Source organism: Convolutriloba macropyga, chromosome 2, assembly GCF_964194025.1.
Source record: "Convolutriloba macropyga chromosome 2, txConMacr16.3, whole genome shotgun sequence".
NCBI classification, from domain to species: domain Eukaryota; kingdom Metazoa; phylum Xenacoelomorpha; order Acoela; family Convolutidae; genus Convolutriloba; species Convolutriloba macropyga.
The window spans coordinates 35,903,036-35,975,124 of NC_134469.1; the positions used below are offsets into that span (position 1 = coordinate 35,903,036).

Here is a 72,089-nt window from a genome sequence, read left to right on the forward strand (position 1 = left end):
AGCTTCTTTTTTCGTAAACTGACTTCAAATATTTTATTTATTCTCATGAGTGGTTTAAGTGAACCAATTCTTTGACGGGCTAGTGTTTTTTTTGGCCGAGTCGGCTCTTCGATTCGTTTGCGGAATTATTCCGGCTTTTAAGATCTGTTCACACATTTTCATGATTTTTGAAGTCAAACTGAAGTTTTGATTTTGGTCACGTCGAAACAAGAGGTGGAGCAACAAAGCGAAGCCATGGTGTGATTCTTAGAGACCTCATCTTCAGAAACAAGCTCTTGGACAAAAATTTGTTTCCTGTGCTTGGGTTGCAGTTATTGTTGACTGTGCTGATGACTTTGCTGATGGAGAGGTTATAGAAAGATGCTCCAGAACCATTCCCTAGAAAAATTGTTGGGAGCAAGAAAACCGCGATGTTTTCCGACATAAGAATTGGCACCTTGTCGTGGCTACGTGAAAGAAAAAGCCAGATGGCCACATTACTAACGCAGAGCATGAGTCGCATAATGGGAAGCGCAAGAAATACAGCTGATGACTGGCAAATAGGAAACTATGGCATTAGTGGCCATTACTGCTTGCATCACGATTATTTCGAGGACGATTTTGTCACAATTCAGTGGTTCTACAAGCAGGGATACGTTAATAGGTGAGATTGTACTTCAGTCCTAGATAAAATTCATAGGAGCTTGACGTCGTCTAAACTACAAGTAGCCGATTCTGAGTGATTCTCCGAGGTTAGCCGTTCATGTTTTAATAGCCGCAAAACGATAGTGAGGCTATTATTGATTGTATCGCGGCTTTTTTTAATAACCGCCCTCATCTTCTCAGCCGCCTATTAGAACGGGCATATTTTTACAATCTATAAGAATTTGAATTTCATGCGGGCGTTCTTTTTTCTATAATTCAAAGAAATTGAATTGTATCGAGTTGCTATTTTTAAGATTTGTTCAGTTTTTAACTGCTCTCAGTTGAAGCTTGTAGCAACTATATTAGTCCTGTGGTTTTTTATGCGATTTTTCGTCTGACCCATTTGACTTTTCGTCCTCAAAAACGGGATAAACAGGTAGCGTTCGGAGAGCATTAAGTTGCCGAGCAGCACTCTAAGAGCCTTTCGCCTTACTAGTCTTTATGTACGCCATTCATCGAAACTGCTTTGACAAGACAGTTTCAAGATGTGAATGGCGGTTCTTAGTCTTAAAAGTTTGACCCCCTCAGGCACCACCAAAGTTGCCCATATTTTCGCGTTTTTGCGCTCTTTTCTTTTTCTGACAATTTTAACGCATTTTTTCACAAGGGTAAAAATTAATGATTTTTAGTTACAGTTTAGTCCTTTGAAACGGCTTTCCGATAATTCTTTTCAGTTCATCAGAGAAAGTACATTTTTGACGTTTGTATTTTCGTATTTTTCTCCCAAATAATCATTTTTTTCAGTTTTTGCATCATGAGAAACCTTATCTATCGTCAAAAATCATAGTACTTGTATGAAGGGTGTTTTGGCGTTAAATGTAACAGAATTTGAAATATTTAGAAAACTTAATTTAAAGAAGTTTTTCCATGTTTTAACAGTTTTTCGAACACTTTTTAAGAAAAAAACTAAAACTGTTGGTATTTTTTTTAAAAAAAGATGATTTTTTTCAAAACTTTTAACCACAAAATCAAAATTTTTAAGTTCAAAAATTGTAAAATTTTTTTCTTGCTCCCATTAACTCTTGCAAAACGTTCACTTGACCAAATTCCGTCATTTTGAGTTTTTTGGGCTTAAAAACAAAATTTTTGAATTCTTATCACTTAGATCATCATTTTTAATGAAAATACACGGGCATGCATGTGGAGCTTGAACCACATCATGCCCTTACCGAAGGTCAAAAACTGATTTCCAGCCTTCATCTGATTTTGCCATTCTTGAGAGATCTCGTGAAATATGAACACGTGGGTGGTTGTCAGGGGCCACTACTAAGACTAGCTTTTTGCCGTCGAGACTTTTGTTGCAACCGTATGACGTCACACTTCAATTCCGCTTTTTTTTCATTCGTTTATGCAATTTCAATCGCGTACTTCCCTATCAAAAATAACTTCCTCACTCTGAAATTGACTTTTTTTTATTAGATAAGTTCAAGTGAGATTGTGTTGCTCTAATTGAAGGTTATTTTAGTGCACCTATTAAAATCAGAAATACGTTAAACTGTTTCCTAATCAAAATCAAATTTTTTTGGTCAGCTTTTTTACTATCTTTTATTGACTGAAGATCTACAAAGCTGTGTTTTGATTTTTTTCATCAGTTTTCCTAAAGGTTTTGCTAAATCCTGATCTTTTATAGGTCTAATTTTTTGGTTAGGTGAATGAAAAGTCTTCGAAATATAGTTCAGGACTTGTCCTGTTTTTTTTTAAAAAAAGCTGTTCATGTTTTTCCTATTTATTGATTTAAGTTGCACTGGAATAGAAAAGAGAGCGAAAAAACTATTCGTTCAGGGTTTGATATTTCTTCAAACATTCAAAACTAGAGTCAAAAACAGTCTTTGAATAATTTTTCGATTTTTTTGAGATCTTTCTTTTCACTTGCGGCAATTTGATCTAGTTTTACTGTTTCTGAACTTGTTTTTCTAACACTTAGGTTTTTAAAACGTGACATATGTGTTCTAATGATGCAGACTTGGTTCATTCATAGTTTTTGCATTATCAAAAAGCAGCTAATGATTTAATTGACTTAAACTTGGTTGTAATTTTTCATAGTTCTTTTTGTTGTGTTGTCTTTTGGTCTCAATGATCCGGCTAGCTCTTTTGAGTCATTATTAATGTTACCTAATGGTTACGTTTCATATGTTACGTTTTTAACAATTTCCGCACTACTTGTTTTCGGAAAATGTCACTAAATTCTCCTGTGATCTTTTTTGCATTTTTTTGCTGGACTGATATTTTGTCTGAATTTTTTGACTTTTCGTTACCAGAAATAAACAGGCTACGCCGGTAGGGCATCAGGTTCTCTTAGAGCTCTAATCCACATTTGTCGCTCAGAATGCAATTTACAATCATGGTGTGAAGGCCAGTTCTTAATATCAAAACTTAGTCACTCGAAATTTATACTAATCGTGTAGTCTTATGCGATTGACTTTTTTCTCCTCAGAGAAACGGATAAACAGGTCAAACCCTGAGCGCAAATAGTTCTCTGAGAGCCTTGCGGCTCACCACTAGTCTCGAAGTTCTTAAGTATGTGATTCACCGAAGCACTTCAAGAGACTTAAAGGACAGTTCTTGACCCTTCCTCATTTAACACGCGAACGAGTTCCTCCCCGCTCCCTCGCCCACTTTTGCAGGCATTTCCCCTTGACCGCTCCAACCACCAAAATCGCCTTCAACCGCGCTCGATAGCCGTTTAAGATTGATTTGCCCGACATTAGTCGGGTATGTTTTTAATTGCTCTGAAACGAAGTTTGTAGCAATTATGCTAGTCCTGTCGGTCTTTTTTATGCAATTTTCCGCTTGACCGATTTTTCGTCTGACCCATTTGACTTTTTGTCCTCAAAAACGGGATAAACAGGTAACGCACAGTAGCCATTCAGTGCTCTTAGAGCCTTTCAGGTTACTAGTCTCTAAATGTGCAATTCACAGAAACTGTTTTGGAGACATTCTTATGGTGTGAAGGGTGGCTCTTCGAAGTTAACCGCCATCTCCCTCTCACGTCACCCCGCCCCCTCCAATCACCACCCATGCACATCGGATAGGCCTTAAGGGCCGCGCGAAGCCAAAAACTGCCCTCCCCCACTGCGATCACCTCACGCCCCCTCCATTAAACTAAAGTTAGCCCCACTAAACTGAGGCTCACTTTGCAATTTCATTGATTTCTATTGCTTTGCATTTGAAATTTGTTCTGCTTTTAGGTCAATTGCGTGACTTACCTCACTAAAAAAATGAACTCGCTTAATGAATTTATAGAGCCCGCTTAGTCATCCCCTAATCAGCCCGCCCCCAGACCAACACCCCCCTTCTATCCTCATCCACATGATAATTCGCGCGGAGTTAATTGGTCATGTTTTTTAGTTTTGCCGGTTTTTAATTATTAGTGTTGTCCTTTCACTTGATGACATTAATGGCAATGTTTGGCTCCCTGATGACGAATATTTGAAGCTATTCATCGGTGGCATTTCATATCTGAGGTTTTAAACAACTTTGGCTCCATTTAAAAATATTGTAACCGATTTTTTGAGTTTTGCCCGTTTCCTTTTAATTTTTGCTGTTATCCTGTCACTTAATGTCATCATTGGCAGGCTTCATTGGCTCTGTAACGATACCTATTTAGAGATACTTAACGGTTTCAATTCATTTTAACGTTGTTAACGACCTCAGCGGTACTTGTTTTCAATAATTATAACTGATTTTTCAGTTGTACCGTTTTTTTTAGTTAGCGTTGTCATATCACTTGATGTCAATAATGGCAGTTCTCTTTGGCTACCTGATGAAGAATGATTGAGGCTACTTAGTGATTTGAAATATATTTTACTGTTCAAAAATTTTAATTTTCGACAGTACTTGTTTTAAAAAATTATCAGTGATTAATCGAGTTTTGTCTGTTTTTTTTTTAGTTCTGATCATTTAGTCTTATTAATTACTCCGTCTTTTTATGTTTAAATGCTCTAACACGAAACTTGTAGGAAACTTATTTAATCACTCGAAACTTATTAATCCTCTAGTCTTATTCAATAGACTTTTTCTCCTTAAAAAACGGATAAAAATAAGTCTCGGATGGCAAAAAGTTCTTGAAGAGCATTGCCGCTCTCTAGTCTCGAAGTTGCTTAGTCTGCGATTCACCGAAGCTGATGTATGATGTAAAAGGTGGGTTTTGAGCCTTCCCCTCTACAACCGAATTCCTCCTCCTCTTCGTCTGCTCCCAGTCACCCCCTGTCTCTACCACCACAATTGTTTCATTCGTAACAGCCAGAATCACCCCCGCCCGCGCTCAACAGATACAACGGCAACATTTATTTAAAAGATGACTTATTTTTTTAGTTTGCACCTGCTTGTTAATTGCTCTCAACTAAAGTTTGTAGCAATTATTTTTGTCCTCTGGTCATGCGAATTTTTGCTTGACTAATTTTTTGTCTGACTCTTTTGATTTTTTGTCCATGGAAACCGGACAACAGGTGGTAAGAACTATTTGGTCTAAATTCGTTAATATCATTTTTGACAGGTCCCATTTGCTTTCTATTGAGACTGAGTAACTTTTATGTAATGTCTGTTTAATATGCTGATATTGATTTCAATGACTTAATGACTTTGATAACTCTTTTACTTTGAAAAATAGAAGTGAGTTTTTACTTTTGTTTTTGTGTTTGTTTTAGTAATGCTCTGTTAACCAAGGAAGACTTGGTTGCTTTTCATTTGGCATACGCTCTTTGGACTCCGTTATGCTGCTCTTGTAATGAGGCTGATAGTCAGGTCTTGATTTTTTAATAATTCTTCGGTTTGTAATTCAGGACTTGTCCTGCTGTTTTTTTTTACTTTGTCATACAAAACTTTGTTGCTCTTCACTTAAGTTCGCAGCTTGGTGCATTTTTCGAGTACAAACTTTTTCAGTTTTCTATGCTAGTTTCATTTTTCTTGCATTCTGCTTGAAATCAGCAGTTGCTATTCTTGCATTCTGCAAATCAAGCTGGAATTTACAGAGTAAGAATCGATACACAAACTCAAAACCAAACAGTTTAAAGACATACAGTTCAATTTAGGCTGCCTGCTACTTGCCCTTTGTTGTTATTAGTCAGATACCATCTTTAATGGTTATTGGTTTTTTATTTAGCGTTGTCCTATCACTTGATTTCATTAATACAAGGTCTCATTGGCTCTCTGATGAATGTTAATTGAGGCTATTTGATGGTCGAGAATATAGCTTACTGTCCTAAAATTTTAATTTTTGAACTGTAGTTGTTTTAAAAAATTATCAGTGATCAATTGAGTTTTGTCTGTTTTTTTTTTAGTTCTGATCACTTAGTTTTATTAATTAATTGGTTTTTTATGTTTAATGAAAGGAAACTTTCATCAAAAAACGGACAAACAGTTAAATCTTGGTGTGAGGAAAGTTCTCTGAAGGCCTTGCGCTGCTCATTAGTCCCGAAGTATCTTAGTATGCGATTCACCGAAGCAGTTCAGGAGACTTAAATTAATGATGTAAAGGGCGGCTTTTGACCCTTCTTCGGTTAAACCTCAACCGAAATCATCCTCCTCCGCCCTCTCCAGCTACCCCCTCTTTACCGCCATAGTTTTATCTCTCGTAACCGCTATAGTCGTCCCACATGCACTCAATAGCCGTTTTAGATTAATTCGCCCGACGTTAGTCGGGTATGTTTTCATTTCCTGTAATTATTTTTACGACGCCAACATTTATTCAAAAAATACCTGATTTTATGGTTTGCAATTGCTTGCTAATTGGTCTCAACTAAATTTGTGGCAATTGTTTTTGTCCTCTGATCTTATGCAACTTTTTGCTTGACCGATTTTTTATCTGACCCTTCTGATTTTTTGTTTTTGGAAACAGGATAACAGGTGAAGCCCAAAGGGCATTAAGTTCTCTTAAAGCCTTTCGGCTAAATAGATGCTGTGTATTGTGGCTTTTTGATGGTCGAAAATGTATTTTACTGTCCTAGCTTTGGACTGTAGTTGTTTTAGAAAATTATCAGTGATCAATTGAAATTTGTCTGTTTTTTAGTTCTGCTCGCTTAGTCTTATTAATTATTCCTTTTTTTATGTTTAAATGCTCTAACAGGAAACTTGTATGAAACTTATATTAATCACTCGAGACTTTTATTGATCTTTTTGTCTTATTGGTTTGCTTTTTTCTCCTCAGAAAACTAACTTATAAACAGCGATATCCCGGAGTGAAAAATTTCTCTGAGAACCTCGCAGCTCACTAGTCTCGAAGTATCTAAGTGTGTGTCTCACCGAAGCAGTTAAACAGACATAAATTAATGATGGAAAGGGCGATTCTTGACCCTTCTTTGCTTAAACACCAACCGAATTCCGCCTCCTCCGCCCTCTCCAGCCAGCCCTCTCTACCGCAACAGATATGTCTCTTGTAACCGCCAGATTGGCCCACCCGAACTCAATAGCCGTTTGAGAGTGATTCGCCCGACGTTAGTCGGGTATATTTTCATTTTCTTTTTTTTTACGACGCCAACATTTATTCAAAAAATACCTGATTTTATGGTTTGCAATTGCTTGCTAATTGGTCTCAACTAATTTGTGGCAATTGTTTTTGTCCTCTGATCTTATGCGACTTTTTGCTTGACCGATTTTTTATCTGACCTTTCTGATTTTTTGTTTTTGGAAACGAGATAAAAGGTGACGCCCAGAGGGCATTAAATTCTCTTAAAGCCTTTCGGCTGAATAGATGATGTGTATTGAGGCTTTTGATGGTCGAAAATGTATTTTACTGTCCTAATTTTTGACTGTAGTTGTTTCAAAAAATTATCAGTGATCAATTCAAAGTGGTCTCTTTTTTAGTTATGATCACTTAGTCTTATTAATTATCACTTTTTTTTGTTTAAATGCTCTAGCAGGAAACTTGTAGGAAACTTATATTAATCACTCGAAACTTTGATTGATCTTATTGTCTTATTGGATTGCATTTTTCTCCTCACAAAACTTACCGATAAACAGCGAAATCCCGGAGTGAAAAATGTTCTCTGAGAACCTCGCAGCTCACTAGTCTCGAAATATCTAAGTATGCGTCTCAACGAAGCATTTAAACAGACTTAAACGAATGATAGAAAATGCAATTCTTGACCATTCTGCGCTTAAACACCAACCGAATTCCAACTCCTCCGCCCTCTACAGCCAGCCCTCTCTTCCGCAACAGTTATGTCTATTGTAACCGCCAGATTCGTCCCACCCGTTCTCAATAGCCGTTTGAGAGTGATTCGCCCGATGTTAGTCGGGTATATTTTCATATACTGTAATTATTTTTACGACGCCAACATTAATTCAAAAAAAACCTCATTTTATGGTTTGCAATTGCTTGCTAATTGGTCTCAACCAAGTTTGTGGCAATTGTTTTTGTCCTCTGATCTTATGCGACTTTTTGCTTGATCGATTTTTTATCTGACCCTTCTGATTTTTTGTTTTTGGAAACAGGATAACAGGTGAAGCCCAAAGGGCATTAAGTTCTCTTAAAGCCTTTCGGCTAAATAGATGCTGTGTACTGAGGATTTTTGATGGTCGGAAATGTATTTTACTCTCCTAATTTTTGAATGTAGTTGTTTTAAAAAATTATCAGTGATCAATTGAGTTTTGTCTGTTTTTTAGTTCTGATCAAGTAGTCTTAATAATTATTCCTTTTTTATGTTTAAATGCTCTAACAGGAAACTTGTAGGAAACTTATATTAATCACTCGAAACTTTTATTGATCTTATTGTCTTATTGGATTGCATTTTTCTCCTCAGAAAACTAACTTATAAACAGCGAAATCCCGGAGTGAAAAAGTTCTCTGAGAACCTCGCAGCTCACTAGTCTCGAAGTATCTAACTATGCGTCTCACCGAAGCAGTTAAACAGACTTAAATTAATGATGGAAAGGGCGATTCTTGACCCTTCTTCGCTTAAACAGCAACCGAATTCCGCCTCCTCCGCCCTCTCCTGCCAGCCCTCTCTACTGCAACAGTTATGTCTCTTGTAACCGCCAGATTGGCCCACCCGCACTCAATAACCGTTTGAGAGTGATTCGCCCGACGTTAGTCGGGTATATTTTCATTTTCTGTAAATATTTGTACGACGCCAACATTTATTCAAAAAATACCTGATTTTATGGTTTGCAATTGCTTGCTAATTGGTCTCAACTAAGTTTGTGGCAATTGTTTTTGTCCTCTGATCTTATGCGACTTTTTGCATGACCGATTTTTTATCTGACCCTTCTCATTTCTTGTTTTTGGAAACGGGATAACAGGTGAAGTCCAAAGGGCAGTAAGTTCTCTTAAAGCCTTTCGGCTGAATAGATGCTGTGTATTGAGGCTTTTTGATGGTCGAAAAGGTATTTTACTGTCCTAGCTTTGGACTGTAGTTGTTTTAAAAAAATTATCTGTTGGCGCCACTAGTGAACAGAAGCATGAGCCATCAGACCAACAGAAATGAAATCAAAACTCAGAAACTTGAAATTTTGCCAAAACTCAAAAAAGGTCAAAACTGAAAATTTTTACAAGTTGGGACCGAAAATTTGTCCACCCCCCCCCCGATTTTGGGAAGGGAAAACCTGAGCAACCCAAGGTTTTAGCACACGGTTAGGGTAACCCCTAAGCTATCCATGGACCCAACGAACATCCTTGCATCATACCTACAAGTGATGCTATTAGCACTTATATGGTGCAAAAAGTGCATTTTTGGATATTTTGTCATTTATTGTTAATTTTGCTAAATTGTTAATTCTATGATCCCTTAAGTGTTTATTAAAGGTCATTTGTCATACATTTGAGGCATTTAGAGTTACGTATGTGCCATCAGTGCTTATGTCAACAAAAGCAAATAGTGCGGTAATTTGACATTTACTATGTAAACATTGACTTAAATCACTTTATTCGATTAACCAATCAGAGATCAGTGACAATGATGTTATAAATGATATTTAGCGGATTATTTAGTTTAACCCAATTGTCTGAATAGTGTAACCATATTGTATTTAGAACCATTAGAAACTGTTACAAAGAGCAGTTGGCTCTCAGACAGACTAAAATTTGATTCTTTAACAACTTTAGTCTTTTTGTTAAGTTTGCCAGATCTTAAGATCTTGCGAGTTATAAGTTAGTTGAGCCTACTTAACGAGAAGTTTGCAACATTACTAGCTACTGGCTGAAGCCTTACAAACTTCAGCACGAGATTGAACATAGACTATCACTAAGGATTTTCTTAACTTCAATCAACAAAAATAAAGTTACAGTCCTTTATTACAACTGAGCGACTAATAGTTACTACGCGAGTGTTAGTCGATAGCAACCGAGTCAAGAACCAGGCCGGCGTAAAACTCGAGAACCAGGCCGCGAAGTTGGGTTCCGCTGAGATTCTTGAGCAGCCGCAACATTTGGTCCGCCGACCCGGACACATCAACAGCAGTGACACGAACAGAAAGGAATCTTCGATTCAACCTGGTGGACCAAAACAAAATCAGCAACGATGGCCAGCAAAAGTCCCAACAGACACTGGAATACAGCTGATTGGAAGGCGAGTGGTCAACTCAAGACGTTAGAGAAAGAGCAAGCTGACCTACTCAAGTCCTTCTCCAGACACCTCAACGAGCTAGAAGGCTACCTAACACAAAACAAAACAATGACAGCCGAAAGTGCTTATCGATGTTTCTTCAGGACGTACGACGACTTGGAAGACAACCGACAACAGCAGAGGTTACTATTAAAACCAAAGTATTTTGAAAACTTTGACAATGACACCAAGCGTATGTTAGAAGAAAAGAAAAAAGTTTTGAGATGGGTAGTTGACAAAATACCAGATCTCCAAGATATTGAAGATTGTCGCGCAGTAGTCGTCGATTTCCGGAAATACACATTGCGATGGTACAAATTATGGAAAGATGCTAATCTAATTGAGCACGAATTGGGAGAACTCGAAAAGAAATTGAAATCAGAAAATTTCAACGACTCCGAAAGACAGATACTGTGTGATCAGATGGAACGATTATTAGAAAAGCTAGATGAAATTTACGCAGAAGCTCTTCGAATATTGAATACAGAAGGTTGTCCCGATGGGTTTGCGAATTTCAGTAAAACGAGAAGTCAATATCAAGACCTGATCAACCAGTACAGGTTCAGCAAGGATTGTGGAAATCAAACATCTTTAGTGTCAACTACATCGGCTGGTGACAAAGACCCAAACGACGAAACTGTAATTGATACAGGTAATGGAGCAATAGAAAATGCTGAGGAGAACGCCGAGGTCTCTTCCAAGCGTTCTGCTACACATGGAAACAGAAAGCAACCCAGTATCGCCAACTCGCGATCATCGAGAAGGCGACAGATTGAAGAAATGGAGCTCGAAAACCTAAGAGCAAAGAAAGAAACAGAGCAACGACTGCGAGAGCGCCAGTTGGAGTTAGAGCAAGAGCGTGAGGAAATAGAACTTCGTCGCCAGCAAGAAGAGTTACGTTTACAACAGCAACAGCAGCAACAAGAGCAAGAGTTACGTCTGAGGATGCAACAGCAAGAACACGAACTGCGTTTTCGACAGCATGAGCGAGCTCTTGAAAACGAAAGAAGGAAAGCAGAGGAAGAAGAAGAACAAAGACGTCTGAAACTTGAGCTGACCAAAGGAAGCTCAAGAGCATCCGGATCAGTGGCAGATGAGATAGAAAGTGTTGGATCAAAACGAAATCAAGAAAGAATAGAGAGGTGGGCAGAAGCAGGGGCTCAACAGTCTGTCCCTCAACGACCACTATCTCCAAATGTTGTTATCGACCCTCCAACGAATGTCACTAAGGACAGAGCTGACAAACGTTTCAGCACCTACCCGAAAACTACCCCACTGTTCCACCCAGGCGAAAGGCTTTTCTCAACCCAACTAACAGAACCGAGCATTCTCAAGAAACCAGAAGTCCGTAAATCAATTAGAGTAACGGACCCACCAGCACCGCCGTTGACAAGGACGACGTTTCAGCAGCAGCGAACGTCAGCAGTTCAATACAGAAACAGGAGTCAGAGTCCCAATAACAACTTTCGGAACAGGTCTGCCGAGAGCAGAAACAGGAGCACAATGAATCACACCACTCCCCAAGTGATCTACCAACCAGTACCAAGCAGTGGTGCCAGCGGCTTGCCAAAACTAAAACTGACTGAGTTTTCAGGAGATCCTCTGGAGTGGCCAGAGTGGTCAGGTCTTTTTGATGTTGTTGTTCATCAAAAGCCAATCAGCGATACAGAAAAGATGCAATACCTCAAGACCAGTCTCACGGGTCAAGCAAAAGCAGCAATATCGGGAATGGGATTCAGCTCGCAATCATACTATCATGCTTGGGATATACTCTGTGAGAAGTATGGAAGATCAGATTTCATCGTCAACGCGCAATTCAAGAAAATACTAACTCATCCTCCAGTTCGACATGACGATTCTACGAGCATTGTCAAATTCGCAAATGTGGTTACAAATGTGGTGAACACCTTGACCCAACTTGGATACACATCAGACCTAGAAGCAGAAGCAGTGCTAAGTTCGACAACCAGAAAACTTTCTCCGCAACTGAGAGAACAGTGGTTGCAGTATATGCAAGATCGTCGACTACTGAGAGGTAACCTGATTATTTTCAAAGAGTGGCTTGCCTCCAAAGCTACAATTCATGAGAATTTGTTAGCACAGACAAACTCGTCGTTTGACAGAAACAAATTTCAAAGCCGTGATAAACCGAAGACGAGTACCTTTGCTTCAAACGCTGAAGAGTCAAGCAAACCCAAGAATTTCGAATGTCCCTTCAAAGACGGGCAACATCCTATTTGGACGTGTGAAAAGTTTAAATCACTGAAAGTAAATGAACGACGAGAGCATGTCCAGAAGTTCCGACTGTGTTTCAATTGCTTGAAACCAGGTCATATGTCGAAGGACTGCAGAAGCAGGACCTGCAGCGTACCCAGCTGTGGAAGGCGGCACAACAGGCTTTTGCACAGCGAACTACCGAAGAAGGAGACTACAAGGAATGTCTCAGATGCTACAACGGCAGTAGCAACTAACATCACCCAAGGAGGACTTCCAGTGGTACGAATCAAGCTGACTAACAGAGACTTAAGCCTAAATGTACTAGCAATGTGTGATTCAGGATCCTCAATCTCGTTTGTGGACAAATCAGTGGTGTCAAAACTCCATCTCCAAGGCAGAAAAGCATCTCTATCAGTAGCAGGGATCCATGGATCACAGGATGTAAAGACTGAAATAGTGCCAATAGCTGTTTCAGCGCATGAGAAGTCTCGACCATTGACAACAGTGCAGTTCTACGTACACGAAAAACTGAAATTGGGTGACCAGATTGTAGAGTTGCAAGAATTGAAAGACCGTTACCCACATCTGAGGAACTTGCCAGATCAAAGCTACAATCTAAATGATGTTCAAGTGATTCTTGGACAAGATTGCTACGACATTCATCACCCTTTTGAATTCAAGAAGTCAGAAGACAAAACTGCACCATGGGCAGTGAAATCAAAGATTGGTTGGGCTTTAAGTGGACCCCTACCAGCGAAGCAAGCAGCAACTCTTGCCACAACAGCAACATCAATTGCAGATGACAAATTAGCAAACCAGTTGAGTAAGTGGTGGAATATCGAGTCCTATGCTTCAAACTGCGATGTCACTGGACATTCGAAAGAAGAACAACGAGCAATCAAGACGTTGGAACAAACAACACGATTCAATGGTGAAAGATACGAAGTTGGACTTCTGTGGCGAGAGGACGAAGTGAAGTTACCAAACAACTTCTACTCTGCGATGGGGCAACTCAAGTCCTTAGAACGACGCCTGCAGAAAGACGAGGCGCTAAAGAAGCGCTACCAAGAAACCATTGACACAGATGTCAACGCTGGATACGTTCGGAAAGTAGATCAAGCTGAACTGAATGAAACCAAAGACAAACTGCAATGGTATTTACCACATCATCCTGTCATAAACCCGCACAAATCCGAAAAAGTCAGAAGAGTGTGCAACGCAGCAGCGAAGTATCAAGGTGTAGCCCTAAACGACAAACTTCTACCTGGGCCAGACCTGCTGCAGAGTTTGATCGGAATCATCTTTCGCTTCCGAGAACACCAAATAGCCTTATCAGCCGACATAGAAGCAATGTTTCTTCAAGTAGCTGTCCCAAAAGATGACAGCCGATGTTTACGATTCCTCTGGAGAGAAGATCCAGAGCGGAGGATAGAAGTCTACGAGTACACACGACACGTTTTTGGGGCGAAAAGCTCGCCGACTTGTGCAAATTACGCCTTGCACCAAGTGGCGAAAGATAATGCAGTCAACGACGAAAATCTTGTCAAAGTGGTTCAGCGAAACTTCTACATGGACGACTTCCTCAAGTCAGTCAGAACACCTCAAGAAGCAATTGAAATTTATCAGAAAGTCAGAGACATCCTCATCAAAGGTGGTTTCAAGTTGACGAAATGGATAGCAAGTGACGAAGAAGTCAAGTCACACATTCCAGAGACAGACAGATCAACGAAAGTTGTGAAAACTTTCGAAGCAGAACCACAATCATCTTCAATCCTAGGACTCAACTGGAATGTGGACACAGACAGTCTCATTGTCTGTCGTGGAACTGAGCAAGAAGTTCCAGCAAAAATAACTCAGAGAATTGTCCTATCCTTTGTCTCAGCAGTGTTCGACCCACTTGGAATATGTTCACCTTTTACCATACGAATGCGATTTCTTCTCAAAAGCATTTGGGCAGAAATGGGACAAGCATGGGACAAAGAGTTGTCAGCAGAACACTCAAAACTGTTCAGTGATTGGTGCTCTGAGTTGAGAGAAATAAGGACGATGTCGATAAATCGACTTTATTTCGAAAATGGATGTTCAAATTTGAGACTTCACATTTTTACAGATGCATCAGAGGAAGCGATGTGCATCGTGGCATATCTGCAAGATGAAGCAACGCTAAAACTGACATATGTAATAGGGAAATGCCGTGTGGCACCCATCAGACATATGACGGTACCGAAATTAGAACTTCAAGCCGCAGTCTACGGAGTTCGTCTCAGAAGGCAGGTACTCAATGAACATGATGTCAAAATCGGCAAAATCTATCATTGGACCGACTCATCAACAGTGCTACAGTGGCTACAGGCAGCGCACAAAAACAACAAGTATTCGTTGCAAACAGAGCAGCTGAAATACTGGAAAACTCATCGATGGATCAATGGAGACACGTCAAAGGTGTTGAAAACCCTGCCGACATCGGAACCCGAGGAATGTCCATCGAAGGCCTCAAGGAGTCCGCATGGCTAAACGGGCCGGCATGGCTTCAGGCAGATGAAGAAAAGTGGCCAAAGCCGTGGTGCCAAGTGAACGAACTCGAACCTGAGCAAGTTACGAGTACTGTAGCAACAGAAACAAAACTAGAGCAACTATTTGACTGGAGACGATACAGTTCCTTCAAACGAATTAGAAACTTTATTGCCTATTGCATGAGGTTCAAGACAAAACAGAAGGGTCCCCTCAAAGCAGACGAGATTCATCAAGCAGAGCAAATACTGTTTCGATTTGTTCAAAACGAAAGCTTCCCGAATGTTTCGAAGTCTATATCAAACAGCAAAGAAATCTCCAAAGTTTTAAACATTGCCAAATTGTCACCCTTCATAGAGGAAGATGGAACAATTAGAGTGAAAGGCCGACTGAAGCATTCAAACCTGGACTACAATGCGAAACACCCAATATTGTTAACCGCGAAACATCCAGTTGTACAGCTTCTGTTGGAGAAAGCACATCGAGACAACCTACATGAGGGCACAGAATATGTGAGGAACATGCTCCAACAAGAATACTGGATCATCGGACTGAGAAATGCATTAAGAAAAATCAAGTCGAGATGTATCAAATGCAGACACAGGAACGCCAACCCCATTCACCCACCGGTGGCGGATCTACCACGAGAACGACTTGATGAACATGTGTTCCCATTCACCCATACCGGAGTTGACTACTTCGGACCCATAGAAGTGAAGTTCCTACGACGTACATTGAAGAGATGGTGCTGCCTCTTCACTTGTCTGACAACCAGAGCAGTACACATCGAAGTTGCACAGTCATTGGACACCGAGTCATGTCTAGCGGCAGTGACAAGATTCATCGCACGACGTGGCTACCCAAGTACCATCATCAGCGACAACGGCACGAACTTCGTTGGAGCAGCCAAGGAACTCAAAGCATTCATGGACGAATGGGACAAAGCTAAGATTGAAAGTGACTTAGCACAGAAAAAGATTGTTTGGAAATTCAACCCTCCCGGAGCTCCTCACTTTGGTGGAATCTGGGAAAGACTGGTTCAAAGTTGCAAGAAGGTCATGATTGCAATCTTGGACAACAGAAGCCTCACTGACGAGGTACTCAGCACAACAATGTGTCTTGTAGAGCAAACTCTCAACGCAAGACCCCTGACAGCAGTAAGTGACGATCCAGAGGATTTGACAGCTCTTACACCCAATCACTTCCTGCTAGGACGACAAAACGCAAGTGCACCATTTATGCCATCCAGTGAACGCTACCATGATCTCAGAAAATCATTCAAAACGGCTCAAGCATATGCGGACATGATCTGGAAGAGATGGACTCGTGAATATCTTCCACAATGGAATCAGAGGTCAAAGTGGTCAAAGGAACATGTGAGAAACCTGAAAGAAGGAGAACTTGTTTGGATGGTAGACGAGTCAGTGAAACGATGTGAGTACAAGATGGGACGAGTCATCCAAGTCTTCAAAGGCAACGATGGCGTCGTACGATCAGCGAGAGTCAAGATGGCACATGGCGAATTCAACAGGCCGGTGGTGAAATTGGCGCCAGTCTTCTACGATGGTGTTTCCGAGATCGAAAACAGGGCCGGCGATGTTGGCGCCACTAGTGAACAGAAGCATGAGCCATCAGACCAACAGAAATGAAATCAAAACTCAGAAACTTGAAATTTTGCCAAAACTCAAAAAAGGTCAAAACTGAAAATTTTTACAAGTTGGGACCGAAAATTTGTCCATCCCCCCGATTTTGGGAAGGGAAAACCTGAGCAACCCAAGGTTTTAGCACACGGTTAGGGTAACCCCTAAGCTATCCATGGACCCAACGAACATCCTTGCATCATACCTATAAGTGATGCTATTAGCACTTATATGGTGCAAAAAGTGCATTTTTGGATATTTTGTCATTTATTGTTAATTTTGCTAAATTGTTAATTCTATGATCCCTTAAGTGTTTATTAAAGGTCATTTGTCATACATTTGAGGCATTTAGAGTTACGTATGTACCATCAGTGCTTATGTCAACAAAAGCAAATAGTGCGGTAATTTGACATTTACTATGTAAACATTGACTTAAATCACTTTATTCGATTAACCAATCAGGGATCAGTGACAATGATGTTATAAATGATATTTAGCGGATTATTTACTTTAACCCAATTGTCTGAATAGTGTAACCATATTGTATTTAGAACCATTAGAAACTGTTACAAAGAGCAGTTGGCTCTCAGACAGACTAAAATTTGATTCTTTAACAACTTTAGTCTTTTTGTTAAGTTTGCTAGATCTTAAGATCTTGCGAGTTATAAGTTAGTTGAGCCTACTTAACGAGAAGTTTGCAACATTACTAGCTACTGGCTGAAGCCTTACAAACTTCAGCACGAGATTGAACATAGACTATCACTAAGGATTTTCTTAACTTCAATCAACAAAAATAAAGTTACAGTCCTTTATTACAACTGAGCGACTAATAGTTACTACGCGAGTGTTAGTCGATAGCAACCGAGTGAAGAACCAGGCCGGCGTAAAACTCGAGAACCAGGCCGCGAAGTTGGGTTCCGCTGAGATTCTTGAGCAGCCGCAACATTATCAGTGATCAATTGAAATTTGTCTGTTTTTTAATTCTGATCACTTAGTCGTATTAATTATTACTTTTTTTGTTTAAATGCTCTAGCAGGAAACTTGTAGGAAACTTATATTAATCACTCGAAACTTTGATTGATGTTATTGTCTTATTGGATTGCTTTTTTTCTCCTCAGAAAACTAACTTATAAACAGCGAAATCCCGGAGTGAAAAAGTTCTCTGAGAACCTCGCAGCTCACTAGTCTCGAAGTATCTAACTATGCGTCTCACCGAAGCAGTTAAACAGACTTAAATTAATGATGGAAAGGGCGATTCTTGACCCTTCTTCGCTTAAACACCAACCGAATTCCGCCTCCTCCGCCCTCTCCAGCCAGCCCTCTCTACCGCAACAGTTATGTCTCTTGTAACCGCCAGATTGGCCCACCCGCACTCAATAGCCGTTTGAGAGTGATTCGCCCGACGTTAGTCGGGTATATTTTCATTTTCCTTTTTTACGACGCCAACATTTATTCAAAAAATACCTGATTTTATGGTTTGCAATTGCTTGCTAATTGGTCTCAACTAATTTGTGGCAATTGTTTTTGTCCTCTGATCTTATGCGACTTTTTGCTTGACCGATTTTTTATCTGACCCTTCTGATTTTTTGTTTTTGGAAACAGGATAACAGGTGAAGCCCAAAGGGCATTAAGTTCTCTTAAAGCCTTTCGGCTAAATAGATGCTGTGTATTGAGGCTTTTTGATGGTCGAAAATGTATTTTACTGTCCTAGCTTTGGACTGTAGTTGTTTTAAAAAATTATCAGTGATCAATTGAAATTTGTCTGTTTTTTAGTTCTGCTCGCTTAGTCTTATTAATTATTCCTTTATTTATGTTTAAATGCTCTAACAGGAAACTTGAATGAAACTTATATTAATCAATCGAGACTTTTATTGATCTTTTTGTCTTATTGGTTTGCTTTTTTCTCCTCAGAAAACTAACTTATAAACAGCGATATCCCGGAGTGAAAAAGTTCTCTGAGAACCTCGCAGCTCACTAGTCTCGAAGTATCTAAGTGTGCGTCTCACCGAAGCAGTTAAACAGACTTAAATTAATGATGGAAAGGGCGATTCTTGACCCTTCTTCGCTTAAACCACAAACGAATTCGGCCTCCTCCGTCCTTTCCAGTCAGCCCTCTCTACTGCAACAGTTATGTCTCTTGTAACCGCCAGATTGGCCCACCCGCACTCAATAACCGTTTGAGAGTGATTCGCCCGACGTTAGTCGGGTATATTTTCATTTTCTGTAAATATTTTTACGACGCCAACATTTATTCAAAAAATACCTGATTTTATGGTTTGCAATTGCTTGCTAATTGGTCTCAACTAAGTTTGTGGCAATTGTTTTTGTCCTCTGATCTTATGCGACTTTTTGCATGACCGATTTTTTATCTGACCCTTCTGATTTTTTGTTTTTGGAAACGGGATAACAGGTGAAGTCCAAAGGGCAGTAAGTTCTCTTAAAGCCTTTCGGCTGAATAGATGCTGTGTATTGAGGCTTTTTGATGGTCGAAAATGTATTTTACTGTCCTAGCTTTGGACTGTAGTTGTTTTAAAAAAATTATCAGTGATCAATTGAAATTTGTCTGTTTTTTAATTCTGATCACTTAGTCGTATTAATTATTACTTTTTTTGTTTAAATGCTCTAGCAGGAAGCTTGTAGGAAACTTATATTAATCACTCGAAACTTTGATTGATGTTATTGTCTTATTGGATTGCTTTTTTTCTCCTCAGAAAACTAACTTATAAACAGCGAAATCCCGGAGTGAAAAAGTTCTCTGAGAACCTCGCAGCTCACTAGTCTCGAAGTATCTAACTATGCGTCTCACCGAAGCAGTTAAACAGACTTAAATTAATGATGGAAAGGGAGATTCTTGACCCTTCTTCGCTTAAACACCAACCGAATTCCGCCTCCTCCGTACTCTCCAGCCAGCCCTCTCTACCGCAACAGTTATGTCTCTTGTAACCGCCAGATTGGCCCACCCGCACTCAATAGCCGTTTGAGAGTGATTCGCCCGACGTTAGTCGGGTATATTTTCATTTTCTTTTTTTTACGACGCCAACATTTATTCAAAAAATACCTGATTTTATGGTTTGCAATTGCTTGCTAATTGGTCTCAACTAATTTGTGGCAATTGTTTTTGTCCTCTGATCTTATGCGACTTTTTGCTTGACCGATTTTTTATCTGACCCTTCTGATTTTTTTGTTTTTGGAAACAGGATAACAGGTGAAGCCCAAAGGGCATTAAGTTCTCTTAAAGCCTTTCGGCTAAATAGATGCTGTGTATTGAGGCTTTTTGATGGTCGAAAATGTATTTTACTGTCCTAGCTTTGGACTGTAGTTGTTTTAAAAAATTATCAGTGATCAACTGAAATTTGTCTGTTTTTTAGTTCTGCTCGCTTAGTCTTATTAATTATTCCTTTTTATATGTTTAAATGCTCTAACAGGAAACTTGAATGAAACTTATATTAATCAATCGAGACTTTTATTGATCTTTTTGTCTTATTGGTTTGCTTTTTTCTCCTCAGAAAACTAACTTATAAACAGCGATATCCCGGAGTGAAAAAGTTCTCTGAGAACCTCGCAGCTCACTAGTCTCGAAGTATCTAAGTGTGCGTCTCACCGAAGCAGTTAAACAGACTTAAATTAATGATGGAAAGGGCGATTCTTGACCCTTCTTCGCTTAAACCACAAACGAATTCGGCCTCCTCCGTCCTTTCCAGTCAGCCCTCTCTACTGCAACAGTTATGTCTCTTGTAACCGCCAGATTTGCCCACCCGCACTCAATAACCGTTTGAGAGTGATTCGCCCGACGTTAGTCGGGTATATTTTCATTTTCTGTAAATATTTTTACGGCGCCAACATTTATTCAAAAAATACCTGATTTTATGGTTTGCACCTGCTTGCTAATTGTTCTCAACTAAGTTTGTGGCAATTGTTTTTGTCCTCTGATTTTATGCGACTTTTTGCTTGACCAATTTTTTATCTGACCCTTCGGATTTTTTGTTTTTCGAAACGGGACAACAGGTGAAGTCCAAAGGGCAGTAAGTTCTCTTAAAGTCTTTCGGCTGAATAGATGCTGTGTATTGAGGCTTTTTGATGGTCGAAAATATATTTTATTGTCCTAATTTTTGACTGTAGTTGTTTTAAAAAATTATCAGTGATCAATTGAAATTTGTCTGTTTTTTTAGTTCTGATCACGTAGTCTTATTAATTATTACTTTTTTATGATTAAATGCTCTAACAGGAAACTTGTAGGAAACTTATATTAATCACTCGAAACTTTGATTGATCTCATTGTCTTATTGGATTGCATTTTTCTCCTCACAAAACTTACTGATAAACAACGAAATCCCAGAGTGAAAAAGGTTCTCTGAGAATCTCGCAGCTCACTAGTCTCGAAATATTTAAGTATGCGTCTCACCGAAGCAGTTAAACAGACTTGAATGAATGATGGAAAATGCGATTCTTGAACCTTCTTCGCTTAAACACCAACCGAATTCCGCCTCGTCCGCCCTCTCCGGCCAGCCCTCTCTACCGCAACAGTTATGTCTCTTGTAACCACCAGATTGGCTCACCCGCACTCAATAGCCGTTTGAGAGTGATTCACCCGAAGTTAGTGGGGTATATTTTCATTTTCTGTAAATATTTTTACGACGCCAACATTTAATTAAAAAAACCTGATTTTATGGTTTGCACCTGCTTGCTAATTGTTCTCAACTAAGTTTGTGGCAATCGTTTTTGTCCTCTGATTTTATGCGACTTTTTGCTTGACCGATTTTTTATCTGACCCTTCGGATTTTTTGTTTTTCGAAACGGGACAACAGGTGAAGTCCAAAGGGCAGTAAGTTCTCTTAAAGTTTTTCGGCTGAATAGATGCTGTGTATTGAGGCTTTTTGATGGTCGAAAATGTATTTTTTTGTCCTAATTTTTGACTGTAGTTGTTTTAAAAAGTTATCAGTGATCAATTGAAATTTTTCTGTTTTTTTAGTTCTGATCACGTAGTCTTATTAATTATTACTTTTTTATGATTAAATGCTCTAACAGGAAACTTGTAGGAAACTTACATTAATCACTCGAAACTATGATTGATCTCATTGTCTTATTGGATTGCATTTTTCTCCTCACAAAACTTACTGATAAACAGCGAAATCCCAGAGTGAAAAAGGTTCTCTGAGAACCTCGCAGCTCACTAGTCTCGAAATATTTAAGTATGCGTCTCACCGAAGCAGTTAAACAGACTTGAATGAATGATGGAAAAGGCGATTCTTGAACCTTCTTCGCTTAAACACCAACCGATTTCCGCCTCCTCCGCCCTCTCCAGCCAGCCCTCTCTACCGCAACAGTTATCTCTCTTGTAACCGCCAGACTGGCCCACCCGCACTCAATAGCCCTTTGAGAGTGATTCGCCCGACGTTAGTTGGGTATATTTTCATTTTCTGTAAATTTTTTACGACGCCAACATTTATTCAAAAAACCTGATTTTATGGTTTGCACCTGCTTGCTTATTGGTCTCAACCAAGTTTGTGGCAATTGTTTTTGTCCTCTGATTTTATGCGACTTTTTGCTTGACCGATTTTTTATCTGATCCTTCGGATTTTTTGTTATTCGAAACGGGACAACAGGTGAAGTCCAAAGGGCAGTAAGTTCTCTTAAAGTCTTTCGGCTGAATAGATGCTGTGTATTGAGGCTTTTTGATGGTCGAAAATGTATTTTATTGTCCTAATTTTTGACTGTAGTTGTTAAAACAAATTATCAGTGATCAATTGAAATTTGTCTGTTTTTTAGTTCTGATCACGTAGTCTTAATAATTATTCCTTTTTTATGTTCAAATGCTCTAACAGGAAACTTGTAGGAAACTTATATTAATCACTCGAAACTCTTATTGATCTTATTGTCTTCTTGGATTGCATTTTTCTCCTCAGAAAACTAACTTATAAACAGCGAAATCCCGGAGTGAAAAAGTTGTCTGAGAACCTTGCAGCTCACTAGTCTCGAAGTATCATAGTATGCGTCTCACCGAAGCAGTTAAACAGACTTAAATTAATGATGGAAAGGGCGATTCTCGACCCTTCTGCGCTTAAACACCAACCGAATTCCACCTCCTCCGCCCTCTCCAGCCAGCCCTCTCTACCGCAACAGTTATGTCTCTTGTAACCGCCAGATTCACCCCACCCTCACTCAATAGCCGTTTGAGAGTGATTCGCCCGACGTTAGTTGGGTATATTTTCATTTACTGTAATTTTTTTTTACGACGCCAACATTTATTCAAAAAATACCTGATTTTATGGTTTGCAATTGCTTGCTAATTGGTCTCAACTAAGTTTGTGGCAATTGTTTTTGTCCTCTGATCTTATGCGACTTTTTGCTTGACCGATTTTTTATCTGACCCTTCTGATTTTTTGTTTTTGGAAACTGGATAACAGGTGAAGCCCAAAGGGCATTAAGTTCTCTTGACGCCTTTCGGCTGAATAGATGCTGTGTATGTGATCACGTAAACTGTTTCCGTTAAAGTTCCTGGTGAAGGGCGGTTCTTTGAGTTCGACTCCCAATCCCCACCACCGTCTACCCTCCTCCACCTGGCAACTTGGATCCCCATCTCGTATACTGCTACCATCCCCTGTTTGATTCCTGCGACAACGCTCTACCTCCCTAATTATAATTTTCCTGAGCCCCGAGTGGCTACCAGCAATGCTAAACTCTCGCCTTTTGTTTGAGCGCAATTCGCCCGACGTTGATCGATTATGTTTACTGATTCTCAGTAATGATAGTTTTCCTATACTTTTTGATTCAGCAAACTTAAAGTTGTTTTATGTTTTCAGTAAGCAGTCAATATTTTTGCTTTTGAGAACATTTATTTTTTGTTTTCATAGAACAGAAATTTTCATTTTAACCGTGTTTATTAAACTATTTGGTCTATAAAATTAATATCAGTTTTAACTGGTCTCATTTGCTTTCTATTGAGGCTAGATTTCTTGCAAAGTTTTCTTTTTAATATGCTGATATTGATTTTAATGACTTTGATGACGCTCGTTTCCTTTGAAAAATGGATTTGATTATTTTTTTGTTTGTTTTAGTAATGCTCTGTTGAATCCTTTTCTCAATTTTTTTTCAGTTTTCTACGCTAGTTTCAGTCTTGTTGCATTCTGCCCGAAAGCTGCAGTTGCTCAGCAAAACAATCTGGAATCTACAGAGTAAGTATCGATAAATCGAAATCAAAATCAAACAATTTAAACACTTACAGCCCAAATTAAGTTGTCCGCTACTTGCCCATCGTTGTTATTAGTCAGTTACCATCTTTAATGCTTATTCAGTTTATCTGTTACAAAATGAAAATAAAGAAGGTCACACTTTTAAAATATTTTTTACAAAAATATATTTTTTGATTTCTTGTTTGATTCAACCCGCATCGGGGCTATGGGAATAAATGCATCTTTCTTTTTGGGAACCTAACCTGCTTGGTATGTTTTTAAAACGAAGGATTTGGTTTGTATTGGTGAGCTGTCTTTTGCAGATCTGTTCACGCATTTTTATTTTGGTCAATCTGAGGTATTAAAGGGAGTGCAGAAGCGTGTAGTTTAAGGGCGTGAAATTGTTTCAAACTGATCTATAAGAGAAGTGAGAAATTGATGTTAGAACAAATTTTTGGTTCTCGAGATTTTAATTGCTCTCAAACGAAGCTGGCAGTTGCATTAGTCCTCTGGTCTTTTGTATGCGATATTTCGCTCGACTGATTTTCTGTCTGAACCAATTGACTTTTTGTCTTCAAAAATGGGATAAGCATGTAGCACCCGGAGGGCAATAAGGGGTCTTGCAATAAGCCTCTCTGCTTACTATACTTTAAGTATGCAATTCAACTAAACTGTTTGAGAGCAATTTGCGCGACCTTAATTGGTTATGTTTTTTTACGTGCAGCAGTTTGACTTATTTGTCCTCGAATGCCACAAATTTTCATAGATATGTTCTAATAGTGTACACTTGCTCTTCTAGGTTAACTTTAATGGGTAGCTAATAGTTTTTATTAATTTAACGCCAGTTGTTCTCCAAATATACCGTTTCTCGTATTTGTTTGTTTTCTTGTCAGTCAGTATCATGATGCCAAATGTTGTCGGCTTTCTTATGAGGTTTAAATGAAAATGGTTATTGGTTTTAGTTCTTAGCTAATTGTTTTTGTGTTTTTATCTTTGACTGTATTTGTTATATTTTTTGGTCTTTTCACTACTACTATGGTTTCTCCAGTGAAACGTATTGATTTGTTTTTAAAACTTAACTCTTTACTTTGCATCTGTAACTTCAACTCATTGCTGTATGTTTTTAAAATTAAACAAACGATTGGCGATAATCTGAGTTTTGTCTTGAGAGACGTCCCTTCGAGTTTTTCCCATCGTTCTTGGACTTGTTAGCTGCTTCTGGGTTGAAGGCAGTGGGGGAGAACCCGCAGTGGTAGTTACTGGCCAGACTAGTTCTGCTGGATAAGAGGTTCTTCATTGTGAGAACTTGGACGTCTTTGTTTGTCAAATTCTTAGACAGGTTGAGTTGATAGACTGCGTCCAGGTGATCCATCTCACACGATTTTTCCTGCTTCACTCGACTGATAGCTTTGTAGTAATAAACATGGAACGCTATCACAGACAAGAAGAGAACTGTGAAACTGATTTGGTCGGCAAGTGCGCAGTAAGGCTGCCAGGTGGAGTCTAACAAGAAAGCGAGGAAGGCGAACACAATGGTTAACAGGCTGAGAAACGAGATGGTCATGAAGCTGTACTTGTCAAGAAAAGTGAGATAGGAGATAGTTGGTAAGTGCCCTGAAATGGTAAGTTTGAAGGTCACAGAGGTAAGTAACAGAGTCAAAGTTGTCCCAATTCTGAAGTTGGGAAGGTCGTTTGGAATTGCGAATCCGCAGAAAGAGAGGAGAGTTATGAAAGTGAGAATGAGGTAGACATTCCAGAAAAAGTAGCCCTGCTTTCGCCCCACGTGCAGCACTGCTTTGATAGTTGGTGTTGGGTAATTCATTGATCTCTCAGAGACAAGCGACGCCTTCTAAAACAAACCACTGTCATTGCTAAAAAAAACTGCATGCTAAAATTTAGGAACCAGGAATTACTACTAGCTTATGGTCACTGCTATTTTTAGTTTCTTACCGCAGTTTCATACATAATTTTTAAGCCCATTACATGGCCAATGGAATTTCGAGTAAATTTATTCAATTTTGTCATTATTTTTCACGAAACGCCTTTTAAGATTAGAGATATAAGCATTCCTCTAAGCTATACTGAGTGTATTCAGAAGTTCAGTAATCAGGTCATAAAGGCTTGCAATTATTGGGGAGAAAAATGTTTTAGGAAGGAGGAGTGTAGAACGCATACTTTCTTGTTATAATTAGCATAAGTGCATCTAGCGAAGTAAATTTAGAGATTTCTTCAATTTAATATAAGTTAGGTATTACAGTTTAATTTTCTGCACTAAAGGCTATTGTTTCAAAAGCGCCGGAGAAGGGAACTGAGTGATGTATATTAAAGAAAGATTTTACTGAAAGAAGCGTATTGAGCTGTTCAAATATTTCGGTTACTTAGCAAAGTTGTATTTATGCATCAGGCCAAAGTTGAAACGAATGGTTTATTTTTAGAAATCCACTGCTTATATTGCACCTAAATTTTGAAATGAACTGGATATTTTGAAGAGAATTTCATTTTGAAGTGAAGAAATTAAGTTTTACCAGAGATAAACTGATCTAGTATTATGAAAATACCACCAAGCCGATCATCCCCGCACCCCCTTCAGGTAGTTATATTGAGCGGACGTTGACCAAATTTTAATGGCTTGTAAAACCAAAAATCCTCCCAAGCTGGCATTGAGTCCCGGCCAATCCGATAATCCACCCCCGACTGATTAACAGTGGAAGTAACGTGATTTGAATGTTTTAAGTTTTGAGATAGAAAATGATCAGCTGAATTAAAAATATGGGCGAAATTAGGCTCAAAACGAATAAGTATGCTGCGTTATTGATTATTGTACCATGACAAAGGGTTAAACTGGTTTTTGGGCTGTTTACTGCAGATAAAATTGGGGTATTTTTCAAATTAGGGTTATTAGCACCTCATATGTAAATAATAGTTTCTCGAAAAGTTGAAGACGGATTGACCTCCAAATTGAGGGATAGACTAATTTGGGTAGAATTCGCGATTTGAAGTCAAATTTAACACCAACCATCCCCCACGGAACTACCGCACGCCCGTTCTGTGGGACGTAAAGTTTGAATTGCTTGTGGAGTATTGGTAATATACTTATGACTTGTGGAGTGTTAGTGTAATTTTCCGAGTGCTTTCTATTGGTGCAATTTTAATATTACGGGTGCGACAGGAAGTAAGTGCTTCGGGATGTCCCGAGTGCTGAAAACCGGAAATTAGGAGTTATTGAGCAGCCGGATGACTTGGAAATGGTAATATTTGATAACCTGAGACAGTTAGTGACAAAAAATACACACCCAGTCAATTTTGAAGAAATCGGATTTTATGACTTCGACACTCACGACTCCTTGAAAATTCCAAAACGCAAACGACTCGCAACGAATAATGCTAGGACCATAATTTTTGGCATGCAACTAGTTGGTATCCCTAGTTATTTCAAAATATTTTTAACCGGAAATGATTTTGACCCCTAGAACACGAAATGTCACCTTTTTCATTTTCATGCCCCATGGAACACTAACGAGACATGTGCGCGTCCACCGCTCGTGTCATAATGGGAAATAGGTTAAGAAAATTTGTGAGTTGGCGCAACAAAAGTGTATAGACTTTCTGTGACAATGGTTATCTTTATCAACTTTACCCCTCATCCAGGATTATTGACCCTTGATTGTCCCCTAGAGGTAAAATTTTAGGATTTTTGGGCATGTATAAGTACAGAGAATTGCATGAAATGGTTTGAAAGTTCAGAATAGCAATTGCTCATAGTTTAGGGTTGAGTTTAGTTTTTGATTCAACACATGGTTTTTGAATGAGATTGATTGTAGCTAGTTAAATTTGAGAGCGGAAATGGACCGATAAGAGCTTTTCAAAGCAACGTTCAAGGTTTACTAAGCACACAGTAACAGAAATAACAGTGCATTGTGCGCAGATAAAGCGGAGTTGGTTTGTTTACATACGAGTCCAAAGGTGGTTTTCTTAAGATAAGACGGAAATTGAACTATTGTTGGCAACAGTTGATTGACAGTGCGTAATTTGATATTGGTTCGTTTGCATAGCAAACAAAGCCCACCTACGGAATGAGACAGATTTCAATTATAAGCTGCAAAGTTTACTTAAGAGATTAATGTTTGTATGCTTACGATAAGAGAGTTTTGGTTGAGTATAAATTGCAGAGACACAAGTAAAGAGACACACATCCAGGAAGAAGTTTTCGAGAGTTTCAAGAGAAAGAGAGAGATTGTGTGGGAAAGAGTTTCTTTGCGAATCATCTTGAGAATTTGAATCTCAGAGAAGCTCGAGAACTTAGTTTAGTGAGATTAAACTTGTAAAATTGCAAGTGCAAAAACAATTGCGATACTTTGAGCATTTCTGTTAGGTTCATTTGGGAAGTGAACCTCCGATAACCTTCCGATGTTATATTGATTAATATTATAAATTGTCTTGAGATTTTTTTTCTATTGAAAAGCAAGTAAATTTCTTACATCTGTTATTTAATTCAGAATAATTGATATTACGAGCCTCATTAAGAGCTAACCATTTTAAGACGATCTAATTTTGAACGGCGTACAAGAGTGGAAGAGGGGAAATAGATGAGTATCAAATTAACGCTTGCTACAGCGATTAAAAATTTTTGGTTTGTTTTACTTGTTCGACTTTCTGGCCGACAAAATCCCCTCACTGTTGAGCCTAGCAGAAATTCATAAGACAACACTGACGCTCCTGGGTTGGCTTCGTTTCTTTGTAACTTTTTTTGAATTAATTTCTGATTCTTTTGAGAGCATGCGATATTTTTCATCGGTTATACTGCAGGGAGTACGCTGAGGTTTGACTTACATTTGCAATTTGAGTTACCAATTTTTTGATTAGGTTTCGTTTTCAATTGGTCAAGCGTTTACCATGATACGAAAATTGGAAGAATTGGCGTGAACATCAGTGTAGCATAAGTTTTAACAGAGATTAGTTTTACCACTGATCTAGTAGTTTTATGAAAATATCATCAAGCCGATCATCCTTGCACCCCCTTAGATAGTTATATTAAGCGGACGATGACCAAATTTTAATGGCTTGTAAAACCAAAAATCCTTCCAAGCTGGCATTGAGTTCCGGCCAATCCGATCATCCACCCCGACTGATTAACAGTGGAAGTAACGTGATTTGTATGATTTAAGTTTTGAGACAGAAAATGATCACCTGAATCACAAATAAGGGCAAAATTAGGCTCAAAACGAATAAGCTGTGTTATTGGTTCTCGTACCAAGAAAAAAAGGTTAAACTGTTTTTTGGGCTGTTTAATGCAGATAAAATTGTTTTTTTTTTTCAAATAAGAGTTATTAGCACCTGATATTTAAAAGATAGTTTCTCGAAAAGTTGAGGTCGGATTGGCCTGAAAATTGGGGATAGACTAATTTGGGTACGAGAAATCCAAATTTGAAGTCAGATTGGTCGCGACCAACCCCCACGAAACTACCGCACGCCGGGTGCAACTGTAATTCGGTGCATCGGAATGGCCGAGTGCCGAAATCTGGAAATTGGCCTTTTTGAGCGGCCGAATGACTTTGAAATGGTAATATGATAATCTGAGACAGTTACTGACAAAAAATACCCACTACGGTCAAATTTGAACAACTCGGGTTTTCCGGGTTTCGGTACCCACATTTCTTTTTAAAAAAATTAAAATGAAAACAACTTGCAACGAATAATGCTATGACAAAAATTTTGGGCATGCAAATAGTTGGCACCCTAAAGTTACGTATGACGTTTTCAAATTTTGATCAACCGCTGAACACACATAGTTTAGAGTTAAATGTAGTTAAAGATTCAACACATGGTTTTTGAATGAGATTGATTGCAGCTATTTAAATTTGAGAGCGGAAATGGACCGGTAAGAGCTTTTTCAAAGCAACGTTTAAGGTTTACTGAGCACACAGTAATAGAAATTACATGTGCAATGTGCGCAGATAAATCGGAGTTGGTTTATCTGCAATGTGCGCAGCTAGTTAAATTTGAGAGCGAAAATCGAGCGATAAGAGCTTTTCAAAGCAATTTTCAATGTTTACTAAGCACACAGTAATGGAAATCACAGGTGTAATAAGAGCAGATGAAACGAGATTAAGGTTTGTTTGCTTAAGATAAGAACTTATTGGTTGAGTATAAATGGAGGCGACACAAGTAAAAAGACAGAAATATAGGAGTTTTTCGGAAGTTTCTTGAGAGAGAGAGATTGGTTGGAAAGAGGTTCCTTGCGAATCAACATGAGAATTTGATTAACGGAGAGGCTGGAGAACTTAGTTTGGTGGGATTAAACTAGGAAAGTTGCAAGTTCAACGACAATAACGATACTGTGAGCATTTGTGTTAAGATCATTTGAGAAATCAACCACGGAAAATTTGCCATTAATAATAGCCGCACAGCGATAGCTGGGGCTATTATTCGACTTCTCTTGGTTTTTTATTTCCTCGTCAAGATTTTTGTTACAACCATATGACGTCACAACCACTTCAAATCTTCTTTTTGTTCATTCGTTCATGCAATTTCAACTGAAGTGAGTGCGTGACGTCGTGTTTCACTCTTAGTGGAGCGAGTCTTTTTGTTCGTTCGCGTGATTAATTTTTTGGTCACGCTTGACTTACCTCACTCTCCAAAATGACTTCCTCACTTTGAAATTGACTTTTGTTTACATTAATTCAAAGAGATAAGGTCAAATGGGTGTGTGCCACTCTAAATGAATGTATTTGAGAGCAGCTAATAGAGGCAGCCAAAAATTGTGCAGATTTTAAACCATATATAACATACCAGTCTTCAATGAAAAGACGAATTTTTTGTTCTTTTTTTAGACTGCAGATCTAGGAAGCTATTGCGGCTATTTTGTGACAATCTGCAAGCTATGTTTATCTTAATTACTAATCTCAATTGTCTCGGGATTTTTTTTCTATTGAAGTGCAAGTAATTTTCTTACTTGTTTTATTTATCTGAGAAAAATTGATAATGCGAGCCTCATTAAGAACTAACTATATTAAGAGAATGTAATTTTGAACAGCGTACAACTGTGGAAGAGGAAAAATAGCTGAGTAATAAAGTTACGCTCGCTTCACGGATTCAAAACCTTTGATTTGTTTTATTTGATCGATCTTCTGGGCGACAAAGTCCCCTCACTGTTGAGCCTCGCAGAACTTCTGAAGACGACACCTCCATAGATATTCTGGTGAATCATATTTCTGATACTTCTCACGGTTTCATATATAAGAAGTGCGTGCGTGCGTGCGTGCGTGTCTGCGTGCGTTTGGGCGGGTGGTGAATTTGTGAGTGGTTGTTGATATGGGTGTGTTGTTTAATTATTTTAGGCTAACCTTGGTTTCACTGAGTGCTCCGATGGCCTCCTGTATCTGTACATGTTCAAACATCTTCCATTCCTGGTCCTTAAGGAAAGCCTCACAGAAAATGATGGAGCAGTTCTAAATACATCACAACTTTTTGGCCAAAATTTTTCCGGATTTTGTAATTATCAACTACTCGTTTGTAACTCAATTTCCTTCAAAAACCTCGAAACAGAATACCAGGTTTTTTTCTGAGAGTATATTATCCTGAAATAGTACACCAAGGCACTGCTAACGGCTTGCGCAGCTTGCTAAAATAATATAAGCCCGAAAAAATTAGAATAAAAATTTGAATGAAAAATCTCGAAAACAAGCATCGATGGAATGTTATCAATTTGACGGTGGCAAATAAATACAATATTAGAAAATGCTGCTAACCTTATATATTTTGCCAGAATTATTCAACCTCTGTCAGCAGCTTTTAAAATAGCTATAACCGCTTTTCAAATACTGATAATAACCGTTCCCAAGGTGAAACAATGCGCATTTGTGGTTTTTGGATTTTCTACAGCAAATTTTCATTTCGGTAGTTTTGAAAACAATTGGTATGCAATTCTTCTACTTTTCTGGACCGGCAGTCATCCGAAATTTTTTGATCATCATTTTTGACAGAGAGCTAATTTTAAAAATATCCATCAGTTTTTTCTGCTGTTTAGTAGAGCATTACCGACATATTTGCAAAAATTTCTGCAAGAAAGTTTTGAATTGAAAACTGGATGGGTCAAAAATTCATTGGCCAGTTTTTACTACTTAGCAAATGCTTGCCCAGGCCTAGGCCTCGACATATGAAAAGACTTAAGCTCGTCTAGTGTGGGGGGGCTATATTGACTATAATTACACGGTCAAACTTCCTAGTTAAAGTCGAGCTAATATCTTTTCATGGGTCGAGCTTAAATCTTTTCATAACCAAGTAAGTCCAGCTAAGGTCTTTTCATGGGTCCAACATTATCCATTTAATAACCAACAAAGTAACAAAGTCGATTAAAAGTCTTTTCATGGGTCCACCATTAGTCTTTTCATAAGTCAATTTATTATTTTCATCTTGTTCTGTACATAAAGAAGCAGAGTCGGAGCAAGACTAAATAGCTTTGCACCAGAGCAGTCCAAATTATGGCAGCTCGAATTATTGCAGCTCGAGTATATTACCACTCTACTTGATTCAATGAAACCTGCTAGCTTAAGTGTATTGGTCCTAGTCCCATTAGACATGTCAAACTTTCCGCGTTTTTAGGTTTGTTTTCCCTTCCAAAAGTTATGAACTATCTTTTTCAAAAAATAGTGCAGGTTTTTGAAGGATTTGTGATTATTCTGAATCGTAAAAATGAAGGAGCATACTTGGTGACTACGTTATATGCAATACAGCACGAAAAATTTGAATGGCAAAAAAGTAGACTTATGAAAATATGCATGATGGACGCACAAAGACTTTAAAACGACTTCACTTGCAAACATGTCGAGCCAGTCCGGCTAAAATCTCTAGTTTAGAGTTAAATGTAGTTAACGATTCAACACATGGTTTTTGAATAAGATTGATTGCAGCTATTTAAATTTGAGAGAGGAAATGGACCGATAAGAGCTTTTTCAAAGCAACGTTTAAGGTTTACTAAGAACACAGCAATAGAAATTACATGTGCAATGTGCGCAGATAAAGCGGAGTTGGTTTATCTGCAATGTGCGCAGCTAATAAAATTTGAGAGCGAAAATCGAGCGATAAGAACTTTTCAAAGCAATGTTCAATGTTTACTAAGCACACAGTAATGGAAATCACATGTGCAATAAGTGCAGATGAAACGAGATTGAGGTTTGTTTGCTTAAGATAAGAACTTATTGTTTGAGTATAAATGGAGGCAACACAAGTAAAGAGACAGAAATATAGGAGTTTTTCGGAAGTTTCTTGAGAGAGAGAGATTGATTGGAAAGAGGTTCCTTGCGAATCAACATGAGAATTTGATTAACGGAGAGGCTGGAGAACTTAGTTTGGTGGGATTAAACTAGGAAAGTTGCAAGTGCAAAGACAATAAGGATACTGTGATCATTTGTGTTAAGATCATTTGAGAACTCAACCACGGAAAATCTGCCATTAATAATAGCCGCACAGCGATAGCTGGGGCTATTATTAGACTTCTCTTGGTTTTTTATTTCCTCGTCAAGATTTTTGTTACAACCATATGACGTCACAACCACTTCAAATCTTCTTTTTCTTCATTCGTTCATGCAATTTCAACTGAAGTGAGTGCGTGACGTCGTTTTTCACTCTTAGTGGAGCGAGTCTTTTTGTTCGTTCGCGTGATTAAATTTTTGGTCACGCTTGACTTACCTCACTCTCCAAAATGACTTCCTCACTTTGAAATTGACTTTTGTTTACATTAATTCAAAGAGATAAGGTCAAATGGGTGTGTGCCACTCTAAATGAATGTTATTTGAGAGCAGCTAATAGAGGCAGCCAAAACTTGTACAGATTTTAAACCAAATATAACATACCAGTCTGCAATGAAGAGACGAAATTTTTGTTCTTTTTTTAGACTGCAGATCTAGGAAGCTATTGCGGCTATTTTATGACAATCTGCAAGCTATGTTTATCTTAATTACTATTCTAAATTGTCTCGGGATTTTTTTTCTATTGAAGTGCAAGTAATTTTCTTACTTGTTTTATTTATCTGAGAATAATTGATAATGCGAGCCTCATTAAGAACTAACTATATTAAGAGAATGTAATTTTGAACAGCGTACAACTGTGGAAGAGGGGAAATAGCTGAGTAATAAAGTTACGCTTGCTTCACGGATTCAAAACCTTTGATTTGTTTTATTTGATCGATCTTCTGGGCGACAAAGTCTCCTCACTGTTGAGCCCAGCAGAACTTCTGAAGACGACACCTCCATAGATATTCTGGTGAATCATATTTCTGATACCTCTCACGGTTTCATATATAAGAAGTGCGTGCGTGCGTGCGTGCGTGTCTGCGTGCTTTTGGGCGGGTGGTCAATTTGTGAGTGGTTGTTGATATGGGTGTGTTGTTTAATTATTATAGGCTAACCTTGGTTTCACTGAGTGCTCCGATGGCCTCTTGTATCTGTACATGTTCAAACATCTTCCATTCCTGGTCATTGCGGAAAGCCTCACAGAAAATGATGGAGCAGTTCTAAATACATCACAACTTTTGGTCAAAATTTTTCCGGATTTTGTAATTATCCACTACTCGTTTGTAACTCAATTTCCTTCAAAAACCTCGAAACAGAATGACCAGGTTTTTTCTGAGAGTATATTATCCTGAAATAGTACACCAAGGCATTGCTAACGGCTTTCGCAGCTTGCTAAAATAATATAAGCCCGAAAATAATTTGAATGAAAAATCTCGAAAACAAGCATCGATGAAATGTTATCAATTTGACGGTGGCAAATGAATACAATATTAGAAAATGCTGCTAACCTTATATATTTTGCCAGAATTATTCAACCTCTGTCCGCAGCTTTTAAAATAACTATAACCGCTTTTCAAATAGTAATAATAACCGTTCCCAAGGTGAAACAATGCGCATTTGTGGTTTTTGGATTTTCTACAGCAAATTTTCATTTCGGTAGTTTTGAAAACAATTGGTATGCAATTCCTCTACTTTTCTGGACCGGCAGTCATCCGATTTTTTTTGGTCATCATTTTTGACAGAGAACTAATTTTTAAAATATGCATCAGTTTTTTCCGCTGTTTAGTAGAGCATTACCGACATCTTTGCAAAAATTTCTGCAAGAACGTTTTGAATTGAAAACTGGATGGGTCAAAAATTCATCGGCCAGTTTTTACTACTTAGCAAATGCTTGCCCAGGCCTAGGCCTCGACATATGAAAAGACTTAAGCTCGTCTAGTGTGGGGGGGCAATATTGACTATAATTACACGGTCAAGCTTCCTAGTTAAAGTCGAGCTAATATCTTTTCATGGGTCGAGCTTAAATCTGTTCATAACCAAGTAAGTCCAGCTAAGGTCTTTTCATGGGTCCAACATTATCCATTTCATAACCAACAAAGTAACAAAGTCGATTAAAGGTCTTCATGGGTCCACCACTAGTCTTTTCATAAGTCAATTTATTATTTTTATCTTGTTCTGTACATACAGAAGCAGAGCCGGAGCAAGATTAAATAGCTTTGCACCAGAGCAGTCCAACTTATGGCAGCTCGAGTTATGGCAGCTCGAGTATATTACCACTTTACTTGATTCAATGAAACCTGCTAGCTTAAGTGTATTGGTCTAGTCCCATTAGACATGTCAAACTTTCCGCGTTTTTATGTTTATTTTCCCTTCCAAAAATTATGAACTCTCTTTTTCAAAAAATAGTGCAGGTTTTTGAAGGATTTGTGATTATTCTGAATTGTAAAAATGAAGGAGCATACTTGGTGACTACTTTTTATGCAATACGGCACGAAAAAATTTAATGGCAAAAAAGAAGACTTATGAAAATATGAATGATGGACGCACGAAGACTTTAAATCGACTTTACTTGCAAACATGTCAAGCCAGTCCGGCTAAAATCGTTTGCGAACTTTACTTGCAAACATGTCGAGCCAGTCCTTTGGGTCCGGCTAAAATCTTTTGCGAAAAATCTGAGCCGAGCTTAAGTCCAGAATGGCCTAAAGTCCAGCTAAATTGAAAAGACGAGCTAATATTTTTTCATGGGTCGAGCTAATATCTTAAAGGCGAGCTAATATCTTTTCATGGGTCGAGCTTAAATCTTTTCATAACGAAAAAAATCCAGCTAAGGTCGTTTCATGGGTCCACCATTATCCATTTCATAACCAAGAAAGTAACAAAGTCGATTGAAGGTCTTTTCATGGGTCCACCATACGTCTTCTCATAAGTTTAATGGCAAAACTTTAATGGCAAAAAAGTAGACTTATGAAAAGACGCACGATGGACGACGCATGAAAAGACTTTAACTCGACTTTTTTTTCAAACATTGTGTCGAGCCAAAGTCTTGTAAAACTTTGGGTTCAGCTAAAGTCTTTTGCGGAAAATCTGAGCCGAGCTTAAGTCCAGAATGGCATAAAGTTCAGCTAAAATCTTTTCATAGCTCAAATGAGTCGAGTATCGTATTTTCATAGTAACATTGTCTTTTCATAAGTCTGTACCTAGACCTGGGTGTTTCAGCAAACCAAGGCTTTGAAACTACTTTCTGTGGAAAAGTGATCCAGTATTCCAAAATAATAATTTTGCGAAACTGTTAATAATTATATGAGAACTAAATTTGTATGCGAGCTCATGAGAAGGGTCCTATAAAAAGACAAGATATGCGCAACGCCCTAAGCGTTTTTATGAAAAGAGGTAGTCTCGACTACTTCAGATGTATGAGGGTTGATTCTATCAATAAAAAGAATACTGATGTAAATAAAAAGAACAATATTGAAAAGCAGTCGACAATTGGTATTACCTCAAGGCAATATTTGTTGGAAAACCTATTGACAAACTTGACAAGTTATGCTTCATGATTGAGTAATTATTCAACTTTTGGGTTGAAAAAGAGTCACCACTGTAAATAAGGCAGGAAAAATTTGAACGATGAATGCACCAACTTCTCGAGTATTCTAAGCAGTGAAGAGTTTTTGTACAGTTTAACTTAACTTTGAAACTTTGACTGGTGAAAAGGGATTATACTTTGTTATTCCCAATTTGTCCTTCTGAGGAACAAAATTCCTAAATAAGAGACGCTTTGCGCAAATGCACCAATATAATTCCTCATAATGGGTTTAGTGAAACCTAGTTTAGTTTGATAATGGTGTTATTGAGGCCAATCGAGAAACAAAAATTATTTTATAGAGATTAATCCGAATAATCAAATCAGAGGTAAAGTTTGATATCTCTCAGAGGTCAATTAACCGATACAATTAACCTCTATTGGGTTTGATGACGTGTACGACGGTGCTGTTCGCTTCCAAGTTTGCTCAAGTTTGAATCCTGTGAAACATTAGCCTACTAGAATTTGCAGGAGATGTAAATGAAAACCTCTAATTTGCGAATAATTGGTCACTTGAAATTTTGGATATTTGTTTAATTGAAGGGAAGCAATTTGATATTCAGCAAAGCTGAACGATTAGTAAATTGGACCAATTGAGTATCAAGTAATGCAACAGTAGACTAAAGTATAGCGGATAACAAAATTCACAAAAGTTAACTGCAAAAACGTATTATCCGGACAGATTTGAAACCGCTGAATTTAACTGGGTAGTGTAAAGTGTTCCTTGTCTTCGCTGGGAGAGCAGTTGCTACCTTTAGTCCACCAACCCAGAGAGTGGAAGCCAAACTGCTGTCTAATCTCATGAAGAGAGTGCGAAAAGCACCAATTAACGAAAATGGAATGGATGAACAGCGAAACACCAGCGACGCGAATCGAAGGCGCTGTCCGATAAAGAAACAGAAATACGAACCCCGCTTATAAGAAATTCAAGCAACGAAGCGAACAGCAACCAAGCAATTCAAGCTTAATCAGCTAACCGTACAGTATCAGTCAGCACAAATCCAATGCCCCAAGAAGTTTGATGATTTAGTGGAGGAAATTAAAATTAAACTAAGGCTTGGCTACAAAATCATCGACGATTCAGATTGACCCAACAAACTAATTTGCTCTACCAGCGGACTGTTAGTCTTTTAGGGGAAGAAATGCCCGAGCAGTTTCAGGGGAGAGACAAGATTCTATCCTGAGCAGGAACCATTCTTGAAGAAAATCTAAAACAAGCAAGCGAATGTAAATCGAATTTGGACTATCAATGGCTTGCATATATAAGCAAAAAGCACGCAACCCGCAATGAATGCAGATCAAAGCAAACTGATTCCAGCTGTGAATGAAAGTGAGAGAAACTATCCAAAGGACAACCCAGTAGCTCAAACAGCGAAGTAGAGACGTGAAAACGGGCAAAGAACTCAATATAGAATTCAAAACAAACGTGCGGGTAGGGAAAGAATGAGCTTGAAAGTGAAATCAGGGAGCCCGAAACGGAGCGTCAACTACTGGAAAAATACATGACCTATATGGCAAAGAAAAATCGGCCAACACTCGACGCCAGATCGACCAACAGCTTGCTTCACAGCAACCCCTGAGTTGAATAGGGGTAGCCACTTGTCACAATATTGATGTTTACGCAATCGTTTGTCATGAGTTGAAGATCGGTACAACTCCCCCAGAACTGTTTTGCGATACAACAAGGGTCATTCCGGTAACTGTAACCTAGCAAAGCTGAACTTCAACGAAAACCTTCTCGAACGGCCAGAATGGTCTAGTATGTTCATTGCTACAGTGGATCAACAACCAATATCAGACGGAGAGGAAAAGCAAGGCAAGGCGATGCCAGCCATCTCTAGAATGGGGTATTCTGCACAATTCTATGATGCTGCTTCGAAAGTTATGGAGAGGAAATTTGGAAGGCCTCATGTAATTATAAACGCAAAGCCTTCACCGATCTGATTATGTTTTAAATATGGCTATCAGGAATGACATTCGTGCCTGAAGGGCTATGAGTTTTCAAGGAAGAAGGAAAGGAAGAAGACCGAAGAAACACGAATAAAGACAAACGGTTATTGGAGGAAGACATCTAACTTAAGAGTTCAAATGTGAAAGGAACAAAGCAAAAGCAAAGTGGAACTGCCCTATAGTCAAGAACATGGGTGTGAATGATTTGTACGCAGCAGTGTGAAAGCAATGTATATGTTGCGGATGTTTGGGCGAAGGACATGCAATCGAAGATTGTAAAGTCATTGCGAGTGGTATTAACCGATGTACCAAGACGCACAATCGATTGCTACCTTCAGAAAACCAATTGAACTAGGGCAATCACGCAGTCCATGTTAGCGCAGCAACAGTCAACCAGAGTAAAGAAAGTGCGAGCTTCCCTCAGATAGTTTATGTCTCAATACAGAGGTGTGTTAACAAGCTGAACACAATTGCTTTCCTCGATAGTGGATCAACGGTTGCTTTCATTGATCAAAGGGTTAGAGAGAAGTTGCAAGCGAAAGGTACCGATGTCAAATTTAACACAGGAAATGAAGGATTTGAAGACAGAAATGGTGTACATCAAAATAAGGGAACTGCATTCAAAAGTACGGATGTACAAAGAAGCGTTTGTACATATGTCAATCTCTTTGGGAACTACTTACTACGACTACATTAAGCAGAAACAAAGCTTGAATGTCCTCCCAAAACACAACTTTCAAATTGATCGAATTGGGCATCACTTTGGGCCCGGATGCTTACGAGGTACAGAGTCTAGTGGTCTATAAGATAAGAACATGAAGTGAACCTTTTGCCGTTCTGTCAAAACTAGGCTGAAAAGTCTGTAGACCGATGGCTGCACAAAAAGACAACCATGTGTTTGATTTCGCTTTCACAGAGGATGTGCACCCAAACTCAATGTCATCAGTCACTAAAAGAAGGAACTGCGGCCAAAAAGATGCTAGAGATTACGGCGATTTTTACAGCGGAGTTGGACGAAGAGGGAATTTTGAAGAATGAACATGAGTCAACCCCCGAACAACTACAGCTCAGCCTTGTCAGATTTATTCATATAAACAGGATTTCAAACGGACCCGAAACTGAAGAGTTTGTATCAACAGTCAATAGACAAAGGTTATGAAAACGGATTTGTACAGATATTGGGCGAATCCGAAGTGAAAGCATCTTCAGCAAAGAAAACTACATGCCACACCACCGAGTGCTACACCCAGATAAGAAAATTGGCATAGCAAGACGTGTTTGCAAATTACATAGACGTATGTCTAAACGACAAGCTACTAACAGGACCTGCTCTATTGCAAGGGTTGATTGTAACGATTTTCAGATTTCGCAAAGGATAATAGAATAAAAATAGCCCTGACAGCCGACATCGATTGGATGTTTCTAAAAGTGCAGGTTGCCGGACAGAATGGAAGTTACTCGAGGTGCCTATGGCGTCCATGAACTAACGAGACTTCGAATATACAAGAATCAGCGTCACCTGTCAGGAGCTGAGCGTCATTTGTGCAAATTATGCTTTCAAGCGATTGTGACCAGACTATGAATAATATCCATTTGCAGCAAAAAAGAACAATACAACACAACCTCTGCATGGACGATTTCATCAAACCAGAAGGAAATCCAGAAGAAGCAATTGGAGCCTTCAATCAATTGCAAACTGTTTTCTCACAATATGGTTTTGAACTAAAAGAGGGGATAAGCAACAACAATGAAGCTACCCCCGCCATCCCAGAGGACTTGAAATTAATCAGCAAAACGAAACAAATGGAACCTAATACAGAAGGATTGCCTGCAGAGGTATCAAAAAAGATGTTTAAACACACAGAGGAAGATTTTATCACTAGTATCTTAATTATTTGAACCAACCGGATCGTTTGCTCCGTTCAATGTTCACAGCAGATGACTGCTCAAAAGTATCTGGACTGAGAATGGACAACAAAGTGTGGCCGGTTGAAGCTTGACGTTTTCTGCAGCAGAAAGAACAATTTCCAATTTCCGAAATCAGCGTCGAAAGAAGAGACTTCAATACAACCAGAGATAAGACTGAGCTTCATGTGTTTGCAGACGCATATGAAGACATGATGTGTTGCAGTGGCCTATCTACGTTCACAGCCGAAAGAATACTCAGCTTATAAGAATTTGTCATTGGAATAAGCAGAATAGCCCAGATGAGACATCTAACAATAACACAACTGCAATTGCAAGCAGCAGTCATGACAGTCAGGTTCAAACAACAAAAAGTCAAAGAGCGTGAAATTAAGATAACTAGTTGAAGTTTTTGATCAAACTCAACAGCAGATTTGCAGTGCATACAAAGCTCCCATCGTAAACAACAAGATATTAGCAACCAACATTGAGGAAATCAGGAACAGTGAGTTGTTTACTGGGTCGGTCCGGTTGAAGCGACTAAAAGTGAGTTGCCAGAACATTTGAAACTAATCAAGTGAAACTGAGGAAAAGAAAGCAGCCATTCAGCGGGAACGATTCAATAATTTGAACAATATAGTAAATACAATGGCATATATGCAAGAACAAGAAAAGTGAGAACAATTTGGTGAATAGATGCAGTCTCTCAAAGCTGGAAAGGAAACTCCACAAGCAGCAAAAATCTACAATTGTCAACCTTTCTTGATGAGGAAGGACTTATTCGAGCCAAAGGCATGATAGGCAAAAGTCAATTAGACTTCAATGTAAAGCATCCAATATTTCCATCTTGGAAACATCAAGCTGTTCAACTACTCTGCAAAGCCAGCATAAGGACAATCAACACGAAGACGAAAGCACTGAGCATGATGGAAATATTGTCCTGCAGAAGATGCGGATCCTAGGCATACGAAGCGCTTTACAATCAATCAGGAACAATTGTGTTACCTTCAAAGAGGGCAACTCGAAAACGATGACACCAGCAGTTGCCAATTTACCCCAAGACTTGTTAGATGCTGCGACAGCTTTTACAAACGTATTTAACTATTTTGGCCCGTTCGTCGTGAAAACTGGGCTAATTATGGCGATGGTGTTGTCTGTTCACTTGTCTAACAATAGTTTTGCAACTAGAAGTGGTACGCAAGTTCGACACATAGTTGCTTCAAAGCAATTATGCGATTTGAGGCACGAAGAGGGCAACCAAGTAAAATAATCAGTGACAACAGGGACAACTTTGTTAGAGCTTAGCGAGAGTTTACAGTGTACGTTGCATTATGGAACAAAGAAAGAACAACATCTAAAGCAACGGAGAATCCGAATGATGTTCAGCACAACCTCAGCACCTCACTTTGAAGCGAATGGGAATGTTTGATCAGAATTGGCAAGAAAGCAAAGTACGTAGTGTTGTGGAACAGATCAGACACCGAATACGTTCTTTCGACGATGATGTGTGTTATTGATCAGACCCTGAACGCAAGACCTTTCACTCGAGACAATTCAGAGTTTAATGACTTGGAGGCATTGACTCCCGATCATTTTTTGCTTAGCAACAAGAACGTTTGTCTACCCTATATACCACGCGGGAATTTACACGAACCTTGAATTGTTTTTGACAAACTCAAACTTATGCTAATCTTATATGGGACAGATTTTGTAAACAGTATCCGCCAACTTCGAATAATTGTCAAAAATGGTGATCTCGCTCTCGTTTGGTTGATCAAAGACAGTGATAAGCGAAAATATGAAAATTCGAGTTGAGTTTCGGAGACCGTCGATTGTTCTGAGGGTGTGATTCGATCAGCGATAGTTTGAATGTTACGACGGATTATACATTAGACCATTAGTGAAACTCGCCCTTGTACTACCCAACTGAAAGCACGTTTTGCAATGGAAAACAGTGCTGGCAATGTGGCGGCTGCGCTTCAATAATTAGCAAATCAATTCAAATCCAAATCAAGCACTGAAGTTAAAAGAGGATAAGGTATATTTAAGGCTAATTTCCATCGAAGTCAGATTGATTTCTTCATTTTTTTCAATATACAAACTAACTTAGTGGCTATCATCAATCCATGAGTTTCAAGCATGAAATGAAAATGAAACTCTAGCTCAAGTTTTTCTCAAGGTCAGCAAAACATTATAACGAGCTATTGTTGACTTGAAGCAACTGCATCAGATTATTTACGATTGGTTTAGGAATGAAACTGTTTTTCATTCAGAAAATTTGACGAAACTTCTAAGTGTTTGACAATTTTCCCATTCCATAAAATTTAAACTGAAGAATTGACGCTATGCAAAGCTGAAAGGCTTGGAGTTGCATATATTAGCAAAAACACGCAACCAACAATGAATGGAAGTCAATTCAAGCCGTGAATGAAAACTAGAGGATCAGCAATTACCCATTGGACAGCCCAGTTGCTCAAGCGGTGCAAGACGGAGCAACCGCAAGCGGTCAAGATACGGAAAACATTTCGGATATATCTTCGGTGAAGCAAAGACGCAAAAAACGGACAAATAAGTTTGATATGGAAATTGAAAAAATTTGCAACTGCAACAGGCACAGCTTCGTTCTCAATCTATCAGTACTGGAGACATATCACCCTTCAACTGGACCACAAAAGCTGTCCCAGATCCGGCCGGCAGAATCGGCAACCTTCTAACGCCAGATCGACCAGCAGCTCGCTTCGAAGCAGACCCTGAGCTGAAAAGAAGTAGCCATTACTCTTGGTATTGATGTTCAAGCAATCGTTCGGCAAGCGTTGAAGACCGGTACTTTTCCCCAGCGCTAGTTTACGATTCAAAAGTGTTCATTCAGGTAGCCGTAGCTTAGCAAAACTGAAGTTTAACATCTTCGACGGAAAATTCTCGAATGGGCAGAGTTGTCTAGTATCTTCGTTGCTACGGTGGAGCAACGACCAATATCAGACGCAGAGAAAACCATGCAACTGAAGACTCCACTGACGGGCAAGGCAAAGTCAGCAAGCTATAGAAAGGGTATTCTGCACAATTCTACGGTGCTGCTGCGAGAATTCTGGAGGGGAAATTTAGAAGGCCTCTTGTGATCATCAACGCAAAGCTGGAGAGTCTCTGCGAGGCAAGTCGAGTGAAGCAATGCCAAAGCGAACAGAAACTAAGCAACTAAGAGCTGGATCAGCATACTTTTTACAGTATCTGTACAGTATCAGCCAGCCCCAAATCAATGTCTAAAGGCTTCAAGATTTAGCGGAGGAAGTTGACACTAAACAAAGGCTCGGCCACAAAATCATCAACAATTCAGATTGAGCTCAAGGCTCTCAATTAACAAATGGTTTTTCCTGTAGTGGAAACAATATCCAAGCATATTCAGTGTCGAAATAACCGTCTACCCTACTCAGGAAACTTTCTGGAAGAACATCTAAAACAAGCAAGGGAGCGCAAAGCAATTTGGGAATATAATTGGCTTGCATATAGAAATAAAAGCACGCAAGCTACAATGCATACAGGGCAAAGCAACGTGATTCAGGCAATGAAGGAAAGAGATCCGCAGTTTTTGAAAATCAGGCAACCAGTGATCTTAAATTTTAAGGATTTCAACATAAGTTTGACAAAAAAGATAAACAATTAAAAATACGGAAATATTTTAATGTCTTTTTTGATTTTCAATTTCGCAAATTGTTGCCTGCAAGAGCGACCACAAAGTAAAATTTTTTGTTTTTCTAAAACGCTATCGGCGACCTTAAGCGGTTCTTATATATTAACTGCTTAATTTTCTTTTCCAAGCATTAACATAAACAGTCCGTAGTGATGCAAAATTTGAAACAAATCAAAACAGACAGAGCACTGAATTAGCTTCTTGTACTAAACAAGAAAATAAGAAAAATGGTTTAATGAAATTTACTTAAGTACACTGATTGAGAAAATCTTTTAAAGTTCATACTAATTTGTACTTATTTGAAAGGGTATTTATATTTAGAACAACTAATAACCTCAATCAATGGAAACAAAAAAGACTACGGTGAAGAAAAGCCAATAGTTTCAAAATTGGATCAAAGAGCCTACAAAAAAACCAAAATAACTACAATAACAACGCGGATAAAGGTAAATAATCTGATGAGAAACCGTAAAAGTGCAACAGTTTTCAAAAGCTAGGCAAACATTTTTACCGGAAAATAAGTTATAGGACTTTAAAATCTCTTCAAACAAAAGACAGTAACATAGAATTTCCCAATCTGGACGACTTGAATTTTGTTTCAATATGTCCAAAATTATCTCTAAAGCTAATGACACTTCAAAACGCTTTGATATGAAATTTTTTCATCAAAAAATTGAATCAGGGATTAGAAAAATCTTGAAGAAATTGAAAAACGCTTCCAGTACCGAAAGTCAACTTACAAAGCCATAATTTATTTTTTGCTCGAGCGTATCAAGTATTAAGTGTGATCAAGTTAATTAATAATTATCAGCTAACTAAGTATAATCAGTAAAATTTGGGGAAAAAATCTTGCTGGAGTGTCTGAGAAAAGTTTGGTTGAAAACTAATTTGCTTGCTGGCAGTAAGTTTGAACCAAGGTCAGCAGTTTTATGTATGCGAGCCGTTTCCACCACAACTAATTGTATTCCAAAATAAATTGCTGATAAAAAACCACGTGGCAATCTGGTGTTGTTGACTTAAGCAAAGCTTTCGATATGAAAGATCATGTTATGTTGTTAGTAAAAATTAGAGAGTTTGAATTCAAAAGTCCGATTTGTGATCTTGAGTTATGTAGCATGTCGCATACTTTTTCAAGTGCAACATGCGAAACAACAGCAGGAAATCAACTAATTTATAGTGTACCACAAAGCACTTTCTGTCCTTCCTTGCTAACTTTGTGCATTATTGATCTCACTATAGTTTGTAATGAAAAAAAATTATTTACCTTTGCAGAGGATACCACTGTTACAGATGCTGGTAGTAAAAAAATTGCCTCTACATGTGGACGCTGAACGAGTTGGTGACTGGTTCAGTACTAACAAAATAATCAATTATGACAAATTTGAAGCTACAAATTTCTGTAAAGAGAAAGTAAAACTGAATGAGAATGCTGGATGGAATTACAAAGCAATTTGTTTGGACTTGACTTCCGCGATCATGTTGATTTCCCTGTTCAGAAAGTTCTAATGCTTGATATTTTTAAAAAAATTATTTTGCTAATTCGATGATACCATTCGGTATGTTAATCTATGGAAACACAACCAAATGGAATTTTAGAAAAATTAATAGTGACCACTGAAAAGTTATTCGAGCAATTTTTATCCGAAAAAGATGAACTATTAGGACTTTATCTAATTGATAACAAAAAACATACTCTTTTTGAAATTTTCGCGATCGAACTTGTTGAAGAACTTTTCAAACAATTGATGTCCAAATAGCCACTCCTATATTTATTTCCTGAAAGTTTATTTCCTATATTTATTTCCTAACAGTCTTCAAACAGTCATCGTAAAACAATTAAAATACAGTTTATGAGGCTTACTTCCCCCATCAACTTTATGAACTACAAAAAACAATCAATCATCAGCTAACTAGTTCAAAAACTATGTAATTGGCTAAATATGACCCAATAATCTGCACAATTTAAGTAACCAACAAGTTAAGGCACTTAAGGGCTCATACAAAAATATTTGGGCTTGGCATTGAAGATGAACGTGATGTTTTCACTCTGTATTTCTAATTTTATATAAAATTTTGTTGCATAAATGGGCACAAACTTGCAGAACAATTATTCTCATTCTTTGTCCATATTGGGTTGTGACTGGATATGATTGCTTGAAATGTTATCCAATGCTGTCTGTCCAATTGAATGAACATTCTGTCTAGATTTTAACTAGGCTGCTCGGCCGTGTAATTAAAATCAATATTTACCCCAACACATTTAAGGTCTTTAAAAATATCGAGACGTCAACTACGTAGGATTTAACTACGGAGGTCATATTGGCACACTTTTGAACCGCAGGGTGGAAAACGGCGAAAAGTGCGAGTATGTTTACTCGCTAAAATCTGCCAAGTGATGTTGGATCCGTCCGTGCATGTTATTGTGTACGTGTTATTGTGAGCTGTCAAGGACAAGTTATTGACTTTTGATCGATTTCGAGGAAAAAGCCGGCAAAACAAAAACAAAACTATTTTCAAAACCTGACGGAAGTAGTCGACTTCTCAAGACCCTTTATAGCAACAAAACATGCGAAACAAAACGAATCAAAATTAATTTTACTTTAATAGTACACAATCAAAATTGTCCTAAGAACATTCCACATCCCAACATCCAATTAAATCAAAATTGTCCTAAGAACATTCCACATCCCTCATCCAATTAAATCATTGGATGATGTATTTTTTTTTTGTTTAAAAAAATACATCATCCAATGATTTAAGCCGATGTGCAACATGATTTTTTTCAATGTTTCAGAATATCCAAAGATCAGAAATTAGACTCGTTTAATAACAATCAGACTATGGTGGGGTAACTACATAAAATGACACAAAAAGACAAAGATAGAGATTGCAACATTCGACATTTTATCGATATTTAATTTCGTTTATTGCTTTTCGGTTCTTCTGGGGTTTTACCAACCTCGAGGACCCGCTTATGGTTGGTCGTTTCCCCAACCCCCCACCTGCTTCTCAGTTCTTCTGGGGTTTACCCACCCCGAGGACCCCCTTCTGGTTGGTCGTTTCCCCAACTCCCTGCCTTCTTTCCGCTTCTTCTAGGGTTTTACCCGAACCGACGCCCCTTTCTGGTGGGCCCTAAGGATAGTTTCTGTCCTTTGGTAGGTAATGGTATGTTCAGGTATTTGGTAAGTATTGGTTTAGGTTGGTATTGGTAGGTTCCATCTTTTGGTAGGTTTTTGGTTGGTATCGCAATTTCGGAGGTATTGGTTCATTGTAACCTTTGTTAGGCAATGATTTTTATAAGTGTTATTAGCTTCTGGCGGTAAAAACTACTGTAACCACCAAAACATTTCTGATTCTACTCGGTCTGCACAACTCTGACGTCTCATTAATGGTTGAGACGAAGTCAACCTCAAACAATACAGTGCCCAAAATGAGTACTAATTCATCCGATCCCCCGGATGAAGCAATGTTGACTTAACAATCCATTGGTAAATCAACAGCAATGAAGTCAAATGAACAGACGCGATTAGAAACGTCAAAAATAATGATTGAGAATGACATAAAACTTCATATTGACTACATGCTTTCCGAAATTGAAGCTCCAGACGATGTGGAAAGTTTGAAAGAAACGACAGAAGACATAAGAGCAATGCAACAGAGACTTGAGCCCATAATTCTTGAATTGCTAAATTTCGTTGAACTTGATGAACCAGATCGGATGTCCGGAGACTACAGTCGGCTAAAAATAGACATAAAAAGGACTTTCACGCTGTTAAAGTTAAAGAGGTAAACACAAGAAACCAGCAAGAAACGGTTGCTTCAGAACCAGACCCCAAGAAAATGATCGTCCATGATGACAATATAATTCCACATCAACAATAACAGCCTCGCCTCAATTTTGTTTTCGACTACTCCGTTACAGAAAAATCTCAATTATTTAAATCCGCTTCAGCGCCCGCTGGAAGCTCTTTTGCCGTTAGTTGAAGTTTTACTGCACCCGGTGGTTCAACTTATAATGGCCACACAACGTCTTCATCTTTTTTGATATCTTCAATTGCTCCATGCAGCACTTCTCAACATATTCCGTGAGTGTTCCAGTCGGATATCCATCAACAAATGTCACATCTCTCTGTCAAAACTACCTTAACTCATCCAATCAGACAACTTTCATTAGTTTTTTGCAACCTATTGTTTCACAAATGCAACAGTTTTCTGAAGAATCGGTATCGATGTCCACTTGTTTCCAGACATCTGTACCAAAAGAGTTGAATGAAATGGTTCAGCACTTTTCAAGCTACTGTTGACCGAGCTCCAGTGGCACCACCTAAAAAAAAGATTCATTTACCGTCGGTATTAACTGGCGAAGCCGAGGCCCTCGTGGACGGTTATGGTTGCAACGGTGATCTATACGTTTCATCATTAAATCGCCTCCAAGAGCTTTTTGGTAACCCAAAACGTATTCTAACCGAGTTTCTCGAAAAACTCTTCAAAGCCCCAAACCTAGCGCATCCAGAAAGCTACACACAGTTCTCTTCTTTCCTTTTAACAATGGTGGACACCTTCTCCCAATTAGACTTCATTCACGATCTACATTCAACAATTAATCTGAATGTTGCACTCGCAAAACTTCCCAAACCTGTACTGTTCGAGTGGAAAAAATTTGTTTTGGAGAAAAACTATCAACAACGGTCTCTCCAAACACTATCTGAGTGGCTTCTCGACTTCTCTAAAGCATGTAATGAATTGAGCCCTATAGATCACCTTACGCAAAACAACTTCAAAACACCTGGGAAACCAACTTTTTTTAGCGGATATAATAACGCTACCAACGACAAGGAAAATAGTTATCAGAGGCAATTCCGAAGCAACGCAAGTGATTACTCGCACTCTGAGAACAAACAGACAGCAATCAAGCCATGCCCCAACAATAAAAATTGTCAATTCTTGTATAGATGCATGGTTTTTCAATCTCTTCCACCGAGCATTCGAAGAGACCACATAAGAAAACTTGAGTTGGGTTTTAACTGTTTTGGAAGTCACCACGTCGACAAGTGCACCTCAAAAAACGTCTGCCGAAATAACAATTGTGGAAAAAAGCACCACACACTGCTTCAAGATATAGTTTCGATATAAATCCTGGCTCTAAGAAAACTAATGTTAAAGCAGTCCTTTTACAAGGAAGACGTCAAGTCGCCGTAGTTCCTGTGCATCTGAAAAACGGTGAGAGGACCTTAAATACATATGGTTATTTAGACAATGGTAGTTGTCAGAGCTTATTGCTTAAATCAGCAGCCTCAGAGCTAAACATTCACATGAAAGTCATTGGAAAAATGCCAATAAGTGGATACCACATGACAAAAGAATTTGACTAGGCTTCTGCAAAAATTTAATATAAGCCACTGCAGTCTGATCAGCAATCATTCCTTCTAACTGACGTAATTGCTGTACCGAATCTGAATGTCCCCTGTCGATACAGAAAAATTGAACCAACTCTTTGCATCGCTCGAACACCTCAGTCATACCAGTTTTCCTGAGATTGGGAATAACTCTGTCTCATTAATTCTTGGAATAGATAATCTAGATCTGATTCACTGCAAGCAAATAGTGAAAGGTCCCAGGAATGCTCCTTGGGGAGTAGAGACCCAGCTAGGCTGGACATGTGCAGGAAAAACAGACTTGGTACTAGACGAATCCTACCCTGTACGGTTCACTCAATTGAATAGTCACCCTAATATGGATGAACAAATGTTCAAAATGGTATCAGATTGGATGAAAATGAAACATTTAGGCATAGCTTCACCCAAAAATGCAAAGTCCAAAAATGATAAAAGAGCCCATAAAATACTGGACAAAACAACACAACTGATTGACGGACACTATCAAGTTGGTCTCCTCCGGAAGGAAAAAGCAAAACTGCCCTACAACAGATGGCTCGCTGAGACACAACTTTACCAATTGAACGAAAAACTTTCAAAAAACGCACAGCTCAAAATAATGTACGAAGAAACGCTTGAGAAGGATCTACTAAACGGATATGTTGCCAATGCAAATGCGTTCAAGCGAGAGGAAATAACATGTGCGTTCGCACAGATTGTTCTATAGCCCATTTCGCCGAGCGGTTAAGACCCCAGAGGTCGCTGGTTCGAATCCCGTCAAAGTCAAAACTTTTTGCCCCCATAAAATTTTGTTTATGGTTTTTAGGTTAAACTTAATAGATTTTTGACCTCTTTTCGACCTTCAACTAGAGATCAAAGATACGTTTGGCGGACGACCTTCTGGTTGTCTAATGCAGTAAAAAACATGCGGTTTTCTCTCGTATAGAGAGCTTATGGTTTTTTGTGTGTTATCATAAGTAATGTTATCGTCTTGTACGTTCGAGATACGCTTGTTACACATGTTTCTATACGTAAATAGATCATGAAAATTTCTTCGTGAGTTTGTCTATGTCCCGATACATAGTAAAGCCTTACAAATTGAGTCTTGAATTTTATATACTTTTTCTTTCAAGAAATACTCAAACTTATTACTCGATACGAGAACGAGGCAGAACATTTGGTCCACCAACAGTGATAACGAACCAGAATCATTTCACAGCCGATTTCCGGACTCCACAAGGAAAGAGAAGTGTGGTTTTGGTCACCAACGCTAGGAGTGAAACTGATGACCGAAGCACATTGAGCGAGGCTTCTGGAAACCCAAAAGTGAATTTACTGAGGATTTCAAGGGCGAAACGTCAGAAAAACTGTAAGATCGAAACATTTTAAATGAAAAAACTGGGATACGACAGAAATTGATGATATAGCGTCAAAATAGACGAAAAAACCCGACAACTGACAAAAAACTGGTTTTAGTCGAAAAACTTGAACTTCATATTTGGGCATTAATTTGATATAAGCCAAACGTGTCTGAGGGGTGGGAACTTGAAAAACCAGCTTTCAAAAAAATTCGATAAATTTATCGAATTTTTTTGCAATTTTTAGGTCGAAAATTAGAAAAATCAAAAATTTGGTCAATTTTTTGAGAAACTGGTAAATTATTGTTCAGTATAGTTGTAGTAACACTATAATATAGGTATTCAACAAAAAATTTGAATTTCGACCAAATTTTTGAAAAATGTCGATTTTACCAATTTTTGAGAAAAAATCTCAAAAAACATCAAAAAACAGGAAAGGTTCGTAGTTTTTTGTCCCCATACAGTAAATACACGTTGATGTGAGCCTATGGTATTCATTTTGGGTGCTAGTTCGTTGTTCCACGCCATAAATAGTCTACCAAAAAACAGTCAAAATCGGTATACAAGCACTGTATTTTCACTTCCCGGTTTAAGCTTGAATCCTTTCGCTGTTAACTATAGATAAACGGTACAATATCAGTTGGATAACGTTTTCCGGCACAAAAGTGATATAATCATCTGGCAGGACGCCATAAATAATTCGTTAACATCGCATAGAACGAATAACTACCGTGAATTTGCGTTGCCGGAACTTGTTACCGTATTAGAACATTATCAAGACCGTTTGAAAGCAATTGTTTATTGTCCGCGTAAAGGCGCACCAAACATCTTTGGTTTTCTTAAGCAAACAAGCATAGTGACTCTTCATGTGATCACTGATTTAGTATCGAAGCGCAAGCAAAAGGATCAGAACTTGATTAAAGAGTACTATCAATTGCATCAGAAACATCATCTTGAATTAAAGTCACTTACATTAGTATTAACACATCAGAATTCACTTCGTTGCTTGCTTAAGAAAACTCGCCATAGTAAGCTCAATAAGCGACGCCGTAGAGCGAAAAAGAATAAAAAACTCGCCGCTGAAGCCGCAGCCGCGTCGATTTCTAACTAGGTTTACTTCTTTCTGGTTTTGTGACCTCAGTTTAGCTTACAGGGGTTATTAAGCTAGTTAGTTGTGATATCTAGTCGTTCCGCCGTGTCTCGTCTTCGTTGCGCGTCGTCCGTGCGTTTAACCGCTCGCTATTCGCGTCCGCTCATCCAGAGCTTGCTTTCGTTCCTTTTCCCGCCTTTGCGTTTCCGTTTTCGCCGGTCGCACTTAAATTGTTCGGCTATTTCACCTCGTTTCGCACTTTGCATGTTTCACTCGCCGTCCCCCGTTTTCTGGGTCTCAAAAGCTTTTGAGTTATTGTGTCCTCGGTTCTAACTACAGGAGTTACGAGACTCAAGAGTGTTTTGAGACCCAGCCGTCCGCTGCGCTCGGTTACGTCTCGACCGCCGTTTGTTTTCAGCTCCATTTTTCGATACCGTACTACTTGTCCGCCTTTACACCCCGTGCTTCTTTCGTGCTCCACGACTTGGCCTGACTTCTTTAGTGTTAACCCTTTTGTATTTTTGTTTCAATTGTGTACGTTCAAGCGTTGAGACCATTATCCCCAAATCCTTTCAAAAGTAAACCCGTAATAAATCAGCATGTCAAAATCTATTGGAGAGCGAGTTCTTAAGTTGCATGACGCAAGAACAAAAATTGAGAGAGAGCTTTGCACAGCCTATGAGAGTATCGATGACACAATTCAGGAACGCGCCAGACGCGTAAAAGTAGAGAGGCTAGTAACTAGGTGCAAAGATCTCTTACTGAGTGCCATCTCTAAAAATGATCAATTACTAGCACTCGCCGCGAAAACTGAGCAGGCAGAGAAAAATAAAGCAGAAGTTGAGGAATGGCTAGAAACTGTTAACAAAAGGCATGATGATTACATGAAAACCGCTCGAAAATACATAGACTCAGTCCTAGATACTGATAGTTCTAGCAAGTTGTCTCACCATTCCAAAAAGACTTCCACATGCAGAACAGCATCAAATGCTTCCACACTGCGTAGAAAAGAACTACTTTTGGCTAAACTCAGACGCGAGGAAATAGAAGAGGAGAACAAAGCCGCAGCGCGAATTTCCGAAAGAGAATATGATATTGAGATGGCTCTAAGGGAGCGAGAATTGGCCGAAAGAAAACATGACATGGAACTCTTCGCTAAGAAACGCCAAAATGATCTTGAGAAAATGCAGGAAGAAAACCGTAAACGACTCATTGAGGCAAAAATGCAAGAAATTGATCTCATGGATACTGAATCGTTGTTTAGCAAGAGTAAAGCAGACAAAGAATCAAGACGTGGTAGCTACCATTCAATGAAGAATGACGACCTTGTAAATGAATGGCTTGAGTCTGCTGACAATGAAAACACGCTCACTGCTCCAGATAAGACAGTTCAAACGAGTTCCGGTCAAAATCAGGAGCACCGAACGAAATCAGGTCACAACAAGGAACCGTCATCAGATCCAGCCCAGACTGCAGACCGTGATAGTCAATTACCGCCTCTCATTCAGCAATCTTCCTTTGAAGTTAACGAAACTGGCATAGAAAACGGAAAAACTTCATTCCCTTTCCCCCGATCGAACGAACCGAGAGAGAGTTCACTTGCTGGCGAACTTGTTGATCGAGCGCCTGAAAGCGGCTGATTGCCTAATGTTGAATATCCAATCAACTTGAACACAAACACAAACGATTTGACAGATCCCTTGATTAACACATCAACGCAAGTTTGGAACACATACGCAGAGCAAGAAGCCGCATACTATCGTAGTTTACTGGCTTATTCACAAAACTTTGTCGTGCCACCAGCGAACAACGTCGTCGATAGTAGCACAGTAACTGTGCCCTCGACTGCTGATTTGTTGAACACAGCGCCCGTTCTGAATTTAACAACACCGATTTACACTTCTTATCCAAGTCAAAAGGCTAAGCAATCCGTACATAACTTAACGCAGAACTTGTCGTCCAATATACCTAGTGGGGATATCATATCCCGAAACCGTCCTCAAGCATCAGTAGCCTTCAGTCAGTATGTCCCAAACTTAGCCTCATGGAAGTTGGCCAGTGTAAACCCGTCTACCGCTACCGTAAATTGTCCCCCAAATTTGTCTCAAAGCACATCCGTAAATGTGAACACAAGTGTACCGGTTTCGGCCGCCACAGTTGGCGGTACAACATACTACCAAAATCCGATCTCGAGCACGAGTGTATCTGCGCAGGTACTTTCTCCAGCGTCCGCCCCGGGCTACGCGATGCCGACACTCCCGTATTACCCGTTTCCTCCTCCAATTATTAACCCCGCAATGCATCAAGCACCGAGTACGGTTACAATGAAAGACCTAGCTGAACTTCTTACTCTCAACAAGAAGGATCTCCTACCAGATTGGAACCTAGCTTAGTTTAATGGTAATCCCTTGCAGTGGCTTGAATGGTACGGCCAATATAAGAGCGCTATTGATTCGCAGGCCCTAAGTGATGACATCAAGTTGACATATTTGAAAACTCTCGTAGTAGGTAAAGCCAAAGATGCCATTGCAGAATTTGCTTATTGTGGAAAAATGTACAGAGATGCACTGGAAACACTTGAGCGAAAGTTCGGACAACCCCAAGCAGTTGTCACTGCTCACCTTGACAAATTGGCAAACTACCCTTCAATTAAGATGCACAGCTCTGATCAAATCATCCATTTTTCCACAACTGTCTCTAGTCTTGTTGGCGTCTTCAGGTCTTTGTCCAATGATGCAGATCTTCAGAGTTCATCACTCTTGAATCAGGCAGTTCAGAAATTGCCACCAAATTTGAAGGAATCATGGTCACTGCAAACTGTGAAAAGAGACTTGATTCGCCCTACAATGTTGGATTTCAACGACTGGTTGAAAGAAAGAGCGGAGGGTCATGATCGCATGAAAACCACTTCTTTCAGAAGCAAACCAGAAGACACCAACAGCAATGGTGCAGTAAAGACCAAAGTGTCTTCAAAAGTATTCGCGTCCAACTCGAAGTCATATAGTGTTAATAGGCAGTCTCAAAGTTCAAAGAATGATCACGCACCTTGCGTACTTTGTAAATCACAACATCCGATTTGGCGATGTCAGACTTTTAAGGAAAAAACTCCGACGCAGCGTGCTAAAATAGCCGCAGAGAACCAACTCTGCTTTTCGTTCTTGAATGGTAAGCATTCTTTTCGTACGTGTCCGAATCAGCGCAAATGTAATCGCGAAGGCTGTCGCAGTACCCATAACATCTTGCTGCATGGTGTTGAGCGGATTTTCCCAGCAAGCGGCCGAAACAAATCTGCTGATGCATCACAACCAAAAGTCAACTCAACAAAAACGTCAACAACCGCTGTAGACGATGCAAGTACTCACGGAACAAGCAGCACATCAGGACTCACATCGATCACTGATGTCAAGGGTCTTTTGCAGGTCCTCGAAGTCGATCTAGAGGGACAGTCACAGAAGTGCGCACGAGCACTTGTTCTCTGCGATACAGCATGCAGTCACTCCTGGATCTCCAGTGAACTCGCGAAACGTCTCCATTTGAGGGGAACACCGTTCAATTTGACGGTGAACGGTATCAATACGCAAGAGACAATCAACACTGAAGCTGTTCAGGTTAAAGTGGTGAGAATACCTGTTCTCCGTTTTAGTTGTTGCCGTACGTGAAAGAAAACCTTCGCGTTGGGTCTGACAAAATTGATATCGTTACCCTACAAGATAAATATCCTCATTTGAGTGTGTTACCTCCAAAGAGTTATGATTACGCGAACGTAGAGATGATACTTGGTCAAGACACGTACCACGCCATCCGCCCGCTCGATTATTTCGAAACCGACTCGAAATCCTCACCCGTTGCCGTTCGTTTACCGTTAGAATGGGTACTAAGTGGTCCAATGCCGTCAGCGTCCGGTCTAATCTCGACAAGTTTTAAAGCGGTAGTTGAACATGACTCTGAGTTGGCGACACAAATCAAGTCGTGGTATGACATGGAATCATACGGGGCTGTTAAGCAAGTGGATCCGCGCTCAACGTCCGACCGTCGAGCCGTCGAAATTCTCGATCAGTCAACCGTACACGAGAAAGGTCGTTACTTCGTTGGTATGTTGTGGTTTCCGATGAAGTCAAACTTCCCAACAATTATTTTTCTGCATTGGTCCAGCTGAAGTCCTTAGAGAAGAGACTTAGTAAAGATCCCGACTTACGCGAACGCTACGCACAAACAATACGAGAAGATTTGAGTAAAAAGTATGTTGTTAAAGTGCAAACCGGTGAGGAAACTGAGCATCAACCCGGCAGGAAATGGTATTTGCCGCATCATCCGGTCATGAACCGAAACAAACCTGGTAAGGTGCGAAGGGTCCTCAATGGTGCCTCCAAGTTTCAAGGAGTTTCTTTGAACAAAGTGCTGCTAACTGGTTCAGATCTTCTACAGAAATTGATTCACACTCTGATCAGATTCCGTCAGCATCAAATTGCTGTATCCGCTGACATCGAGGGAATGTTCCTGCAGGTAGGTGTGTTGCCATCTGATCAACCAGCTCTCCGTTTTTTGTGGCGGGAGGACCCCTCAAAGACCGTTGAGGTGTATCAGTACACTCGACACATCTTCGGCGCAAAAGACTCACCGACTTGCGCAAATTACGCGTTGCAGCGAACAGCACGAGATCATGAAAAAGAGTATCCAGACGCAGCAAAGGCAGTTCATGAAAAATTCTATATGGATGATTACCTGGACTCAATGGAATCTCCTGATGAGGCGCTCAAGCGGTCACGAGACTTGGTCAAATTACTTAGTAAGGGTGGTTTCAAACTAACTAAGTTCATTAGTAACGTGCCAGGTTTACTAGAAGAGCTTGAAGATCAATCAGTTGAGTCTGTTCCGAAAGTCATTGGTGCATCAATGGAAGAGTCATCCTCCCATGTTTTGGGATTAAAAGGGGATCATACCAAAGACACTCTAGTAGTAAGTCGCGGCACTTCTTGTGATTGCAGTAAAGCTGTCACGCAAAGGTTGGTTTTGAGTTTAGTAGCCAAAGTATTCGATCCCATTGGCTTAGTTGCTCCATTTACCGTCACAGCACGACTTCTCCTGAAAAATGTCTGGCGTTTACATGGTCAGAGCTGGGATAAAAGACTCCCCAATGAAATGATTGATCAATTCTCCTCCTGGAGTCCTGAGTTACCAACGCTGGCTTTGTTAACCATACCTCGCTGCTATTTTTCCGGTCCTTTTGAACACCTCGAATTGCACGTATTCGGAGATAGTTGCGTTCTTGCGTGCACTTGTCAGTCCACCATCTGAAAATAAACGTACCAAACTTGCATTCGTGATTGGAAAAGCACGTGTCGCCCCAATGAAGACACTCACCGTGCCGAAGCTTGAACTACAGGCAGCTTTGATCGCAGCCCGATTGAGAGAAGAAATATGCAAAGCACTTACCGTACCTGTTCAAAACACGTTTATGTGGACAGATAGCACTACTGTCCTCCAATGGTTGAACTCACTGAACAAGCAACCGATATTTGTCGCAAACCGCGTCTCGGAGATTCTTGAAGGGACAAGTGTTGATCAATGGCATCATGTTGCATCTCATGCTAATCCAGCCGACGCAGGTACCAGAAGAATGTCTTCTGAAGCGCTCCAAAAAAGCAGTTGGTTGCATGGTCCCCAGTTTCTCCGAACGTCCGATTTCCCGTTCCAGCCGAATACCTATGTAGTCAAAAACATCAAATTGAAGAGTCAATCAACTGAAGCATCCTCTTCAGAGAAGACTTCCACTTTGATAACTGACGTTTTCAAAAGTGACCTTAGCCTTCCGTTCCGTAAGTTCAGTTCGTATCCTAAATTGCTTAGGATTCTTGCGTATTGCATGCGATTACTTCCTCGTCATCTCGCCTATCGGTCTTCTGGAAAGGAAATAGTTGATCCGGAAGAACTTAGCGCTGCAGAACAAAAGCTGCAGTTAATTATTCAGTCTGAATCATTCCCCATTGAGCGACAACAGCTTGCTCAAGAAAAACAAATTAACATGAAAAGCCGTATTGCCGTTTACTCGCCGTTCATTGGACCTGGTGGCCTACTACGGTCCACCGGTCGCATTAAACGACTAGCCGAAATTGACTTTGACTTGAAGCATCCAATAATACTTGATGGACGCCATCCATTGGTTCTGTTGTTCCTACGCCACATGCATCTGAAACATCACCATGAAGGTATCGATTATCTCCGTGCCGTATCGATTATCTCGTTGCGTTCTTTGCCGAAAAAGAAATGCAACACCCGTCCAGCCGATGATGGCTGATCTTCCGTCTGAACGACTTGGGTTTCAGAGTCCGCCTTTCACCAACGTCGGTCTAGATTACTTTGGACCTTTTTACGTAACGATACGCCGCTCATCTGAAAAAAGATGGGGCTTCTTGTTCACATGTCTCACGACTCGTGCCGTGCATGTTGAGATAGCGCACTCGATGGATGCAAACACCTGTGTGATGGGTATCGAGCGATTCATCGCACGCCGTGGAATGCCATCAGTAATCTGGTCAGATAATGAGACGAACTTTGTCGGTGCAGAAAAAGACCTATTGGCATGTCTGCTCAATTGGGATGCAAAATTGATAGCTTCAAAACTCGCACAGAAGGGAATCAAATGGAAATTTAATCCGCCTGCGTCGCCGCATCACGGAGGCGTCTGGGAAAGGCTTGTGCGTAGTTTCAAGCGAACTTTGTACGCCATACTCGACAACCGTCGACTTACTGATGAAATACTTCATACGACTTTCTGTTTAGTCGAACAGACGCTGAATAACCGCCCGCTGACGCCGGTTAGTTCCGACGCTAACGATTTCGACGCCTTGACGCCGAACCACTTCCTCCTTGGAAATCGCAGTTCCTGTTTGCCTTCACTCGCTCGGGTTGATGACCTTAATCATCGTAAGAGGTATGCTAGAGCGCAAGCTTACGCGAATGAGATTTGGAAGCGTTGGTTAAAAGAGTACGTCCCTGCGTTGAACCGCCGCCCCAAATGGAGAACTCAACCAACCGGAATGCTGAAAACTGGCGACTTAGTCTGGATAGTCGATGACGACAGCCCAAGGGGCCACTATCCACTCGCTAGAGTTTCGAGTCTGCGTTACGGTAACGATGGAATCGCGCGATCTGCCGAAGTGCAAACACCAAACGGCACCCTATCCCGCCCCGTAATTAATCTAATGCCCGTCTTAGAATCATCACTTTTGGGGCCGGAGGATGTTGCCAATGCAAATGCGTTCAAGCGAGAGGAAATAACATGTGCGTTCGCACAGATTGTTCTATAGCCCATTTCGCCGAGCGGTTAAGACCTCTGGCCCGCGCCCCAGAGGTCGCTGGTTCGAATCCCGTCAAAGTCAAAACTTTTTGCCCCCATAAAATTTTGTGTATGGTTTTTAGGTTAAACTTAATAGGTTTTTGATCTCTTTTCGACCTTCAACTAGAGAACTAGAGATCAAAGATACGTTTGGCGGACGACCTTCTGGTTGTCTAATGCAGTAAAAAAACATGCGGTTTTCTCTCGTATAGAGAGCTTATGGTTTTTGTGTGTTATCATAATTAATGTTATCGTCTTGTACGTTCGAGATACGCTTGTTACACATGTTTCTATACGTAAATAGATCATGAAATTTTCTTCGTGAGTTTGTCTATGTCCCGATACATAGTAAAGCCTTAAAAATTGAGTCTTGAATTTTATATACTTTTTTTTTCAAGAAATATTCAAACTTATTACTCGATACGAGAACGAGGCACAACAGGATATGTCACTAAAGTTGATCCTAACACAGAGGACTCTGATCAGACTGCCTGTTTCCTACCTCATCAACCAGTAACCAACGGGAACAAGCCCGGTGAAGTGCGGTGTGTAGCCAATGCGTCAAGTTTTTTTCAAGGTCAGTACTTGAACTCGAACTTGCTGAAAGGACCAGATTTGCTTAGTAACCTCACCGGCGTTACTCTGCAATTCAGAGAAGACAACGTTGCATTATCCGCAGACATTGAACACATGTTCATGCATGTAAAAGAAAGTAACTCCGGAAAACAACGATTTCTGCGTTTTCTCTGGATTAATGATGGTCGCTATGAATACACCAGCCATATGTTTGGCGCTACGGACTCGCCTTGCATTGCATCATATGCACTGAGAAAAACAGCTCGTGACAATTGTGAACAGTTTCCAGATGCAATCAAATACATTGAACACAACGTCTACGTAGACGACCTCTATGTTGCCACTGACTCAATAGAAAAGGCACAAAGGATACTACGTGAAATGAGAATTTTAACACTATTCACCAAAAGGAATTCTAACAGTTCTGAGTTCCTTGAGACTGTAGAGCCTGGCAATGGATTGGAGCAATCAAAAGTTCAGCTTCAAAATCAAAAGGTACTTGGGTTACCATGGAACCCAATAACTGATTGCTACATGATCGAAACTAATCTTTTCCGAAAAATCAAATTAAATGAGGACATAACTCAGAGAAAGCTACTGAGATTTGTAGAGTCCTTATTTGATCCAATTGGATTTATTGCTCCTTTAACTATTCGACTGCGGAAAAATTTACAGGTTGCTTGGAATCAAGCACCGAAATGGGATAAGCCACTTTTTTTTCAAAATTTTCCAGATTTTGTCAGTTTCAGGGATGAAATCCCTAACTTCAAGGACCTGCAAATCCCCAAAAAAAATTTCTAGACAAACCTGACCGGTCAGTTCAACTTCATACGTTTACTGATGCTTCCGAGTTTGCTCTGTCAACGTCTGTTATATCAGGGTTATGTACTCCGATCAGTTAATTGCCGTTAGACTTGTTATAGGAAAAGCTCGTGTAGCCCCGCTGAAAAAGATGACTATTCCAAATTTCGAATTGCAAGCAGCTGTGTATGGTGCTCAACTTGCACAATTTGTTAAGGAAGAACAAGATATAGGTTTCGCCGAAAGCATATTTTGGTCTGACAGCACAACTCTACTGGTTGCGAACACCTGAAAGGCTACACAGAATTTTCATTGCTAATGGCTCGGCCATAATTTTGGATGTCTCATCTGCTTTTGATTGGAGGTACATTCCATCGGCAGCTAACTCCAGCAGATGACGGAACTCGAGGTTATAGTGTTTACCAAATGACATCGGAATCTCGCTGGATTTCAGGACGGTCGTTTGTGAGTAAACATAGATCAGACTGGCCCAAACAACAGATTCTGGAATCGCAGTATGTGAAGATAATATCTTTCCCTTGCTCAGTACCTGTGTCAGAAACTTGTCGATTTGAGGAGATTCAGCATTTGGAACAGACTAATAAGGGTAATCGCCTTTTGTTTCTTCTTTGCCGATACGTGCAAGAAGCGTCGTATAATCAGTCAATTAGGCCACTACACTAAAGCGTATCTGCATATCATTCAAACAACCCAGAAACAAGATTTCAAGGCACAATTTTTTGCTTTGAAGAAAGGTGATGCTATATCCAGCTCTAGCAGACTAAAACATATGTCCCCGTTCATAGACAAAAACAACCAACTTAGAGCAAGAGGCCGTTTGTTAAAAGCAAGCCTTTTGATGACTTCTCGTTACCCCTTAATACTTGACGGCAATAACACTGCCACTAGATTGTTGATACAGCATACACATGAACTTAACTGTCACTGTGGTCCCGAACAAACTAGGAATATTCTAATGGAGTATTACTGGATACTTCGGTGTCGAGCGGTAGTAAAACAAACCGTTAGACACTGTCTTCCATGTCACCGAATGATCCAAGACGTTAGCATTCCTAAAAAGGCAGTTCTGCTTCACAAAAGGTTGCCTAAAAACAATCAATTTGTCTTCAAAACAACTGGATTTGACTTTATTGAACTTTTCCTGTTAAGAACGATGGCAAGCTGTTTTGGTCGTTACGTACTACTATTCACATGTTTAGTTGTCGAAGCAGTCCATCTCGAGGTCTCAAATGACCTTAGCACCAACTCAACAATTAATTGCATAACACGTTTAGTCAGTAGGAAAGGAAAACCCAACAAATTCATTTCAGACTGCGGAAAATCATTTGTTGGTTCGAACAACAGCCTCCAGTCCAGCATCGCCGACCTAAAAGCGTCAAAATCTTTTGCGGCAAAATTGCGCGTTATGAAAGTCGAAATTGTTATGAAGTTTAGCCCTCCAGCGGCCCCGCATTTCGGCGGAATTTGGGAGAGATTAGTGCCGATTTATAATCTGTCTCTCTATTAGGTAATCGGGTCACGAACGCTTACCGATGAAATATTATGCACAGTTACGTGTGAGATAGAAGCAAATATGCCCCTAACAAAAGTTTCAAGTGATATAAATGATCCTTTACCTCTTACGCCAAACCACTTTTTTCTAGGTAGGTTTTCGGTCAATTTGCCTCCGGGCGTTTTTATTGGAGACGAAAAGAACATATCAAGAAATGAACATAACAAATAGCTGCTCACTTCGGGGATCGATTTCAGCGAGAATACCTTCCAGGCCAACAAATTTGTTCCAAATGGAACAAAAATTCAAATAATCTGAAAGTCGACGACTTGTTATGGATCCTTAAGGACTTCACAACCCGAGGCCTTTGGCCTGTTGCCAGAGTAACGCAAGTTTTTCCCGGAGATGATGAGACCGTTCGATCAGTCAAATTGAAAACCCCGAGCGGTGAAGGCATTAGGCCCGTCGTAAAGTTGTGCAAACTGTTTCCTGACAAAATTTTGAGTGCATAGTTTCTACTATGAATAATGCAGTTAACGGATTGTGTTTATTGGATCATAAACTTAGCAATATATCGACACCATAACTTATTATTCCTTTTGCACCAATTCAAATAATTTCATTGTGAAACCGTCATTGTAGCAATTGCTTGCATTCATTTGGTCTCATGCGCTTTCATAAGTGTAACCTTGTTTTATTCCCCATTACTTTGGACTACATTCGCGATTACTTTGCTTATATTAAAAATAACGCTTTCCAATTGTCAACGATTGTCTTATATGGCAAATTCTTATCGATCGCGCTCTTCTTAGCTTTTTATTGATATTATTCTTAGAGGTTCGTCTCAAACCCCCTGGCTCCCATTTGACAATTTTGGTAATTCCGTTATTAATTTAGATGACTCGTTACGAACCACCCGATTAGATTTGTACCCTTGTATTTCCCTAACCCTTATTTCGAATTCATTTCTTCATTCAGCTGGATGGATGATTCAACACTTACTCCAACAGTATTATTCATTTTTGCAATCCTGCAAATGGGGCCGGCGATGTCAAGGACAAGTTGACCTTTGATCGATTTCGAGGAAAAAGCTGGCAAAACAAAAACACAATTATTTTCGAAACCTGACGGAAGTAGTCGACTTCTCAAAACCCCTTATAACAACAAAACAAGCGAAACAAAACGAATCCAATTTAATTTTACTTTAATAGTACACAATCAAAATTGCCCTAAGCACATTCCCCACACACTAAAAAAAGTTCAGATAAACCTCTGTTAAGGTAAAATTAAGGTAAAAGTTACCTTAACTGTACCTTAACTTGAGTTATGGTAAAAAATTACCTGAACTGTATTAAGGTTAAATTACCTTAACTTACCTTAACTTTTTTAATAACTTTCTGCAGTACATAATTGTTTATTTTTAGTAAAATTAGCAAACCAAATGTTGAAGTTCATTACAAGAGCTTTACAATGATCCTTTTATGAAGCAATTTGAGCTAATATTTGTCAACCTACACTACAGCAAACCCCAAAATTACTTTCAGCGAGTGCTCAAAAAAATTCAAAAAGGCAGTAACGCACTAATTTTGCAAAAAATGGTATTTTACTTTTCACGCGCCTCTGTTTATGTATTGGCTGCTCACAAATCGATTCCGAGTGGTACCGAAAGAACTGGTTTCAGAAAAACGGTTTAGAAAAAGCTTAAAAGTGGTTTTAAAGTGTATCAACTTGAATCCAATCACTCTTCCTGATATATTAAGTTAAAAACTATTATTCCTGCATAAAAAAATCTCAGGGTTAAGTACTCCGATCAGTTAATTGCCGTTAGATTTGTTATAGGAAAAGCTCGTGTAGCCCCGCTGAAAAAGATGACTATTCCAAATTTCGAATTGCAAGCAGCTGTGTATGGTGCTCAACTTGCACAATTTGTTAAGGAAGAACAAGATATAGGTTTCGCCGAAAGCATATTTTGGTCTGATAGCACAACTCTACTGGTTGCGAACACCTGAAAGGCTACACAGAATTTTCATTGCTAATGGCTCGGCCATAATTTTGGATGTCTCATCTGTCTTTGATTGGAGGTACATTCCATCGGCAGCTAACTCCAGCAGATGGCGGAACTCGAGGTTATAGTATTTACCAAATGACATCGGAATCTCGCTGGATTTCAGGACGGTCGTTTTTGAGTAAACATAGATCAGACTGGCCCAAACAACAGATTCTGGAATCGCAGTATGTGAAGATAATATCTTTCCCTTGCTCAGTACCTGTGTCAGAAACTTGTCGATTTGAGGAGATTCAGCAGTTGGAACAGACTAATAAGGGTAATCGCCTTTTGTTTCTTCTTTGCCGATACGTGCAAGAAGCGTCGTATAATCAGTCAATTAGGCCACTACACTAAAGCGTATCTGCATATCATTCAAACAACCCAGAAACAAGATTTCAAGGCATAATTTTTTGCTTTGAAGAAAGGTGATGCTATATCCAGCTCTGGCAGACTAAAACATATGTCCCCGTTCATAGACAAAAACAACCAACTTAGAGCAAGAGGCCGTTTGTTAAAAGCAAGCCTTTTGATGACTTCTCGTTACCCCTTAATACTTGACGGCAATAACACTGCCACTAGATTGTTGATACAGCATACACATGAACTTAACTGTCACTGTGGTCCCGAACAAACTAGGAATATTCTAATGGAGTATTACTGGATACTTCGGTGTCGAGCGGTAGTAAATCAAACCATTAGACACTGTCTTCCATGTCACCGAATGATCCAAGACGTTAGCATTCCTAAAAAGGCAGATCTGCTTCACGAAAGGTTGCCTAAAAACAATCAATTTGTCTTCAAAACAACTGGATTTGATTTTATTGAACTTTTCCTGTTAAGAACGATGGCAAGCTGTTTTGGTCGTTACGTACTACTATTCACATGTTTAGTTGTCAAAGCAGTCCATCTCGAGGTTTCAAATGACCTTAGCACCAACTCAACAATTAATTGCATAACACGTTTAGTCAGTAGGAAAGGAAAACCCAACAAATTCAATTCAGACTGCGGAAAATCATTTGTTGGTTCGAACAACAGCCTCCAGTCCAGCATCGCCGACCTAAAAACGTCAAAATCTTTTGCGGCAAAATTGAGCGTTATGAAAGTCGAAATCGTATTGAAGTTTAGCCCTCCAGCGGCCCCGCTTTTCGGAGGAATTTGGGAGAGATTAGTGCCGATTTATAATCTGTCTTTCTATTAGGTAATCGGGTCACGAACGCTTACCGATGAAATATTATGCACAGTTACGTGTGAGATAGAAGCAAATAGGCCCCTAACAAAAGTTTCAAGTGATATAAATGATCCTTTACCTCTTACGCCAAACCACTTTTTTCTAGGTAGGTTTTCGGTCAATTTGCCTCCGGGCGTTTTTATTGGAGACAAATAGAACATATCAAAAGCTTGGCGTACTTCGCAACAAATAGCTGCTCAATTCTGGGATCGATTTCAGCGAGAATACGTTCCAGGCCAACAAATTTGTTCCAAATGGAACAAAAATTCAAAGAATCTGAAAGTCGACGACTTGTTATGGATCCTTAAGGACTTCACACCCCGAGGCCTTTGGCCTGTTGCCAGAGTAACGCAAGTTTTTCCCGGAGATGATGGGATCGTTCGATCAGTCAAATTGAAAACCCCGAGCGGTAAAGGCATTAGGCCCGTCGTAAAGTTGTGCAAACTGTTTCCTGACAAAATTTTGAGTCCATAGTTTCTACTATGAATAATGCAGTTAACGGATTGTGTTTATTGGATCACAAACTTAGCAATATATCGACACCATAACATATTATTCCTTTTGCACCAATTCAAATAATTTCATTGTGAAACCGTCATTGTAGCAATTGCTTGCATTCATTTGGTCTCATGCGCTTTCATAAGTGTAACCTTGTTTTATTCCCCATTACTTTGGACTACATTCGCGATTACTTTGCTTATATTAAAAATAACGCTTTCCAATTGTCAACGATTGTCTTATATGGCAAATGCTTATCGATCGCGCTCTTCTTAGCTTTTTATTGATATTATTCTTAGAGGTTCGTCTGAAACCCCCTGGCTCTCATTTGACAATTTTGGTAATTCCGTTATTAATTTAGATGACTCGTTATGAACCACCCGATTAGATTTCTACCCTTGTATTTCCCTAACCCTTATTTCGAATTCATTTCTTTATTCAGCTGGATGGATGATTCAACACTTACTCCAACAGTATTATTCATTTTTGCAATCCTGCAAATGGGGCCGGCGATGTCAAGGACAAGTTCACCTTTGATCAATTTCGAGGATAAATCTGGCAAAACAAAAACACAATTATTTTCGAAACCTGACGGAAGTAGTCGACTTCTCAAAACCCCTAATAACAACAAAACAAGCGAAACAAAACGAATCCAATTTAATTTTACTTTAATAGTACACAATCAAAATTGCCCTAAGCACATTCCCCACACACTAAAAAAAGTTCAGGTAAAGTTACCTTAACGCAGTTAAGATAAACCTCTGTTAAGGTAAAATTAAGGTAAAAGTTACCTTAACTTTACCTTAACTTGAGTTAAGGTAAAAAATTACCTGAACTGTATTAAGGTGAAATTACCTTAACTTACCTTAACTTTTTTAATAACCTTCTGCAGTACATAATTGTTTATTTTTAGTAAAATTAGCAAACCAAATGTTCAAGTTTATTACAAGAGCTTTACAATGATCCTTATATTAAGCAATTTGAGCTAATATTTGTCGACCTACACTACAGCAAACCCCAAAATTACTTTCAGCGAGTGCTCAAAAAAATTCAAAAGGCAGTAACGCACCAATTTTGCAAAAATTGGTATTTTTACTTTTCACGCGCCTCTGTTTATATATTGGCTGCTCACAAATCGATTCCGAGTGGTACCGAAAGAACTGGTTTCAGAAAAACGGTTTAGAGAAAGTTTAAAAGTGGTTTTAAAGTGTATCAACTTGAATCCAATCACTCTTCCTGATATATTAAGTTAAAAACTATTATTCCTGCATATAAAAAATCCCTGTAAAACTGGATTACACTAATATAGAAGCGGTATCGACATATGATCCTCATGTAGCTTCCATTAATTATAGTCTGTCAGAATCAGATTGATTTTTATTTTAGTTCGAACTGATTCCATTTTCCAACATAAGCACTACTTCAAAACCCTATTCATCGAACCGAAAATTGTTTGTTATAATCAGGTAAATGTTTCCGAATTGGGGTTCTCTGCTATATTAAGGGGACAAAAACACATTTATGGAACAGTTTCGAGCCGTTTGTTGAGTTTCGCAAAATTACGGGGAAGTTTAATATAAAATTTTTCCTCTCTTCAGACCTACTGATGTTTCTAGCTTGACCAAGTATTGTTGGAAGTTTTAATGCTTTTAGAGGTTAACACCAAAAGTGAAGTCTCAACATAACGGTTTCAAGCAACAATAAATTCTTTAAAATCAAAACAACCTGAGCTGTGTTGGTTTTAAAGTGGATCAACTTGAATTGAAGAAACCTCCAATATATTTTAAACCAAAAACAATTACTCCTGCATAAGTTAGATCTGCGGAAAAATGAATTCTGCCAATATAGAAACGGTAACGGCATATAGTTCTCATTTAGTCTCCATTTCTGTAAAGCTTTTTGGAATCAGATTGATATTCTTTTTGAATCGAACTAATTCCATTTTCCAACATGAGCACTTCTTCAAAACCCTGTCCGTCTAACTGAAGTTTGCTTGTGAAATATGAGTACATGTTTCTGAAACTGGGCTCTCGACAAATTATGGGGGACAAAACAAACATTTATGGAACTATTTCCTGCTGTTTATCAAGTTTCGCAAAGTTACAGTTAAGTTTAATATAAAAGCTTCCCAATCTTCAGCCCTAGTGATCTTTCTAGATCAAACACTTAGTTTAAGAACTAATCGGGGTTTTTGAAGTGAATATCAATACTGAAGTTTCAGAAAAGTGGATTAAAGAAACTTTAATTTCTTTAAATCATAACAACAGGAAACGCAGTGGTTTTAAAGTGGATCAAACTGAATCCACTCACTCTTCCTTATATGTTAAATCAAAAACTATAATTCCCTGCATAAAGTACATCTCTGGAATACTGGATTACACATAAATTGAAACCGTAACGGCATATGGCCCTCATTTAGCTTCCATTTGTTGAAAGTCTTTCAGAATCAGATTGTTACTCTTCTTAGTTCGAACTAATTGCATTTTCCATTATAAGCACTGCTTCACACCCTGTCCAATGAAGAGAAGTTTCTCTTTGATGTTAGGTGCATGTTTCCGCACTTGGACTTTCTATAAATTATAGGAGACAAAATAAACATTTATGGAACTATTTCCTGCTGTTTATCAAGTTTCGCAAAGTTACAGTTAAGTTTAATATAAAAGCTTCCCACTCTTCAGCCCTAGTGATCTTTCTAATCAAACACTTAGTTTGAGAACTAATCGGTGTTTTTGAAGTGAATATCAATACTGAAGTTTCAGAAAAGTGGATTAAAGAAACTTTAATTTCTTTAAATCATAACAACAGGAAACGCAGTGGTTTTAAAGTGGATCAAACTGAATCCAATCACTCTTCCTTATATATTAAGTTAAAAACTATTTTTCCTGCATAAAAAAATCTCTCTAAAACTGGATTATACTAATATAGAAGCGGTATCGACATATGATCCTCATGTAGCTTCCATTAATTATAGTCTGTCAGATTCAGATTGATTTTTATTTTAGTTCAAACTGATTCCATTTTCCAACATAAGCACTACTTCAAAACCCTATTCATCGAACCGAAAATTGTTTGTTATAATCAGGTAAATGTTTCCGAATTGGGGTTCTCTGCTATATTAAGGGGACAAAAACACATTTATGGAACAGTTTCGAGCCGTTTGTTGAGTTTCGCAAAATTACGGGGAAGTTTAATATAAAATTTTTCCTCTCTTCAGACCTACTGATGTTTCTAGCTTGACCAAGTATTGTTGGAAGTTTTAATGCTTTTAGAGGTTAACACCAAAAGTGAAGTCTCAACATAACGGTTTCAAGCAACAATAAATTCTTTAAAATCAAAACAACCTGAGCTGTGTTGGTTTTAAAGTGGATCAACTTGAATTGAAGAAACCTCCAATATATTTTAAACCAAAAACAATTACTCCTGCATAAGTTAGATCTGCGGAAAAATGAATTCTGCCAATATAGAAACGGTAACGGCATATAGTTCTCATTTAGTCTCCATTTCTGTTAAGCTTTTTGGAATCAGATTGATATTCTTTTTGAATCGAACTAATTCCATTTTCCAACATGAGCACTTCTTCAAAACCCTGTCCGTCTAACTGAAGTTTGCTTGTGAAATATGAGTACATGTTTCTGAAACTGGGCTCTCGACAAATTATGGGGGACAAAACAAACATTTATGGAACTATTTCCTGCTGTTTATCAAGTTTCGCAAAGTTACAGTTAAGTTTAATATAAAAGCTTCCCAATCTTCAGCCCTAGTGATCTTTCTAGATCAAACACTTAGTTTAAGAACTAATCGGGGTTTTTGAAGTGAATATCAATACTGAAGTTTCAGAAAAGTGGATTAAAGAAACTTTAATTTCTTTAAATCATAACAACAGGAAACGCAGTGGTTTTAAAGTGGATCAAACTGAATCCACTCACTCTTCCTTATATGTTAAATGAAAAACTATAATTCCCTGCATAAAGTACATCTCTGGAATACTGGATTACACATAAATTGAAACCGTAACGGCATATGGCCCTCATTTAGCTTCCATTTGTTGAAAGTCTTTCAGAATCAGATTGTTACTCTTCTTAGTTCGAACTAATTGCATTTTCCATTATAAGCACTGCTTCACACCCTGTCCAATGAAGAGAAGTTTCTCTTTGATGTTAGGTGCATGTTTCCGCACTTGGACTTTCTATAAATTATAGGAGACAAAATAAACATTTATGGAACTATTTCCTGCTGTTTATCAAGTTTCGCAAAGTTACAGTTAAGTTTAATATAAAAGCTTCCCACTCTTCAGCCCTAGTGATCTTTCTAGATCAAACACTTAGTTTGAGAACTAATCGGTGTTTTTGAAGTGAATATCAATACTGAAGTTTCAGAAAAGTGGATTAAAGAAACTTTAATTTCTTTAAATCATAACAACAGGAAACGCAGTGGTTTTAAAGTGGATCAAACTGAATCCAATCACTCTTCCTTATATATTAAGTTAAAAACTATTTTTCCTGCATAAAAAAATCTCTTTAAAACTGGATTACACTAATATAGAAGCGGTATCGACATATGATCCTCATGTAGCTTCCATTAATTATAGTCTGTCAGATTCAGATTGATTTTTATTTTAGTTCAAACTGATTCCATTTTCCAACAAAAGCACTACTTCAAAACCCTATTCATCGAACCAAAAATTGTTTTTTATAATCAGGTAAATGTTTCCGAATTGGGGTTCTCTGCTATATTAAGGGGACAAAAACACATTTATGGAACAGTTTCCAGCCGTTTGTTGAGTTTCGCAAAATTACGGTGAAGTTTAATATAAACTTTTCCTCTCTTCAGACCTACTGATGTTTCTAGCTTGACCAAGTATTGTTGGAAGTTTTAATGCTTTTAGAGGTTAACACCAAAAGTGAAGTCTCAACATAACGGTTTCAAGCAACAATAAATTCTTTAAAATCAAAACAACCTGAACTGCGGTGGTTTTAAAGTGGATCAACTTGAATTGAAGAAATCTCCAATATATTTTCAATCAAAAACAATTACTCCTGCATAACTTAGATCTGCGGAAAAATGAATTCTACCAATATAGAAACGGCAACGGCATATAGTTCTCCTTTAGTCTCCATTTCTTTAAAGCTTTTTGGAATCAGATTGATATTCTTTTTGAATCGAACTAATTCCATTTTCCAACATGAGCACTTCTTCAAAACCCTGTCCGTCTAACTGAGGTTTGCTTGTTAAATATGAGTACCTGTTTCTGAAACTGGGCTCTCGACAAATTATGGGGGACAAAACAAACATTTATTGAACTATTTCCTGCTGTTTATCAAGTTTCGCAAAGTTACAGTTAAGTTTAATATAAAAGCTTCCCACTCTTCAGCCCTAGTGATCTTTCTGGATCAAACACTTAGTTTAAGAACTAAACGGGGTTTTTGAAGTGAATATCAATACTGAAGTTTCAGAAAAGTGGATTAAAGAAACTTTAATCTCTTTAAATCATAACAACAGGAAACGCAGTGGTTCTAAAGTGGATCAAACTGAATCCAATCAAATCACTCTTCCTTATATGTTAAATCAAAAACTATAATTCCCTGCATAAAGTACATCTCTGGAAAACTGGATTACACATAAATTGAAACCGTAACGACATATGGCCCTCATTTAGCTTCTATTTGTTTAAAGTCTGTCAGAATCAGATTGTTACTCTTCTTAGTTCGAACTAATTGCATTTTCCATTATAAGCACTGCTTCACACCTTATCCAATGAAGAGAAGTTTTTCTTTGATGTTAGGTGCATGTTTCCGCAAGTGGACTCTCTATAAATTAAAGGGGACAAAATAAACATTTATGGAACTATTTCTTGCCGTTTATTAAGTTTCGCAAAGTTACAGTTAGGTTTAATATAAAAGCTTCCCACTCTTCAGCCCTAGTGATGTTTCTAGATCGAACAAGTAATTTGGGAGCCATTCGGGTTTTTTGAAGTGAACATCAATACTGAAGTTCCAGAAAAACCGTTTAAAGAGACTTTAATTTCTTTAAATTGTAACAACAGGAAACGCGGTTGTTTTAAAGTGGATCAACTTGAATCTGATTTCTCTTTCTTATA

At 38.9% G+C, this 72,089-nt stretch overlaps 2 protein-coding genes across 4 annotated transcripts; one reads left to right on the forward strand and one right to left on the reverse strand.

Annotated features, from left to right (window-relative positions):
* Positions 1-24,834: 24,834 nt before the first annotated feature.
* Positions 24,835-34,255, reverse strand: LOC142335249 (uncharacterized). Of its 3 annotated transcripts, XM_075383668.1 has the most exons (3): positions 34,166-34,255; positions 31,104-31,208; positions 24,835-25,609 (listed from the first exon to the last, which is right to left on the reverse strand). In XM_075383668.1, the coding sequence occupies exons 1-3, from the start codon at positions 34,217-34,219 to the stop codon at positions 24,890-24,892; spliced, it is 879 nt and encodes a 292-aa protein (XP_075239783.1). In that variant the 5' UTR covers positions 34,220-34,255; the 3' UTR covers positions 24,835-24,889. The 3 variants fall into 3 exon arrangements, with proteins under 3 accessions (XP_075239783.1, XP_075239785.1, XP_075239784.1); XM_075383670.1 differs by lacking the exon at positions 31,104-31,208 and having other exon boundaries at positions 24,835-25,606; XM_075383669.1 differs by lacking the exon at positions 31,104-31,208.
* Positions 34,256-54,545: 20,290 nt separating this feature from the next.
* LOC142334888 (uncharacterized) lies at positions 54,546-58,288 on the forward strand. The gene is made up of 4 exons (XM_075383214.1): positions 54,546-55,553; positions 55,637-56,084; positions 56,246-56,996; positions 57,277-58,288. The coding sequence occupies exons 1-4, from the start codon at positions 54,546-54,548 to the stop codon at positions 58,286-58,288; spliced, it is 3,219 nt and encodes a 1,072-aa protein (XP_075239329.1).
* The last annotated feature ends 13,801 nt before the right edge of the window (positions 58,289-72,089 follow it).

What these genes read in the sequence shown, in the direction of transcription:
- LOC142335249 (XM_075383668.1), bottom strand. Translation starts at nt 34,219, where the DNA reads ATGTTTGAACATGTACAGATACAAGAGGCCATCGGAGCACTCAGTGAA. An exon ending in GAGCACTCAGTGAAACCAAG is followed by an intron (nt 31,209 to 34,165) that starts GTTAGCCTATAA and finishes TGATGTATTTAG; the next exon opens with AACTGCTCCATCATTTTCTG. An exon ending in GAGCACTCAGTGAAACCAAG is followed by an intron (nt 25,610 to 31,103) that starts GTTAGCCTAAAA and finishes GGTTTGTTTTAG; the next exon opens with AAGGCGTCGCTTGTCTCTGA.
- LOC142334888 (XM_075383214.1), top strand. Translation starts at nt 54,546, where the DNA reads ATGTACAGAGATGCACTGGAAACACTTGAGCGAAAGTTCGGACAACCC. An exon ending in GAACACCGTTCAATTTGACG is followed by an intron (nt 55,554 to 55,636) that starts GTGAACGGTATC and finishes TCTCCGTTTTAG; the next exon opens with TTGTTGCCGTACGTGAAAGA. An exon ending in GAAAGGTCGTTACTTCGTTG is followed by an intron (nt 56,085 to 56,245) that starts GTATGTTGTGGT and finishes ATGTTGTTAAAG; the next exon opens with TGCAAACCGGTGAGGAAACT.